This window comes from Gymnoscopelus braueri (assembly GCF_963280865.1).
Source record: "Gymnoscopelus braueri genome assembly, chromosome: 16".
Classification (NCBI taxonomy): Eukaryota; Metazoa; Chordata; class Actinopteri; order Myctophiformes; family Myctophidae; genus Gymnoscopelus; species Gymnoscopelus braueri.
The window spans coordinates 33,081,995-33,154,083 of record NC_137616.1 but is presented as its reverse complement, the minus strand read 5'-3'; the positions used below and the strand labels follow the sequence as shown (position 1 = coordinate 33,154,083).

At 43.0% G+C, this 72,089-nt stretch overlaps 1 protein-coding gene across 3 annotated transcripts; it reads right to left on the bottom strand.

Annotated features, from left to right (window-relative positions):
• Positions 1-27,240: 27,240 nt before the first annotated feature.
• On the bottom strand, positions 27,241-64,957 carry flrt2 (fibronectin leucine rich transmembrane protein 2). Of its 3 annotated transcripts, none has more exons than XM_080453958.1 (2): positions 64,440-64,957; positions 27,241-32,876 (listed from the first exon to the last, which is right to left on the bottom strand). In XM_080453958.1, the coding sequence occupies exon 2, from the start codon at positions 32,412-32,414 to the stop codon at positions 30,426-30,428; it is 1,989 nt and encodes a 662-aa protein (XP_080310084.1). In that variant the 5' UTR covers positions 32,415-32,876; positions 64,440-64,957; the 3' UTR covers positions 27,241-30,425. The 3 variants fall into 3 exon arrangements, with proteins under 3 accessions (XP_080310084.1, XP_080310083.1, XP_080310085.1); XM_080453957.1 differs by lacking the exon at positions 64,440-64,957 and adding an exon at positions 36,671-37,366; XM_080453959.1 differs by lacking the exon at positions 64,440-64,957 and adding an exon at positions 37,196-37,366.
• Positions 64,958-72,089: the final 7,132 nt, after the last annotated feature.

Below are 72,089 nucleotides of genomic sequence, written 5' to 3'. Positions count from 1 at the left end.
GTGATATACATCCTTAGATTAGGTGTTATATATATATATATCACAGAGAAGACTGTATACCCACGCATACAGTATACATACAATTTATACAAAGTATTTTGTAAGGCAGACACCTTGGCCCTCATTTATCAACGCGGCGCAGACCAAATAATGGGCGTACGGCGAGATCACCGCAACTTTCGGCATTTATCAATATATCCTGACGTTGGCTTCATCCTACCGTATCCTGAGATCTCACGTCTGGTCGAGATCTCGTCCAGTTGTTGACGTTGGCTGCGCCCGTTTATTCCATTGTAGACCTGCGGAGCAGCATTGTCTGACTGCCTGACAGGCATCTGGACACATAATCCACTCGTAAATGTATATCTACACTAATAAATAATCCCTGTGAAAATATAACATTTCATAAAGTAATTTAAACAAACTGCTTTAACAGTCATTCGGTTAAGCTTGCAGATCTGGCTGCATTGGCTATTTGAAAATAGCAGATCTACAAGCTCACAACGGGTCGCACAGGTGAGGTCTACAAACTTACAGTAGCTTGTCCTATGTTATGGAGTTATGTCATAGAGAGTTATGTAGGCTACACAACCTGGCTGGGTTAAGGATATAAACCCGACGATCGAATCTCTTATTAACGAGGCAGCACGCGATCACTGCCGCCCGCCCGAGTCTCACGGGGAATATCCTACATGACTGCTCGCGCACTGCTCGGTATGGGTTAAATAAATAAATATACAAACGTATTCCATTCATGGCTATGTGAATGGTATCATAATATGTCATTCATGTAGGCTACAAGCCTACGTGACAAAGATTGTAGTGCTACGAATGTGTGCGTGTGCGTGTGCAATGTGCATGTGTGTGTGTGTGTGTGTGTGTGTGTGTGTGTGTGTGTGTGTGTGTGTGTGTGTGTGTGTGTGTGTGTGTGTGTGTGTGTGTGTGTGTGTGTGTGTGTGTGTGTGTGTGTGTGTGTGTGTGTGTGTGTGTGTGTGTGTGTGTGAGAGAGAGAGGCGTGTGCGGCGAGGCGAGCGGGGGAAACTCTTATTGTCTTTTCATGATGTGTTTGGTCGTATTATGGTTCTTCATGTCGTAAAATTGGGGCGTTTTGAGAATATTTAAGGGCATATTATTTAAAGTAATACAATGCAGGTCCACAAATAACGATTTTTAGCAGCCTCTGCTGGTCATTACCGTCACTGCAGGATAGGATAAGGATAAATCCTTTTAACAGGACGTTCATGAAAGTCCTTGCGGGCTTGTTTCCAATGAGGGCCTGTGAGCAATTAGGGGTTAAGAGTCTTGCTCAGGGACAAATTTCATGTCATCGACACATATGCTGGCGTGGCCTGGAATCGTACCTGGGGCAACCAGGGCCTCTGGCTCCCTAGGCGGGCTCACTAACCACTCAGCTATGGCCGCCCCCGGGCCGTTGGTTTATTCCTGCGTTACCCAGAATTCCATTTGTTTTCACCGGAAGACGGAAGCGTTTCAAAAAGCGTTCTTTTAATTGTTTTATACTATCTGTGGATCGTTTCTCTTAGCCAGTGGAGCTTTAGTTACCGTAAGCTGTTTTCTTTTTCTGTTGTTTTTCGATCTTCAAATCCTACAATCTCTTAAAAACAGCGTGAGATTCCTTTTTGTTAATAGCGCGGTAGTTCCTGGCCAAACAGGAAACCGATGCGGTAGTTCATGGCCAAACAGGAAACCGGTGCATTTCCATTTCCGTTTTCCGGCCGGATGACGTCATTTTCGCGGGAATGACTAACCTAGCCACCGTTTCAATAGAAAATATAATAGAAAACGCTTTCGTGGGTGAAATTCATGGAGTGGGTGTTGTGAAACATTTGCCACTCACAAAAGATATACAATTTAACTTTAGTTTTGTTGAAACAGTTACCTAGTATTACTTTAAATGACGCTCGTTTTCAGACGTGAGATTTATCAAAGCTCCGACCTGATGTACGCTAGGATTGGCTGTATAGGATCCTTTGATAAATGTGACTTCGACGTTGGTGTATGGCCAAATATATGGAAAAATATAAGCCGTTTTTTACGCTCCGTTGATAAATGTCGGCCCTTGTATCCCCATATTTCAGCCGATCTGCAAGCTTGTAGATCGGCCATTTTCACTCAAATTTAATTTAAAAACATAAGACAGCGCCCGACATCAAGGAGGATATACAACATCGTATATATCAGTGCAGCACTTTGTACTCAAACACTAAACACATCAACAGCACCTCAGGCAATGTGCAAATGCAACAACATTGCACACAAACACCTGGAGGCTTGTGTATGTATACCATCACAAATAAACATACACACACATACACACACACACACACACACACCTACGCACAGGCTCAACCTCAGTCGTTCAGGTTTCTTGTAGTACATGAATCCAATTAAGGCAGAGCTGTGAGGATCAACGCACAGCATGTGATTGTTTATAATGACTGAGAAAAAAACAACACCCCTCTAACTGCATCTTCGGTGTACACTCCACACACCAAATACAATATCATGTGAGCTGTGAGACACACACCATGTGTTTGTCCATATGCAGTGATGTAAAGTAACTAAGTACATATGCTCAAGTACTGTAGTACAATTTTGAGGTATTTTTATTTTACTGGAGTATTTCAAATATTCAATAATTTTACTTACTACTCCATTACATCTCAAAGGCAAATATTATACTAGATACTAGTTACTTTGTATATTTTGATTATTATTACGAAACCACTTCAGACCTACATATACTTTGGCAATTTGAAAATAGCCGATCTACAAGCCAAAGCGACGCGTTGATCTGATATTTTCAAAGGATTTTTTACCAGGTGCTCGAAGAGCGCCTGAGTCTACAAACAGTCAGACTAATCATCATCATTCGACACCTAGTCGACACCTAGTCGCCACCTATTCATCATTGGCTGTCATGGCTGTCCTTCACTCCTTTAAGCCAATGGGGACACTTCCCCGTCGGCCCTTCCTTTAAGCCAATGGGGAGACGGCCCGTCCTCCGCAGTAACCGCCCTCCGCTCCCCTCATTCACACTGCAACAGTTGCAGACAGTGCAAGTTGCACTGCTGCCTCAGGGAACAGAGTTAGCCTAAATGCTAGCGTGCTTCATTAGACCTAGTTTGGCTATTAAGTTATTATTTGGCCATGTTCACACTGACTTCAATCTTCGCTATTGTTGGGAAGACCCGTGTGGTGTCTAAAAATGTTGCCACCACTTATATAAAAAACATTATTAGCGTTTACCATGTTGCCAGGTTTGGCGAGAAACAAGCAATCCGAAAAACAAGTAATCAGGTCTATGAAAACAATCACACACACACACACACACACACACACACACACACACACACACACACACACACACACACACACACACACACACACACACAGAGCACCTGGTAGAATATGACTTTTGTCATTTCGTTCTTGTTTATACATTTGAAAACTTGTATAAAAAGTTTCGCTGTCGACTCGTCGGGTGGAAAAACCTCAGACATTTTTGCTACTTTTGTGTGACACCGTAGTATGATGAGGCAGGGCATTAAATTAAAAAAAATAAAATGATAAAAAACTTGGAGACATTTCTGCCCGACACAACGATATTTATTGTAATCACAATTAGAAATCACTTGACATTGTGCAGCTTAATAATGGTCATGTATTTCTATCAGTTGAACCTTAACGACTTAACCCCTTTACTTTGTTGATCGGATTCCCAAGGACTCTACTAGGCCCCCTCCTGTTTTCCCCCTACACTAAATATCTATGGCAAAAAATAGCAGATCTACAGAGCAGGCTCACAAGTTTTGAGCTTGTAGATGTTAGCCCCAGCATAGGGATGCTATGTTTCATATTGTGGTTAATGAATCTCACGAGGGCAAAGGATGAGTTTGTGGCATTTGTGCCACAGCTAAATTAATGGGAGCCACATTCTCCTCTGAGTAGAAAGTAATTACTGTCATTTCAGAAATGTTACCCTTCAGGGGAAAAACTGAAGGCTGCATTAACCCATCCAAGACCAGGAAAGCATCTATCATTTTGTATTTGAACCTATTTAAGCTTGTATATCTGCAGTTTCTTTTTGAAAACACATTTTTAACTCAAATCTTTGCTTTTTGGGGGAAAATGTTTGACTTATGTTACTATAATATCAGTGGTTCTCAAACTTTTTTCATGTCAAGGACCACCCAAAAGGATAATGTATTTGTCCGGACCCCCCATCTCAAAGATTTTCACATTTTCATGATTTTTTCCTCCCCAAAACATAGCAGATCTACAAGCTCGTAGTGCTATGAGCTTGTATATCTGCTATTTTTGAATAGCCAAAGAAATCTAAAGTGACACAGATGCGTTCCCGGTCTTAATGGATTAAAGCGTGGATGGCGGGCTCGGGGGATGGGTGATATTTGCATGCATGCTGATAATAGCAGACTATTATTTTTCTTTTTCTTTGCTGAATAAATGCCTTGTGTGCCTCACAGCTCCACACAGGTGGGTAATATCAACTCTTTTTCTCATTTGAGGCCCCAATGCTAGTCATTAGCTCTGGCTTTCCACAAATAAACATGAACTGTTACTGTACATCAAGGAGGTGCATCCTCAGAAGAATGCTCTCACCCACTTAAAGGACGACTTCACCCATTTTCAACCTATCTTCATGTAATTGGTCCTCGCTAATACTCATGATAAAATGGTACAATTTTTTTCTACTTGGTCTGTGTCTCATAGGAGGGCTGTGGACAGTCCAGAAACCTGTCAATCAGTGACATCATCGTTAGGCAGAATCTTTTTTTCAAAGAAGATTTCACATTTTTTATTTAGATTTGTATTAATGCGAGAACAATGGCTTCTATTATTGCATTGCAACTTTCCAGGAATAGAAAACCTGCAGTTTCTATTCGCTTAGATTCCCCATCGATGATGTCACTGGTAGACAGGATTCTGAACTGTCCACAGTCCTCCTCTGAGACACAGAGTAGAAAGAAATTGTACCATTTTATCATGAGCATTAGTGAGGACCTATTATTTGAAGATAGGTTGAAAATGGGTGAAAATAGTAGCGAAAATAGCTCTACAGATCTACAATGCGTTGCATTGCAATGCATTTTTGAAAATGTAGAAATTGTTTGGACAATTTTGGAACATTACACCCAAAATAGGGATGCCACATTTAAAGTGGTTCAAGCTGATTATTTAGATAAAGAATTCATGCAGTCATATTCGTTAATATGATATTTTTGTGCTGTCTCATATCTCTTTGCCCTTCTAACTTAAGAGCAGTTTTGGAGTTCATACCCACCGAAGTGTAGGAGTTTGCAACAAATCCAACTGCTGCTCCTCAAAATCTCACATGAGATTTCAGATCAGAGGGCTCTATCTTTCTCTCTCTCTCTATCTGTGGGTGCACAGTCAACCAGTGCCTCACACTTGATATTAGATTTGTTCCAGGCAGTGTTCCGAGACAATAAAAATGCAGTCTTGGTGGGATTTAGCAATGTGAAGATGAGAAATCCAGGCAAAGATTGGAGATGACTTTCTTTTTTTATCGTGGAGGCGGTTGCACGTTCGTTATTAAAGCTTTCAACCATGATACACGACGCGGTCCGTCATCACTGGTCCTCCACTCCCAGAAAGGGGCACGGCTTAGTCCCATTGGAGAGATTCGACAAACATATCGTCGCTGTAGGGCAGAAGTATTTCATATTTTTATGTATTTCTTTCATGACATTTTTCCATTTCCTAAACAGTGACGGTTTTGGACATACAAGGTTTCAGCCAGACAGTGACAGTATTTTCATTGCAATCCTTATTGTTGAAACACCAGGAGGCCTGTCAGTAGACTGGGCTACTGTCAAATCCAGAGCCATCCTGATTTCATCTTTGACTCCCACTTTCCTTGACACCCTCCTGTCTGCATGCTACGGATCATAGGTCAAGGTCAGCTTAGTTGCAAGGTGTTTGTTCCAAAATATCTTTAAAGAAGTCGGATCAGGCGCTATATCTTGGACATGTCCCCAGGCACTACGTTCTGACTGAACAACACATGACTCTCACTTCTTTGAATGGGGACAGGGAGTCATCTATATAAAGTTCAAGCTGTAGTGAAACAGAGACGGGCTCGCAAGGCTAAAGCTCAAGAGGGTTTTATGTGTCACTCACTCATGGAGTAGGAATCTCTCAAGACAGATTCTGCTTTTCTTTTTTTTACAGAATGGGTTCCCAGATTGTTCATACAGGTACAAGCAGTGAAATGTTGGTACTGACATACATTACATGTCTTTACATTTCACATTTGTTATCAGTGTACTGACTCTAGGCTGTTTGAACTCTGTGGTGTGTTGTGGACTCATTGGGCCCTGTGGTTCAGAGGGCTGGGAGAATCTCTGAGATGCACGTTAGCTCAGAGGGACTCGATACTAGGGCATTCACAGAATAGTCGAATATTCGAATATTCGAATATCAAACCGACTATTCGACTATCAAACCACTATTCGACTATTCGAAAAAAAAAAAAAAACATTTTTTTTTTCTTTTTAAGATTTTTTTTTTTTAGTGGCTTTTCTAGAGCAGACATGCAGCTGTGAGCTCTGGTGTGACGTCAACTCGCATTCCTTGAGTCGAGTCATCAATGCAATTGAAAAAAAACTTTTAATTTTTTTTAATTTTTTAATTTTTTATAATCAAATCGAATATTCGAATACTTTTGGGTCGAATAATTCGAATACCATAAATCACTATTCGTTAATGCCCTACTCGATACCATAACTACTTTGTCGCACACAGAGAGGCATTCCCAAGTCGAGGGTTGCAGGCTGTTGAAGAGAAAAAAATCATTATCTATTTAATCCAGTCTCTTGCCCTTAAGTGAGAAGATGGAAAGAGGAATCTGTGGTGTGCGAAATGTTACTATGCTGTGAGACAGAAAAAAAGACTGCTGAAGTTTTGGAAATTGTTTTTATTTATTTCCCTTTGGTTGTTTGTTTTTTTCTCTTCGCTGTGTGTCTGTCTGTGTGTCTGGAGATAATCTCGCAAATGACTGGACCAATCAGCACCAGTAGGGTTTTTTCCCCCACATGTTTTAAACTTAAACTAAATATTTTAGTTATACTTATATTTCAGTTACAGTATACCCAAAGTGGCACCGGTCTCCAGCCGGAATCGAGCCGGGGACTTTGCAATCATGTGGTCGGTACACCATCTCAGCCAGGAGCCAACCAGTGCCCGAGCACCTGCTGCTCGGTTGCCTTCGTAGGTATATAGGTTATTGTATGCATTACATCAGGGGTTTTCAACAGGTGGTCCGTGGACCACTTGTGGTCCCTGAAGGTATTGCATGTGGTCCCTGACCATGTTGCAATATGTTTTTTTCTTCTTGTTCCATGGAACAGTGCATACTATCGACCTGGTGACCTATGATGACATGTCAATGTTGTCAGTTTCTGGGAAGTCGGAGGTCAAGAAATTCCACAGAAAAGCGAGTTAGAATCTCAAGAAGGGGAAGTGTACCGGATTGCCTGATGGAGTCATCATTATTAGGAAATGTGGCCAAATAATTGCATGTGTCTGTGTAGTCCATGGACCACTGGTTGAGAAACAGTGGGATGTACTGTATCATGGGATGCATGCATGGTAGCAAGTGTTAGCAAAGCACTTAGCTCATATCCTCACCCAACACAACAGTGGTCCCCAGGTTGATTCTTAGTCACGGTGGTGGTCCCTGGTTCACAATCAGTTGAAAACCCCTGCATTACATCATCGTTTCTGTCATTTACTTATCTCCTGCTGAACTGAACTGCAGTTGGTCTCTGCTCTGCTCTACAACTGAAATACAAAGGCTAGTCTAGGTCGTGGTGCCTTTTGTTGGCAGGGTCCCACGTTTTTCTCTCCTGATACTGATTTCAGGACATGCCTGGGATGTCTAACCCCATGTCATCCCAAAAGGTGTGATCTTGCTAGGTTCGTTGATAGGCTTTTTAACAGGTCAATAGGTAAACATGTTGCACAGTTTACTTGGTGATTATGAATTGGGTTTATGAACTAGGCTTAACTGAGAAACACTTCTCATAGGACCAGTGTCAGATATGAACTGTGTTTGTGTGAAATCCGGATTTGTTGTTGACGACTCTCCACCTCCCATCAGTTTGCTCTTGGGATAAATTACACTTCTGAGCCTTTACGTCCATGACAATGTGTATATTATTACTATTATGCCTTTGCAGTGAATGAAAAGCAATCATTTGAGTGGTCATGATTGAATCCACCTGCAACATACCCAATATTAATAGTATATTATGCCTAACCCACCTCACCACTTCACCCAAAGGTCTGTACATGGCCATGATCCTGGCATTTTTCAGAGTGCACCATTGATTTCAGCTGCATCTCAACCTCTCTGTGATGATTTCTGGTGCTGTATTAAATGTCACTAACACCAACCCTTCAGAAGGCAGATCAGGGTACCTGTGGCTTTAACCTTATTGTAGGACACAATACATTCAAGCTAAAGGGCAATTAAAGTGTTCCTGTCTCAGGTAGTGTACATGAACTGCCTGATTTTTATTGTCCGGTTAGAGTACGAGGTCATAGTTTGTGGCCATCTCAAAATGTCTCCAATCTTTGTTTCCAGCCGGGCAGTGCTCTTCATTGAGCTTTTGTTAAACTGTCTTCTGACACAATTAAAAAAAAATAGCATGTGGTCTGATGATCTGACAGTTGGTGCCTAATGTTGCTAGCAAAGCAAAGTCCTTGCTTACTTCACACCGTCCTTCTGTTTCCAGTCTTCTGAGTTTAGCATCAGTGTGATGGAGGCCTGGCTCGGCGAGGTTCTTATTGATCTTCGGGGCTCCGTCTTAAAACCATGCCCGACAAATTTATGTGCTTTTCACTGAGGTTTATCTTTGCCTTAATGCCTCTTTGTTCAGTGCCGTATTGGTGTTTCTGTCACGTCATTAAAATCTATGGCGCAATATCAGTGGCTTGGAATGGGCTCGTCTAGGTGTCAGACCTCATAGATCTATGGCTCAATATGGCAGGGGAAAGGGGGAAAGCAGTAAAATCACAAACTACGAGTACTATCTATGTGATGATTTATTGCATTCAGTTCTCCTGGACGAAAAAGGAACATTTGCAGTAGAAATTGCATCAAATGAATTGGCTTGATAAAATGATGATGTGTTCCTCAAGGACAATTTCCTCTGGCATCTCAACTCATCAGCAGCTCATGACTGCATAGGAAAACATAAAAGATCGAATGATACGTGGATGCCTGATGTTTATATTTTAATTAGGTTTTATAATTGTGTTTTCTATGTAAATCGTATCAGATGCTGCATTCAGAGCAGCACCAGCTGTTCAGACCAGCTGAACGTACGTATATGTACTGTAAGTTTCTTACTCGGTCGCTCTAACCAAACAATACAGCACACTTTCTGTAATTATTATGATATTTCACACTGTAGTAATATATCAAGGCCGGCATATTGAATTATCAGAATTATCAATTTCATTACTGTACCTCAGACCACACCGTGACACCATTGATAACCATAAGGCCCGGTATTAGATGTGTACTGTGTTAAATACTGGAATTACCTCTGCTGTGGTGGGGAGGTTGAATACCCCAGAAATGTTCTGTTATCTCTTTAAGCCTCTCATTCTCGTCCAACAACCAAAACCTTGTGAAATTGAAAATTATCAGAAGAAGAAATCAAAGCTGTGCGATTATGAGGAGGAAATCTAAAGGCATCCAATTCATGTCATTAAATATATATATATTTTTTAATGAAAACATAAAAAGGAAAGAAGGGGGGGGGGGGGGGGGGACAGTTTAAGCTCGAGTTTACAGAATCTTCTGACCAGCAATGACTTAGTCTCTCTAACCTGGCAGCGTTAACCTTGCAGTTTTGCACACCGATAGATCCCCCCCCCCCTCTCCCTGGCACCCACAGAGCTCAAATTGCCCAGAGGAATGCTTATTTTCAGGCTTCATAGCACAAGCCAGACAACGGCTGTCCTTTTCAAAGGGTATCGGGGATTGGCACGGCCACCCTCTCCCGCTTCTCGCAGGTCTTTTGTGATTCCCTCGGGGAGCTGAGACCAGGCGAGCTCCCTGGCGCCACTCTGCTCTTTCACCCAGTCAGCCTTCATTAGCCTCTAACCTGGCATTCCTCTAGCGCTGGTACTTCAGAAGGAGTCGTTCACGGACATAGTCTCTATCTAATGCCAAGGGTGCCTGCTCGTGAAGCTTAAATGAAAAGGAGAACAGATTGAGGATTACTTGCCACTACTCATATCAACATATAGATAACTGTGACTTACCATGAAATGACAACTAATCTCAAATAAGCACTCCAATTTTGGAATACTTTGCTGCTGACGGGGGACTGTCTCATCGTCTGCAGCTCTGATAACTGCAATGACTAAATTGATAGAGCGCTGATCCTTCTCGAGCGGCATCACAATTATGCCGCGAGGTATAGTATTGTTGACGTGAGGGCACTGGGATCAATATGAATCGATGGATCGCATCAGTGCGTTTTGCTAGTTCAGCGCTGAGCTAGGCAATCAGTCATACTGATAGGAAATGACCTCTGAACCCTAAATAGGGCCAGTTGCAGGTGATGAGCCATTTAATCAGAGATGACCTTCCAGCTCGGACATCTAAATCAGGTTAGGTCTGAATTAACTTGAAACGGAGTGTGATCAGGATTTCAGTGACTGCACTAATTGGCAGTAGTGCATGTACTTTGTCAGGCAATCTGCCTACATAATAAGACTTACAGTTAGTCTGCCTTAATATTAAGCCTTGAGTCATACTGTATTTCTGTATAGTCTACTGCCGTTCATGGTATGTGTACTGTAATGTCCTATGTGCTTTTTCATCATTGTGTTAAGTGTGATTTGTTGTGTCGGGCTTTACATTTGCCTTGTAGTGTACACACATGAACCTGGCTTGGAATTTGACTCACATGTAGTTACATGTGAGTCACGCACGCACGCACGCACGCACGCACGCACGCACGCACGCACGCACGCACGCACGCACGCACGCACGCACGCAGGCACGCACGCACGCACGCACGCACGCACGCACACACACACACACACACACACACACACACACACACACACAGAGTGTTACATTAAACAGGATTTTATTGAGAGAAGTATGCACGGACAGCCTTCGAATAACGAAGGTAGACAGCAGGACAAAGATAGACTTCATACGCCATTGATTAATCAGACAGAGCTCAGTTGCATAGCCCAGATTCATTACATTATGCAATAATAGTAGCAAAAGTAATTTATGCTGCAAGCTATACTGTCTGGTGTGTTTTTTTTTCTTCACATGATCTTCCGAATCCTTGATAATGCCTCTGTTAGCGTCTGTAATCTAATTCCTGCTCATCTATCATTTAATGCATAGACTATTAAAGCCCCTGAATGCCTTTCTTTCAACACATTGCACTATAGGGCTGTAATTAAAGGCTGAGCAGACCCTACACGTCTCTCATGCCAGTGCTGTGGAAGTGCTCTGCGACCATTATAGGCTGACTGACACACAGGAGTAAAGTGGAAAATGAAGAAGACCACTTTGCCATGTTCCAGAAAGTTCTATGGTGAACCAGACTGACAAATAACAGGGTACAGGGAGAGCTCTAAGCAGGGAGCAGTCATTGTAGGGGTGTTGGTAGGGGGTGTATGTCTGTGTGTGTCTGTTGGGGGTTCAATTTGTCAGACACAGATGTGAAAAATACAACCCGCTTGCAGCTAACGTGAGTTTAGTGTTTTACCCACACATTAGCTGTAAGTGCTGAAATAAATGTTTTCAGCTGCAGAATGGTCAACGTACAACCCTGTACAGTTTTCTTGCTTAGTTTTTACACTATGCTGTGCAGCCACTTTCTGTAGCCGTGCTCTTGATATTACATCAGTCTGTAGGTGTTTTCATTCGACCATGGAAATTCAAGATATTTGAAGATGAAACCATGTTATATTTCACTGAGTGAACCAAACTGTGGGTCTTGGTTCCTCTTCACTTAGTACTGAGCGGTTTAGTACTGAGTTCTGTATTATGGCCTTCGGTGCTATATTCATATTATTATATATGACTTTGTAACTTGCTTTTTATTGTTAGATTTTATGTTCTGCCCCGTCTGCTGTTATTTTTGTCAACTATTTTCTCTTCAATCAGAAAAGGATAGTGGATGAGAATCAAAGCTGGGAATATGGCACTTTCCTCCAGTTTGTCTTTGATGGGAGAAAATCTCTCTTTTTAAACTTGATGTTAACACTCCTCTCTGAAGCTGTTTTCTGTTCAACATTGTGTGCGTTTCATTCCCTTTTCTTATGAAATGCTACATGTGAAGACACACATGTTGCAACATACAAAGCAGTACAGTCAGAATCAAACGGGTACGTATGCTGTGACCGAGATAATCTCACCCCATGCAGAGCCTGGCTCTATCGATCTAACTGGTGTAAAATAAGCCTTTGCTGTGACTGTATCAGCTTCATCTATTGTACCTGCTGGGGAGATATTTTGGACACACACACACACACACACACACACACACACACACACACACACAGAGAGTTTATTATATATATGGACGCTGTTGCCTGTACCAATACATAACACATTGAATGCTAATCTAATGAATCAGTTTAAGTGCAATCCCCCCTGTCTATTTATCAGCTAGCCTGTCTAAGCTGCAGCTGATAATGCTGTGCGATGCACATTAAGGCAGAGCCGCATCGACGCACCGTGGGCACCCATTTCACGCCTTCCCAGTTCAGGGGTTAATGACTGCAGTTAGCATCTCACATTGTGGGCTAGCCACTTTCTTGATCAAACATCATTAATTCAGCTAACATTCGTTTTGTTATCAAATCACTGATCAAAAAAGCCTATACGCATACCGGTAGTACTTTTGTAGCGCTGATGGAAAAGTAGATCATGCCACGATAAAAGTCCCTCTAGATCTGAGTAAATTAAGCGCATGAATGCTGCAGACATTATTGACGGTACTGGAAGTTCGATATAATCTAACTTCCACTTCTTAAATATGTAAGCGGCTTCTCTCTCTCTCTCCATTTAACTTTGAGCATTTAACATGCACCAGCATTCACCTTGTGTCTCCCCTCCAGAATAGTCATTATACACTGACTGTATTGCCCAAACACTGTGTAACCTGCTTTATCTATTGTTTAGTCACTATCATACTATTGTTATAGACTTCTATGAATATGATGATTAACTAGAAAAAGTGCTCCTCGGAGCACAGGTCTCCGCCAGGTCAGGTAGGATACTGTGGGGCAGCAATGTTAGGAATTCGCCAATCAGGCTGGAATGTGAAAAATCAGGCGGATCGGACGGATCCGTCTTGATCAGTTGACTATAGAGATCATGTGTACCGATTTGCGTGTTGTTTGGATAAAATCTGAAGGAGTAATATAAAAAAATAGTTTTATATAAGTTGGCCTCCTGGTGGCGCTATAATAGGGCAATGTTGAAAGGGTGGCATTTGTTTGTCAAAAATGCAAAGTGCAAATGTGCGTGCGAAGTTTCACCGCAATCGGACGCTGCGTTCATGATTTGCAACATTTTGTTCAAAACGGGCCACTCCTGCAAACTTTAGATGTCAATCTTAGCCAATCAGGATGGAATATGGAGTACAATCTAACAGATCCGTCTTGATCACATGACTATGGAGATCATGTCTACCGATTTGCGTGAAATTTGGATGAAATGTGGAGGAGTAATATAAAAAAATGTGTTTTATATAAGTCGGCCTCCTGGTGGCGCTATAAAAGGCAGATGTGAAAAATGCAGGGCAAAGGTTTTTCCCTGACCTCTAGGGAGTGCACATACAAAGTTATAGCGCCACCATGAGGCTGATTTGAAAATGTTCAAGTGGCATTTCTTCCTCTGCATAGTGGGAATGTGTGTGCAAAATTTCACGGAAATTGCAAGCTGTGTTCATGATTTGAGGCATTTTGTTCAAAAGGGAGCACTCCTGCAAACTTTGGAAGCCATTTTTAGCCAATCAGGATGGAATATGAAAAATCTGAAAGACCTGTTTTGTGTAATGACTATAGAGATACTGTGTACCGATGTGCGTGACGTTTGGGCAAAATCTGTAAGAGTACTGTCAAAAAAATTGTTTTGCTAAAAGCGGCCTCCTGGTGGCGCTATAACAGGCCCATGTGAAAGATTTGGGGCAAAGGTTCTGAATTGGCATCCAGGGAGTGTGTGTGCACAGTTTCGCTGCGATCAAGCCAACGGTGCTGGAGATTACCTGTTCACAGACGGACACACACACGGACGGACACACACACACACACACACACACACACACACACACACGGACGGACGGACAGGGTGCAAAACATACTCTCTCGCCATGTCTTTCGGCCTGGCGGAGACAATAATGAATACACCTGATGCAGAGTTGCATCAGCATCAGCAGCACCCCTGGGCGAATGATGAGATGACCCATTCTTTTCCTGATGGTTTTATGTGCACGTGCATCAATAGATGTGGTACAGGGACGTACTCGCACATCTTGTGAGCGGGGATTAGGCCCAGGATAGACATCTGCTGTACCTATTTCTATTCTGGGGATGTACAGGAACAATGAAAATGTGACCAGCTGGCCCTCAGCACTCTGGCTATGATGCTGAGAAATGACCAACATGTCCCTGTACTGAAATCAGGTTACTCCTCGATCTTCTTGTTAGAGCAATTTTTTTTTTTCCATGTGTCTAGTGACAGCGAGAGCAAGTATCCAAAGCTGCTTATCATTACCCTACCAGCAGCAATAAGGCATGAAAGGGTATTGTACTCACTCCTGTCTGTGTATCCATCTGTGCGTGTCTTTTAGCAAAATAACTGAAGAACAGATGTGCGGATTGTTTTATTTATTCAGATAGACAGTGAAGAGGGAGACGGGAAACGAGGACAGAGAGCAGGGGAAAGACACACAGCAAATGGTCCGCCCGGTACCAGTGTTGAACCGGGGACACGCTGTACAAGGCATTCTGCACTCATATAGTATGTGCCCTAAACATTCTAAAATCGGGTCACCCCACAAATGTGCAGATTTTCATGAAATTTGTTGGGAAGGTTCAGTAGACTGCCCCAAAGAGATACATATTTTTTTTTTGGGGGGGGGGGGGGGGGGTGTCAAAGAGGTCAGAGGTCAAGGTCAACATGACATAATCAGTCACAGAAAAACTGAGATGTAGAACTGTCTGTTGGTGCAGACATGGGTTTGCATCCCAAGGTGTTCTTTTACAAAATAAAATGTATATCTTCTGGTGGAATGAAAACCATGGTCCGTGACACACCAACCAACCTGATTAGAGTACATACAGTGCAGTGGAGACCCTCAGCCGTACATGCCCAGCCAGCACCTCTCATAAACAAGACAAAGGCTGTGTCAGCAGTTCAGCATGTACAGTAGTCTACTACCTGTATACGCTGGCTAGCTGACTGTTTTCTTTCTTTCCAGCCCCAGCCTAGTAGCCCACAGCTTAATGAGTTTCCCAGGTACCCCCATCAACGTGGATGGTCCTGCACTCTCCTCTCAGAATGACAGGAGACGCCACGGCGCCCAAAGACCCTCTTCTGCATTTCAACGGCCATTAATTGAGTATCTGCCTGTCATCCCCCGTCAGTGATTGATGACATAATTATAAAACTGACCTGTTTGATGGAGACGTCTGGCACACAGCAAACTCGTCAGCCTGTTGGCCTTTGTGTGGACGGGAGGCCGGGGTCCCAAGAGCCGTGGCATATCACTAACCTTGCTTCAGCATGGGAAGATGTAAATGTGTGTGTGTGTGTGTGTGTGTGTGTGTGTGTGTGTGTGTGTGTGTGTCTGTGTGTGTGTGTGTGTGTGTGTGTCTCTGAGTGTGTCTGAATGTGCCCCTACTGTTTAAGCATGTGTGCATAGTATAAACACACGCACATAGATATACTATATATACAATAGTGTATATAGTGTGCATGTGTGTGTGTGTGTGCATGAGTACACGTGCTCGAGTGAATCCTGTTCCCTGGTGCCGCTCTCCTTAACAATGAGCCCAGCTTCAAGCTTGGGGAAGCTGATTAAATTAAAGTGCCTCACAGGCAATCATGCCAAGGTCAAAGCGATGCCGAGCAAACTGCTTTTGGCACCAACTTGCCCTGGCGTGTGGAGGCGGTTATCAGCAGATGTGTGTGGTTTAGGCTCAGGAGTCGCCGAGCCGTCCTGGAATGCGGAAAATTGAGTTGTCACTGTTGATTTTGCCGCTTGCATTTCGGGGAGAAAATGAACTTTCAACAATGGCACAATATGAGGCCGTGCTCTATGCATTGTAGGACCAAAAAAACACATTGTATGAGAGTCTAGGATCACTGCCTTTTTGGTTATAAGAAAAAACAAAACAAATGGAATATAATGGAAAGAATTTAGTACAGTAAGCCTAGCTTGCAGTATATATTTTAGTTGTCTATAACTTAATATATGTATTTTACTTTTACATTTTTTTACCAGAATGTTTTTTTAAATGCATTAATTATGATTGATTAAAATCATGCTACAATGTATCTCATTGCAAATGTATGACATGTTACAGAACTACGTTACAAACCTTTTACATGAGTTATCAGTGGCCTTTTAAATGAATAAAAAAACATAACTTTCATATCAGTTCAAACAATTACATTAACTATTTGTTGGTTGGTTTTTGCAATGTTACACAGCAGCATAGCAAACTAAGCAAAATGGTAGGCTAAACAAATGATATAGACAAATAGTAACGCTGAGAGACGATGACATGAGTGTGAAGAAGACCAGAGGCAAGGCACTGAAAAAGAGAGATAAAGAGAGTGAGGAAAATAAAGACACTGAGATCAAGAAGGCAAAGTTGAGTGAGTGCGATCCCAATCACCAGCGGCCTTTATTCCTCTGTGGTTTCCATGGGACGTCTGTGGCTAATGACTCACCATTGGAGTGCCTCCATGGCCCATGGAGATCTGCAGGCCAAGCCCGAGCGCTATCAGATGGCTGAGTCTGTGAACACCAGTGGTGTCTGCAGCATATGTTTAATTGGCAGTTTGAGCCTCTGCTTTGCTGTCCGTGTTCCAAATCGTTAACATGTAATGTGCACCCCAGACCCCGGGGCCTGTAAGAACTGTCCCCATCCGCCATAACATTTAAACAGCTACGAGCCAGGCCTTTTCCCAGCAGTGAGATGGAGGGGCCTCTGCGTTTTGTCTCAGGCAGACTCTCTCCCGGTCTCCTCGTGAACTGACACCACCTCTCAACTCCCTTATGCTTTTTCCTCGCAGCTCTCTTGTGGGATTCCTGCTTCTGTTCAGGCTTGCACTGGTTTTTGTCTCTGCTACTTTGCTGCACAATGAAACCCAGCGAGAGTAAGGGAGCGCTAGAGAGAGGTGTGTGTGTGTGATGAGTGTTGTTAACAGCTTGTTAAACATGTCTGTTTAATTCAGGACTACTTTCACCACCTCTGCTCATCTCTGAAGCAGCATTCATCTTCTCTAATGCTAATTCACTTGGCTTTTATGGTCCAGAAATAGAGGGATCAATTCATAATGTCTGGGTTTTTCTTCACTGTCAGTAGATGTGCTCCTGATTTATATGCCAATGTTTGTTTGGGTCTGCCATGGATTTGCTCTCCAGGTTCAATAAAGACGTGGTGTCAGAGAAGGAAGTTATGAACAATTCATAATTGGTCGTGGTGTCAGCAACTACTGTAGTTGGAAAGCTCAAATCTCAGTGGAAGTAATTTTATTTAATTTTCCTGTGGTTAAACACAGATCATAGTATCAACAAAAGACTTGAAATGCTCTTCAAGTAAACAGGCTCTTATCCCCCTGTGTACTTGAATTATTATTAGATTATTTTATCTTTTAGCTTTCATCCCTGCCCACATGTTAGCAATCTGTAATTGAATAAAGTATGTTATAATTTTGTTTCTGAATCGAGGAATTATTGTGGTGCATCCTTGAAATGCCTGATGTGACTATTTAGTCTGGAAAAGCTAATACTGTATAGGTCTTTGTGTGTGTGCATGCGTATGTGCATGCTTGCATATTTTTTTACTGTATATGTACATACAATGGGCATGCATACACATAAAGACTTGCATACAATCTTTTCCTATGGATAACACCACATCATTTGATAGCATATCACACAACATACTTACATTACATATTATCACATGACCTCTTTAGGAAAGCAAAAATGTCTAAAGTTGATGGACAACACTAATTCATGATATCATACAGTTCACACGATAGCTGCCATTTAATACCAGGTAGTTCAGTAAAGGAATAATCTCAGTTTTAGACAACATTGGGGCATGGCAGATTTGAAGGCTGGTACAATAAGTGATTTTTTCTTTTCATCATAAGCTCTATATTCTGATAGTAGTCATTGCTATAGAGCACTGTTTCCCAAACACTGCAACGGGATCCATTTGTGGGTCGCAGACCTATTTTTATTGGTCGTGAGTAAACATCCCTTTATTTTTTTGTTATCTATTTTATTTTAAATTATTATTTCAAAAGATTAAAAGAAATTCTCCCCAAAAAATATTATTATAATTATAGTATATAATGCTTAAATACCAGGCAGAAAAGCATACATCTAATTATCCCCTAGATGCTATTATCATTATCTGGCCCGAGACAATGTTTTCTCTCCTGTCTCTCCAAAGCTTCACGTTTTGGCCTATAATTCTTGAAAGCAAATCAGTACACATTGTCTCTAGAGTCATGTGATCAAGATGTATCAGTCAGATTTTTCATATCCATTCCGATTGGCTATGACTGGCTTCCAACGTTTGCAGGCCCTTAGTAGGCAACCCGGCCTGGCAGAGACCTGCGCTCCGAGGAGAACACTTTTCTTGTCTGCTGCTGTATATTGTTTCCCCAGAAATAATCTTATGACGACCTGACCTTTGAAACTCATCCACTGTACCAGTTTTGTCACTGTCACTCTATCTTGCTCTCGTGGTAGCTCAGTCGCTAGAGTACTCGCCTTTGTACCAGTGCTTACTTACTTACTTGCGCTCCTAGAAACCTATGCATTTAACCGATATGTAAATAATATTTAACCCTTAGTATGTGTCTTTATCTTTTCATTCGCTCAACCCAGTTATCCAATGCTGGCAGTGCATATCAAAAACACTAGGTCAAAACATATTATTTGGCTGGACTGGGTATGACATGCTGGAGGGCTTTTAATTTAAGACGATGGATACAAGAAGTGGAGACACTCTGCGCATTCATCAGTCAGTGATGCTAAGGTTTTCGTGTTATCCTCGTAGAGAGGTTTGGTCATGCCAGTTTAATAGATCATCCTGACGGTAACAAGGGTTGGAGATTAAGTACTCAACCATGGCCATGCAAGTACAGTAGCATGAACCCCAGCATCAAATGATAAGAACAGGTTTATAGGGCTGGCCCCACTGATGAGGTCCAGCCAATATAACATTTTGCCTGCACATTAAAATCCTCAGTGTTAATTGAATCCCTATATAATCCTTATGAACCCTATACGTTGACCAGAGTCCCCGCTACCTCTATACTAGGCCCCCTCCTTTTCCCTCAACACCAAATAACAGAGTGTTAAAAGGGCACATACGGGTGAATTTTTACACTCTCAGGGTTAAATGAACACAGGATTTGTGTTGTATCTACACTTTCTCTATAAAGGAGCTGAGGTCTCTGCAGCTCAGATGCCCACCGGTCACAAGCCTGGTAATCCCCGCTGGTAATCCTTTCCCAGAACTCGTATCTCTCCAATTATGCACTGTAAATCTTAGCACAGTGTCAGTTCCATCTATAAATGTCCATTGACTGAGCCGTCTCGCACACATCTGACCACGAACTATCTTACATTTAAGGAAGACAAAAACGTTCCTCCTGGCCACTTCTCCTGAAAGCCGGGAGCCTTTCACCTCAGCTATTCATCAACGTCTTCATTCATTATGCGCTTTACCAGACGGGAAGTCTTGCTCAAGGTCACAGCTGCTCCATCCCACCTGGGATTGTGACCCCTCTGGCCCTTTGGATTGACACGCATCGGGTCCCTACCCGTACTGCATGCTATCCAGCTGTGAGACTTAAAGTTGAGTCTGAATGGCTAATGCGGAATTTGCTCAAAAGTTTTCCTGGCAGGTGGAGCTTTGATTATTTTAACCACATGAACACTTGCTTCTCTCTAATGGGGTGAACGATGTACATTGTACAAGCTTTTGAGAGATTTGGTGTAGACTCTGTAGAGGGGGAAAGGGCGGCATAGTATAGATAGTGGGACTCCGGTCAACAAAGTATACAGGGTTTAAGTGGATAAGGGCTTGGATTCATGATTGTTTAAGCTCAGACTGCCTTTTTTCAGTAGTACCATCAAAATTACAAGCAGAACAATTAAGTTGTTGATTTTGTGCATTCTGCCCCTGCTGAATGAGTCATTGAGTGTACTGTGCATGTGCCACGCACATTCAATATCTTCTAATAAGCATCTGCTGCTGCCTACAGTGCTGCAACCTTCCTGTTTTTCAAAAAATTCAAGAGGCCATTCGGAAAGGACTGTAATTCCTTTCAATCAAGGATGCCAAGCATAGAGAAGCTGTTGTTCCAATTATTTCACCTGAGCGATGTGTTTGAGAATCACCTTTCTCATGACAACAACCTCAGAGGCTGACTCTCAAACAACACTGGAATAGATCCAAGACCAAGAAATTGCCAATTAGCATACAAATATGCCAAAGTTCCTCTCAGCACAAATTCATGTATAAACAAAGAAGAAAGCAGGGACATTGATGAGCGGTGCTGTGAAGCTTGAATCCATAAACAAGTGAAGGAGCAGAATAGGTACTTTGCATGTTCAAGTACTGTAATTAATGAATGATATCTGTAGGTAGTATGTTTATGAACAGAACATACTGTAATTATTATTGTCTCCGCCGAAGGTGGAGAATATGTTTTCGCTTTGTGTGAGCAAACATTGTTAGCCAAGCTAACATTGGGCAAGCTCCACGTGACACGTGTCAATTTGTTGACACCAATGCCTCTGATTGGCTAGAGGGACGCGTGACGAAATAAAATTCTATAAATAGGTGTGTCACTTCAAAAAGCCTCTACTTTTTGAAGTGAGGTAAAACAGGATCAATCAGACTTGATTGGAACAGTACCTTCAGTAAGTCCAAGTCACCCGTCTGTGCGTGTGTGTTTCCCTCTGAGAACACCTAACATTGGTCAAGCAAAGGCGCAGAAGGCCAAAGCTAAGAAAGCATACTCATCTACAATTGTAACGTAGAAGAGGACTAGAGTTGAAATGATCCCACAACAAAGCCGAACTCTTAATACGTGTCAATATGTTGACATCAATGTCTCTGATTGGCTAGAGGGACGCATGACGAAATACAATCCTATAATAAAAAGGTGTGTCACTTCAAAAAGCCGTTTACGTTTTTGAAGCGAGGTAAGACAGGATCAATCAGTCTTGATTGGAACAGTATCTTCTAGTCCAAATCACCCGTCCGTGCGTGTGTGTGTCCTCAATCTTCAAAAATTTTTGGATCTCTTTTTTTCATCCTATCTTTTTTTAAACATCTCAACTATCTCATTAGTTATTGCTATGATAATATAATTGCTATAGTCTGCTGGCGGAGACTTGTGCTCCGAGGAGCACATTTTCTAGTTATTATTATTATTATGGGTTATCCTGGTATAGTATTTTATAAGTATATTTCACATTCAATGGCCTCCTCATATGATTTAAATCCTGTACTTAATTATAGTGACAAAGCATTTTCCTACATTAAAACATCTATTTTAACTTTATATACTTAGTTAACCGGGGCCCCCCAGGGCTCTATACTAGGCCTGGTACTTTTCCCCCTCTAGACCAAATCTCTTCTCCCAAAATAGTAGATAAGCTGACAACGTTGAGCCGCCTATTATGACGTGCCCAGAATAGGGACGTTAGGGTTCATGTGGTTAAATACAGCGTTGGTTAATATGAGCATGAACAGTATACGGAACAGTTCTGGCTTTCAATCACCCTCAAGGAATAAGGGTTTGAAAGTAAAGCCCTATTTGCACGGTACTAGTGTTATCTGGGGACCATCCAGTAATTTGTGATAATTATGGGGATCATCTGTCATTTCTTTCCTGTGCAAATCTGCCCTGTCTATGCATTTTCATGTTAATATTTCCGGGTGAATTACATAGCCTATAATACATTTGACAAGAAAGGGGTGCCCTGATCCCATGTCAATCAACTCAGCGATTTTAGCCGTAATTTGCCTTTTGATGCGTTTGGTGGTTTCCACCTTCCTCTTTGTCTTTAAAATGGATGCAGCAGTGAAATCAAAGCAGGAATACATCTCCAAAGTCTTTTACGGATGGCCACCACGGAGTAGGACCTTGTGGTTACAAATAATCTAAAATGATCACTGAAAGCACAGCTCACCCCATACACACATTAAACAGACATTTTCCTCTTGTGTCCATTGCCTTTTATTTTTTTGCCGTTATGGCTCGTCATTATTAACTTGCTCTGAGAAAAGAGAGAGTGATGCATTTTAAAATCCTGAGCTTCAGGGGAACTGGTAAATTTAAGCAAATTTCAGACTTGCTTTATCCTGTGCAAATGCGCTGCACACAAATGTGCTGGTCAGGGGGTAATTAAACAATTACACAAGGACCCCACAAGCCTGTGAACAGGGCTTTAATTCGTCTTGCAGAAACTCAGAATTTGTCATGTATTCAAAATGTTACTTTTGATAAACTGGGTTTAAGTGGTGTTTTTTACTATCACTTCACATTATTTTCCTCTCCAGTGAGTCAGGAGTGAACTGACCTCCACATCTTGTAGTCCTTGAAAATAATCATCTGGTTTTGGAGGACACTTTTGCATTGCAAAGCAGTAATTCGCATGAACTTGCTTGAAAAAACGAATACAAAAAACTAAAGATGATGAAAGTGTTCATGTGAAAGAAATTCCAACAAAAACACAATGCTTTTAGTCTCTCACAGCATCTAATTTTCATGACCGAGGAAAACTGTGGTGCTTGAGAAGAGCAAGGACATAAAACGCACTTTTATTCCATCAGAGATCTATTCTCTCCCTTTAGCCATCGCTTCCAACCATGACCTTCCAACCTGCTATTTTCGCTATTGTTTTATACTGTTTTAAATGTTTGAAAATATTATGCTCATGTATGAAATATTGAAAAAGTAAAGAATATTATTTTCTCTGATTTTAGTTTCAGTTAGTTCACAATTTTTGTGAAGCCTCGTTTTTTTTTTTTTTCATTTAACTGAAATACTTCGTCAATCCTAGTTTTAGTTATTTTATAAGTTTTAGTTATCTATAATAACCCTGGTACAAGTGTAAGGTTATGGTCCTTGATTGACCATCACTAGAGGACGCAAATAATCAGAAATCCATAGGCGCCAACCCTGACACGCACTGTGAAAGAAGGCAAAGGTCTCACATTCTTTCAAGGAAACCAAAAGCAATTGTGAATGGGAATAGGACCAGGACAAGAGCTCTTGGCAAGTCAGTTCAATATTATGAGCACCAGATGTGCGTGCTTGTAACACCTCAAAGGAGAATGCGTTGAATTAAAATTCTTCGTCCTCTGAAGTGAGGCTGTTTGTATACGCTTAATACAGAGGAAGACGTTTAAACATGGATTACTGAAAGTGAAGCTGTGCGTGTTCTTTTAATAAACGGAACGCCAAATACAGACCAAATGTTATTTTCTGGGAGCAGACCATGTAAAAAAAGAGACTGCTAATCAGCAGCAACATCTGTTCACTGAATCGGCCGTAGATGAAACTCCATTATTTCATGGGACTGTACCCTATGGAATTTTAAATGACCAGACATTGATCATTTAACATGGACATTACCTCTGTGTTCTGAATCCCATATGGTCTTTTCATGAATGTTGGGAGGGAAATATGTTGTTTGACAATATTTATATGATCATCAATTATAGCACTGTGTAGTATGTCAATTAACCAAGTGGCCTTATCAAGCACTAGTAGCAGGACTATTAACTTGGTACACAAAACTGAGAGGGAGAACGGCTAATGATGTTATTTTAGTGCCAACCGCCTCTGTTAGTTGTACTCCTGTGCCCTTTGAAAGAGGCAGCAGCACTGCAGCAACAAATCACATGTAGGCATTGCGGGATTTTAAGAAAATTACCAATTTCCGCCGCAAAATACCAAAGTGGCACACCCTGGTATGTTTCAGATGAATGCATGTGGTTAATTGTCATAGTAAATTAAAATTAGGCTAATGTGGTTTATAGCGAGCCTGAGGTTATAAAGGCAACATTGGGATGTGGTCTGGATGGGAAAAAAGGATTTGGACTTTGAAGACGGGGATTTGGAGCGAGAGAGTACATACTTGGATTTATTTGTGCCATACAAGTCGATCGAGAGTATCTCCTGGATTTCCCCCAACTGAAAACTAAGCTGCGGTCGCTATAGAAGTATCAGACTCTCAATAGAAGGCCGCACATAGAAATAAGAGGATAACTTGGTACAGTGTGGTAGAGCATAAATCTTTGACCCAGAATTACAAGTGGCTGACCCAAAATAGACTTAGCCAGACCAATGTTTCCACACAGACTCTGACAGCTTGGCAGTTTTAGATGTATGCTTGCCAGTAAAGAAAACCAATGTAATGTAAAAGAAAAATAAGCAGTATCAATACTCATAGGTCGCAATGGGTTATTGCACAACTGTAAATTTCCCCCTCTTTAAGTGAGAGTCGAATAACGTTTCCAGAGGCTGTACTGTACAATATGTACTGTACTATAGCAGTGTGGGGAAATGAAAATGAGTGAACAATCAAATCCCATGGCTCTTTTATTTGCAAAAAGCTTCACTTAAGTATTTACATTTTGTGCAAAAACATTTAAAGGTTTCAAGGACTTTACATTGTAAGTTGAACCTCAAGGCACATACATGGAACAACATCAATATTTAATCATGACAACAGAAATGTAACTTTGGTTCCTAAAAACGCCTCGCTGTGTATGGTTAAATTAACACTGCAATGTGTTTATGAAAAGCTTGGATGGCAAATTAATGCAACATAGCCCATGTAATGCACCGCACATTTCCAATATACTCTCTCAAATCACACGAGAAAATTCTTTGTACGGTTTCAGACATGGTAACTCAGTCACCACGTGCAACCCTGTGACTGCATGAAAAATACTTGAATCAGGAAAAAAAAACTCATAAAGCATGAAGAGATATGAAGCTAAATACATGCGAAAATCCTTGAATGAGAGTCGCTCTTACATCAGCGGTGAGGGATTTGCCTGCACGAAACGAAAATTAAGGAGCAATGAGGAGAAAAACAAAAGGGATGAAATCCGCTCTAGTGCTTTGTCTGAACTGACCTTTTGAATAGTTTAATGTAATTATTCCAAAATGAATCAATGCGCTTTGGGGGAAATTAGTCCTCGGCACCCTGTTATACAGTTATGTAGTAATAGACCGCCGAAGTCTGACGTCATTTACACATCCTTTGTTTGTCTACCTGGTTCGCAGTTTTCCACCCCCGTTCTGAATCCCATAGACGTATTTAATATCGCGTCAAATAAGAACTGTGTTCCAAAAATAAACAAATGACCACGGCGGGTTGACTCTTATGGATATGAAGCATCAACTGACGGTGAGAAAACGCTAATGTTACTTCCGCCAAATTAGTTACATTTTCGCCAGAAACAGACTGTATCAAATATAAGTGACTGACTATCATAAACTATACAGAACCTCCTCCCTGACAATAACGCCGACACGCGGTGTTTATTTTTGGACCACAATTCTTATATGAGACGATTCTAAGATGACCCAATGTTATTCTCCATAGAGAAATTACTTCCGCAAACCTGGGGATGAACGAGTGACGTCAGGACTTCGGTGCTCTATAGACGGAGGATAGCTCTCTGTCCAAGTCTGTAATACGCTTTGTGTCATTCCATTGGTCGTGGCGCTGTAACTGTGTTCTTTCATCGCATAATAAGGAAATTAAGACTAATGGATGCTGCACAACAACCAACAATGCTCCTTCCCTGCCCACTTGTTTCATTAACCCCTCACCACTCAAGGGCTGGGGCTGTGGATGGAACAGTTTTGCTGTTCCAGTCTTGCTATTTCAACCTGAATCCCATTGCTCTATTTTGAAGAAGACGTGTGAAAATCGGACATAACACTTCCCAATGCAACCAGTATGTGTCAAGAGCTCATTATAGCGATTTCCCGGATTTTCCAATTCAAAAGGGCCGATAGGATTCAAGTTAAGAATTGGTTCCCTGCATCTGCTTTAATACGGTCAAGGTTTTTGTCACTCTCACCACAATCTTGAAGACATTTTCAGTGCCCACTCAGGTACTGTCATTTCCTTTGCACACCTCATCTTAGCTTCCCCGTCTCCCTCTCTCTGTAATCCCTAATGATTAATATCTCTCTCTGTCACATCCTGCCGCTTGTCATTCAGTGCTGCATAAAAGGTAAGGCAAATTCCTGTCTCCATTACACATTCACAGATGGGGCGATATGCTACAATAGCTTGACCTGAACTCATGTTATCTGTGTCTGATCGGAGGGGAAAACTAACTGTAGTCATAACAGAAATCAGCCTGCATAATAATAAGACATTTTTCAGTGTGGAGTCAGCTAGTAAGCAGCAAAAAACACACAGGGAACCGTGTTGGGGGTAACTTATTACATAATGTAACACATTACATAATAATATTACGTTCATGAGTAACAAAGTGATATAATGCATTACTTTTTCAAATTGGATAATATTACAGTTACTATGTCAAGTAATGCATTACTTTCAAAAACGTTTTTTTTTATAGTTTTTTAAGCTTCTAACAACTTCATGCACACTAATGACGATGTAGTTTAGTCTACAATTAGCTATTTAGACTTAGATTTTCAATATGTATACACTGCACCGATGGACGCTGCAGGTGCTGAGTTGTTTGTGACGTCATGACATCATGAATTTAGGCTGCTAAAATAGCATATAATAATATTATTCATTCTAGTCTAGTCAATTTAGCCCAACAAGAGAACGTAGGTCCCAGGCATTAACTAAACAATCTGTATTTACTGCTTACATTCTGTTTTGGATGTCTTCGTTCTCATCATTCCAAGAGAACTAGATATTATATTTTGTTCAAAGACTTTGTACTCACTTGACGTTTGTGCCATTTAGTCTACCTTTCGTTTTGTGAAAGTAACACAAAAGTTAATATAATGCATTACTTGACATAGAAAGTAGTATTTCCACATAACATTACCTTTAAGTAATAAGTTGTATGTAATAAATTACATCTTGAAAGTAACTTCTCCAACACTGATAAGGGGCTTTTTGCGTATGTAATCGTTAAAAAGCCTTAAGTTGTGAGCATTAAGCAATAGCATCTTAGTTCAATGCAGGTCAGGGTCTGGACCGCGTGTACTGGTTGCATCGACATGTCAATCGGTAGGAAAACAAACAAAAACGCACACAAAAGGTCAGAATGCTTTGATAACCACAGAAGACCCCATAAAGTGTATTGTAAGTTGTTTGGTCATGTTTTAAAGATCAGGGTCATTGTAGGAGTTTTATTTGCCTCAAACCCTGGAGCTCTTTGTAAGTCTGTGTGCATCACCTTGAGTCAGTATAGTCAACCGTGTGATTATGCTATCTGAGCGTTTGCTGGAATTATGGATTTACATTATGGATGCAGCTGCTTTGCAGCGCCCTACTGCTATGTAAATCCACACGGATAATCTAGACACTTGGCATAAATCAAGTTCAAGCCCTTATAACCATTTTTACTGCAAGTACTGCAATACTTGAAATATCCAGCCTCGGTTGTCTCAATGCTACGTGTTTTTATCGCATTATGTTACGTCCAAGTTGAGCTTGTTACCCACAAGGGGTTAACTCACGTTTGCCTCCCCTTGTTCGCTTCCTCTCGCTCTCTCTCAGCATGAGATCCATGCAGCCAAGTGAAAATAAAAGCCTGCATATTTTTCTCCCTTTTTTGGATGAGGATTATGAAGAGAGAGGTGGGAGGAGGGGTCAGGAGCAGTGGGGTCGGTGGTGGGAATTCCTTAAGCTTGGCCCCTCAAAATCGAAATCCTTGTCAAAGCAAATAAAGTCTTCTTAAGAGGCGCATAATGAAGACCTCTTACTGGCAGCACAGATCCCCAGAGCTGCCACCAGAACCCATGGGCTGAACCATCAGTATGTGTTTTAATTGAGCCCATGCGGGGATCAGAGGAGAAGAAACCGAGAGAGAGAGACGGCTAGAGAGTAAGACAGACACATCAACCACAAGAGAGAGAGAGGGAGGGAGGGTGGGAGAGTGAGATCTGATAAGGCTAGGCTCATCAGTGGTAGGACTCCAGTGTGAGCAGGTGCATTGTGGGAGCAAATGATAAATGCGAACGACAAACAGACGCATGTAGACAAGAGCATAAATGATCATTTATCCTCATCAGTCTAGATGAGCCACTCAGTCAAACCTCTGCTCAATGCAGATGAGCACCACGGGCGCAACGTGAATGTTGTGTTATGATTTGCTAATTTATCAAAAAATACTAATGAATGGAGGCATGAATGTGAAATAAGTGGGTGTGTAATTAGTGATATGAGTGTGCCTACTAAACATTCATCATTCTCTCTCTCTCTCTCTCTCTGATACACACACACGCCCCCACGGTAGACCCTGGTGATACAAAAATCCATATCATTTTGCCAATGAGCAGACAGAACGAGAGAGCGAGAGAGAGTGCACTGTTAGTTTTAAATGATTCCACATCATTAAGTAGCATGGAGAGCATTAATACCCTAAACAATGCCTTATGAACATGAGTAATGTGGCCAGGGTAATGTTCTCCAAGGGAATATTGGAGGTAAAGTGATCTACACTGCTCTCTCTCATCTGCCTGTGTTTTCTCCCCCCCCCCCTCCCCACACACACACACACACACACGCTGTATTGAGAGAAAGTGCCCCCTTGTGGCTCCTGTTGTCATAACATTTTGAAAAGGCAATGCAATGAACAGCAAAAATAAAAAGGGGTTCCTTTTAAAAGGCATGTCATTTATTCTTCTTCTTTTTTTTACACATTCACGTGTTACCTTCAGACTATTAACACGCCTTAATATAAACACGTTTGCCTGTGTTGCTCTTAAAGCACATCTGACACGTGATCAGATGTAGTGCAAAAATGATATCCTTTCGAAAGTCGAATAGATTTCTCTGAAACACCTCTTGGCTGGGCCTTTGTTGCAGGGGGAGAAGAACAAATTCTTCTAGCATTAAGGTGCTTTTGGGAAATCCAAGCAGCACAGGTGTCATTCTAACCTACCACAATGCCACATTGAAAATGCTCCACATTATCCCAACGAAGGCTAGATTATACTTAGTTGCACACCAGTGTTGCCCGTTGAAAATAGACGATCTACAATGCGAGCTTTAAGACTTAAAACGCGATAGCACGCAATGCTGGTGGGCAACTAAGCATAAATCAGTCTTAAGAGGTGTTAGAAAGTGTGCCCTCGTCCCTCCCATGTCATTTCCACCAAAAGCTAATTCTGTGAATTGCTGCTTACGCCCTTGGTTCCATTAATAAGAAAAGTGCACTTCAATTCAATTGATTCTCTTTCCGTCTCTCTCTCTTTGTCTTCCTAACAACCTATCACTGGCCCACCAGTGCAGTTTTTTTCCCCACAGTGCTTTAATCAGCACTGTTTGCTGCTTTACTACTGTTCTGTAAGGGTTGTATGTGTGGGGGTGCAGTGTCTCTCGTAGCGCAAAAGGCCATAATTTTGCTTCTGTGGTTAGCAAAGGATCCCAGCCCTCACGGCATCCGAGGCTGACAAGCGTTCGATAGAACCTCTGCCCCAGGGTGCCGTGATTGTACAAAATCCATCCATTCATGTACAGTACTCAAGACCATTAAACCAACATTCAAAAACCCTGCTGGTTGTTAAAAAAGGAAAACATTTGTATCTCTTTTTCTAAGAATAAAAAAGATAGCAGAGAATCCCCACATTATTATCCACAGTATAAATTACATTGTAGACGGAATTTGGAAATATATATGGTACAATTATATTTAACTAGATTTTTTTCTTTTTCTTTTCGTGTCTACACAAACTGTATGTGTATGTGTACAGTACAATCCTCAGTATTCACTTATCCATTTGTAACTCCAAGAGTGTACAAATGTGTTACATGTGTACACTCTCGAGTTGAATGAACCCTAAGGATTTTACTGTGTGTGTGTATGTGTGAGTTCACGTGGGCATGCCTCTGTACCGTACTACCACATCACGTGTGACAGAACTCTGTACTGGGCACATTGCTGCTCTTGCAGTAGGCTATGCTGTTGTTACTGAGATGACAGTCTCTAAATCCAATGCCCCCGTTGGGTGTGTAAATGGGCTGGATGTGGAAATCTCCCTTGAGCAGCTGCTCATTGTTCAGTGACACTATCTGGAAACTGGTCTCTGTCATCTCCAGAATGGAGTTATCCTTCTTGGTGCCAGCTTCGCAGTAGTCGTCTTTTCTCCTGCCCCGGTTGTATTTCCACTTGGTCTCGGATGACCGGCTCTTCTTATGCATGTGCCAGCAGAACAGACTGAGCAGCGTTACCAGGACGATAAGCACCGCCCCGCCTATGATCCCAGCCAATAGCAGCGTGTGCGTGATGTCCTGCTGGGCCGCCTGCTCCGAGCCTGGCGTCTTGACGCTGGAGACCGACTTGGTCCTGGCCTCCGAGCATATTGTATCCTCTCCGGGCCGGTAGGAGTTGAGGGTGTCCAGCACGTACACGCAGATACGGTACACGGACCGGGGCTCCAGGTTGGTGAGGCTGAGGCGCCGGACGTCCCCGCTTACCGTCCTCTCCCGGGTCACGTCTCTCATCAGGCTCTGGCTCCTTTTCACCCAGGTGACCTTGTAGGCTGTGACGGTGAAGTAGGAAGACCAGCTGACGTCGATGCGGGTGGAGTTGACCACGTGGAAGGAGATCTGGAGAGGGTCCTCGTACGGGGGCAGGGGCCCAGGGGGGTTGTGGGGGTTTGGGGGTGGTGGGGGAGGGGTGGGGGAGTCAAAGTAATAAGGGGTGAAGGTGGGGATGAGTGTGGTCAGCAGGGTAGTGATGGGGTTGGTGGTAGTGGGTGGACGAGGCGGCGTGGTGCGTAAGGTAGGCCAGGGAGACTGGTCCGTGCCCTCCGAGCACTGGATAACATCCAGGGTGAGCTCTCTGATGGCCATGCCGCGCACCTTTTCTGGGCTCTGACACATGAACCCCCGCACGTTGAGCGAGGAAGGCAGCGACTTGAGCCACACTACCACCCATTTCACAGCGCAGTCGCAGCGCCACGGGTTGTTCCGCACCGTGAGCTGCCTCAAGCTCACGAGCCCGTCAAACACGCCCTGCGTGAGGGTCTGCAGCTGGTTGCTCGAGATATCCAGCTTCTCCAGCTTGTGGAGGCCAGCAAAGGCCGCAACTGGGATCTGGTCAATTTGGTTCTCCTGCAAGCTGAGCTTGACCAGCGACTGACCCGGGAGGAGGGGAGGGGGGAAAGTAAGCGAGTTGCGGCTCAGGGCCAACTCACGGACGTTGACCAGGTCCTGGAACGTCCCCGGTGCAATACCCTCGTCCGTCAGCAGGTTCCCGTCCATCAGGAGGCGCTGCAAGCGTGTCACGTTCTGGAAGGCCTCCTCGGCGATGACGGCGATGCGGTTCTCGTCCAGCCGCAGCTCCTTCAGGTCCTCCGGCAGGCCAATGGGGACGCTGCTCAGGTGGTTCTTGGTGAGGAAGAGGAGTTTGAGGCTCACCGCCTCCCTGAAGGCCCCTTCCTCCACCCCAACGGTAGAGATGGAGTTGTCGTCCAGATGGAGCTCCTCCAAGCGGGTCAGCTGAGCCAGCGCTGCCCTGGAGATGGTCTGGATGTTGTTTTCTTGGAGGTGCAACACTCTGGTGTTCTTGGGCAGGTTGATGGGGAACTCATCTAGCTGGTTGCCGTAGAGATAGACGGTCTCCACAGAAGCCACATTGTGCAGCTGCAGGGGGAAGCCGGCATTGTTGATCTGGTTGTTGTGGAGGTAGAGGACCTTGTAGCCCTCCTGCACCCCGAGAGGCACTGACGTTAGGGCGCGCTCATTGCAGTAAACAAAGGTTTTGTCACAGCGGCACTCGGTCGGGCAGGAGGCACCCGGGCTGAACTGCATTTGGAGGCTCAGCATAACAGTCAACCAAAATCGCATGAACGAGGCCCAATCTTTATTCCAGTGCCCGGACAGAAACTCCATAGTGAAAAAAAATAGAAGGAAAAAACTTAAAAGTACAACTAAAAAAACAAATGTCAAACTCACTCAGGCAGGCAACAAAATATACGTATATCCACAAAGTAAAAAAAAAATTATATAGACCCAAGTCGTCCTCGGAGAGTTCGCTAACGACGGGTCAGTTCATCGGGCAGAGGATAGGAAACGGTGAGAGTAATCCGTGTGTAAACGCTACAGTAAGTCCTCAGCCGAGGAAGCAGCGCCGGTCTCATTAGTGGCGGTCAGTCCTCCAACTGACTCCATCCATGCTGAGACATCAGACCATCGCAGGACTCTCCACTTGTCGCTTCACGCAGAGCCCAGCCAGGACCAATTTGAAGCCAGGCAGCAGAGGCTCCTCTGCGGGCTCCACTGGCCTGTCTGTCACACACTGCTGATCCCCGACCGGGGCCGCATCCAGGGGGGTTGACATTTGGATCCAGAGACCTGTGTGAAAATGAGAAAATGCCATGTTAATATTTTAAAGGGTGGTCTGCTCTCCGAATAAAAAGGGGGCCCTCTCTGTTTCTCTCTCTCTCTCTCTCTCCACCCGTGTCTTTGAAACATGCAGGAAGCACACACGTACACATTGGTATTACTATACTTGTGAGGACGTCAACATTTTAAGGAGGTTGATTTTACGAATGCCATTTTTAGCCTTTTTCCCCCGTTTTATCTCTTACCCTAAAGCCAAAAATAGCCAATCTGCAAGCTCACACTGTGTCACGCTGTGTCACGCTGTGAACTTGTAGATCTGCTATTTTCGGTGCACAACACCGGCACACAACTTAGTATAAATCAGGCATATCTCTAACCCCTAAACCTAACCTCTATATGCCTAATCCTAAACATAACCCCAACCTGACTTTTTTCCTAATTGTAAGTCTAACTCAAAAAATCTTTCTTTACCATTAAAAACAACAATTTCTCATGAGGACCAGGAAAATTGTCTTCTACTATATATATATATATATATATATCGGTATATGGTATATATATTCTACTATACTTGTGTGGACATTTGGACCCCAGAAGTATAGTAACACACACACACACACACACACACACACACACACACACACACACACACACACACACACACACACACACACACACACACACACACACACACACACACACACACACACACCATCTCTCTTTCCTTCTCTTACACTCTCTCTTTCTCTCCCCTCTCACACACACAGCCATATAGTCACAAAACACAGCGTTCACTGATATACTTAAAATTATGCACTGGCTATTTCAAAAAATGTCAAACGATCTGATAAATATTCAGAACCACTCTTGCACATCCGGTTTCACAGACATAAAGGGGGCTTTTATCCCTTTTGCTCCATCAAAGGAGGGACTGGAGCACTACTAGGGCTACTAGGACGGACACACACACACACACACACACACACACACACACCCTGACTGTCCCTGACTCAACCATGCTAAGGGACGCTAAGAAGGCTTACGTATTTCTTTTAAACACTGATGATAGCAAAGGCCACGATAGAGAGAGAGAGAGAGAGAGAGAGAGAGAGAGAGAGCAATTGAGCGAGATTGAGGTGCAAGTGAACAAAGAAAAAGAGACACTTTACTTATAAAACAGTCTTTTGGGGTTCTTGTCAGAATACAGAGCTACTGTATATTTGTGAACACTGTAGTGCTCACAGTAAAAGATGGTGATGTGTGCTAGCTCATTATCAGGCAACATGTAGGCCGTGAGACATCTGTGCGGTGTGGAAATTGATGGGAAAGAGAGAGAGACGAAGAGAGGGTGTGTGTGTGGGGGGGGGGGGGGGCACAAGGAAGCAGTAGGGATCCTACAACCTCTCTCCCAACCTTCCCGCCTGAGTGACATACAAGAGCTGTCACATGAAATGGGATTGGAAAATAATTTAGCCCCGGCACCTGCAATAAATGATCGATACAGGCTATTCTTCAACAGGGGGAGGTTCGGAGTACACCACAAGGCCACGGGATTACAGTAGAGCACTGATCCACTTTTCCACGTTTTATGACCCATCACACCTATTTTTTCTTTTTTTTTTTTTTCTTCACCCTCATTTGATTGAAAGAGATACTGGTTGTCATGGATGCTTTCAACTGATCTGCAGCTCCGCCCCTTAGTAAGTGCAGGATGGGCCTTTTAATAAATAATGGCAAGAACGGGTTGAATGTTAAGCAAGGAGATGGATGGGTTTGCATTTAGATGTTCTTCGTTGTTATGTTATGATAGATGGTGATATTTAAACAACAAAGTAAACGTGTTAGCCAGGTCAACGTAAGGATAGTTTTATTCCTTATTTATTTTAGAAATTTAGCTAAATAAGCTTGCTATTTAGATCATTTTGTCATCTCTCCTTACTCGTGCAAGTAATTTTACAATAAATACATAAAAATGTTTTTTTTTGCTGTTAATTTTGCTGAGCAGTCCTACTTCTTGAAATACTCGGCTGGTCCCCCATGTTGTTTGTTGATGAGATGGAGCCTGCATGGTGGGGCTCCTGCTCCTTGCAGCAGAGAGATACAACCCTCTGACATACATTTGTGATCTACTTCTCTAAATTGAAAGAGCTAAATTTAATCAAATAAGCTTCAGGGAGAGGGAATAAGGCAACCACTCGGGGCGATCAAAATGTGCTGCTGCCGCTGCCACAGCAGTGGAATCATCAACAGCAGAAGGCAGCGCCATCAAGATGATTATAGCTGTATAAATAAGAAGCACCGCAGAAAACCAAATAATATGTATGAATATAAACCTTTGCAGGAAACATGAAATTATGTTTGCTCTCAAGTTGAAGCGATACTACAAACAAAGCTGCTATTTGGTGGACTTGGTCATGTCGGGATGGGAGACTTGTGTCCAAACCAAGGTGTTTTTAACAAGGACACATTCTTTTTTACAGTTGAGGGAGCACAGTTCTCACTGTCAGGATGAACAATCAGTGTTGCCAAATCTTGTGAGGGAAATAAGAAACCAGGTCTAGGAAAACGAGCCCAAAAGAAGCAACTATGGGCTCTTTGAAAATAGCCGATCTACAAGCTCACAACGCGTCGCACCATGAGCTTGTAGATCTGTTATTTTCAAAAATATCTTGTGGAAAAAAGTGTAAAATTTGAAATATTGTTGAAACATTTTATCAACACAAATCTGGCAGGGGGGGGTCCACAGGCACAAATTAATTTCAGATGGGGGGGGGGGGGGGTGGCGTCCGTGGAGAAATACACGTTAAATTTGGGGTTCTTGACTTTAACATGTTTGAGAACCACATAACAATAAACAATAATAACAAAATGGAAACAAGCCCAAATAAGCAATTACACTATAGAAACAAGCCCAAAAAAACGCAACCACTAATATTTACAAGCAACTTTACAGACAAATAAGCCCAAAGTCGCTTATAACAAGCCGACATGGCAACACTGTGAACAATAATGCGCTATATTGCGCCAGGACAATACGATTAGATTTACTGACAGAGACGCAATTAAAAGTTTAAAACGGATAGGCTGTTTAAAGGCGATGAGATGCGGATCAGATGATATATCCCACTTCAAAGCCTGCAGCCAATTGAGCGGCGTTCATGTGAATGACTTATTACAAAAGAGGATTGAAAACCGTGCAGTGCATTGACTCAAAGCCCCCCCCCCACGTACGTACACACACACACACACACACACACACACACACACACACACACACACACACACACACACACATGCACACACACACACACACAGTACACGCGCTTGACACACACGCGCACACGCACAGACGCGCGCACATAGGAAAAGTCTGGCGTTCACGGAGGTGTAAATGTGTGTGTTGTGCTTGTTGTGTGCATTGATCGTTGACAAGATTATGAAAAATCTAATTAGCCTCCTAACCAATGAATACATTACAACCAAGTGATTAATAATTAAAAAAAATGAGGCTAGCCTAAATAGGAAAGATGACCACATTTTCCTCCGCGGTGAGCTACGTAACGTGGATAAAGCACCATTAGCCATATTGGTCTTTTTATTATCAGGTTAAATGGCCTGCAATTACAAATAATTAGAAATCATTATCCGAATTTAATTTTAAAGTTTTGAGATTTGACAAGAATCAACCCAACTCGGAGCATGTGTGACTCCCAGTCCCTATTGCCTACCTATTATTTTTTAAATGTCTCTCTTGTTTTCCGACTGCTGTAAAAACAGGCTCCAGAGCAGATCATTCACTGTACCTTTGACGAGGCTTTATCCGTACGATCCACAGAGAAGCACATCATTACGTACAACTTTTTTCTCTCTTTTTTCCCTGTTCTGTCCTTCGGCTCTTTCATGCGATCCCGGCGTACGAGCGCGCGTAATAATGGTTCAGTGCCATTCCGCGACGATGTCTGTGCGAATCATCGGCTCCGATCGGCACCTTGCGACCCGTCAGTCTGAAAAACAACATCATGTCCAGGGGGTCCCGGAGAGAGAGAGTCCGCAGCGACACTTTTAGCGGGTTGTAACGTCCCCAACACCCAGACAGACACACGGAGCCTCGGATTCACTCAGAAGAATCGTCCTCCTCAACGCGTAGCAGCGCCGACAGCGGAGAGCAGCGCTCACTTCTCCTCCGGTCCGAGTCTCCCGACTGGCCACCGTGTGATCCTCCGCTACGGGCCACCATGACCATGACGGCCTGGCCTGGCCGACTGGATGGATGGACAGACGGACGGACGGACGGACGGACGGACGGGGTAAAACAAAAAAAAACTTGCCTTGTTCTGAATGTTCGTAGCCTAGGCTACTCCGTGGGAGATGTTTTCATAGAAGAATCCACTTGATAGTGATCCGTGTGTTCCTCGCACCCCTCTCTCTCTCTCTCTCTCTCTCTCTCTCTCTCTCTCTCAGACACACACACACACACACACACTCTTTCTCACTCTCTCTCTCTCTTTCCTCTGTCTCAGACACTCTCTCTCTCTCTCTCTCTCTCTCTCTCTCTCTCTCTCTCTCCCAGACACACACACACACACACACACACACACACACACACACACACACACACACACACACACACACACACACACACACACACACACACACACACTCACTCTCTCTCTCTCTCTCTCTCTCTCTCTCTCTCTCTCTCTCTGTCCCTCCTACTCTCAGAATAAAGAATGCGTCTCTAGCAGCTCCTAGATGGCTGTAAGCCACAGAACCTCCCCGTTGCCCTCCTACTGCAGAAAATAGTTTATTTTCAAGACATTTTTAGCTTCGTGTACAATTAGTTAAGCCTAACTAGGCATGTAGTATATTGGAGTTAATTGGCGACCTGAAAATCGGTCAGTGTAGCACAAAGTCCATGCTTTAAGTTGGCCAGTTTATAGGTTATGATAAACATGAACAATTACCCCCAGTACCAGATTTAAAATAATAATAATAAAAAAAAAAAAAATATATATATATATATATTTTTTTTTTTGACCAGACCTGAAGCATTAGACATGCACTGTGATGTCTGTCTACTTTGCTTTGCACACACACACACACACACACACACACACACACACACACACACACACACACACACACACACACACACATCTCTGTTCACTCTTTCTCTCCTTGTTGCTCTCTGTTGCCCCCACCCCCCTCTCTTTCTCTCTAACACTGTCAGTCACACAAATAAATGATGGACTTGGTAGTTCAACAATTGTCTATGATCCATGGTACTGGGAACCAGTGTTGTCATATAGTTTTCAATCTTCTTGAGACGTTGACCCCTGTATGAAAGGCACACGTGACAGAGTCATATCAGTCCCACAGATCAGCAGGCAATTTTCTTTTTTTTTTTGCCTTTGATCATCTGCTTCAGTTGCCAAAATTGCATTAATTTAACCTTTTGACATTTGGTGACCCACATCCAACTTCCAGCATGGAGGGGCCGTAGAGTAATGGCAAATAAATGATGTCGCCCGTGGCTCCCGTTCAAATGGCCAGCCTCATTTTGAGCAATCAGCGAGTCTGGTGTGTGCGCTAGCTATTGAAAGTCTTCTAATACATCAACTCCCCAGGAGATGATTTGGTTGTTCTCACTCTTTGCCTTTCATGTTTAATTTTGGCAGACACATCCCAGAGATGGACTGCCTTGCCAGGCTCAGTCCACAGCATTTAATTCCTTCATAAATCAACCAGCTGTACATGGCATGAATTATAGATTGCGAGAATTCAGAGGAGGCGGCGTCCTATTTTTATTTTTGTTGCTGATGGACATGTTTCACAGCAACCCACCTTGTGCCATTCTACCGTGTGTGTGTGTGGCCGCCAGAGGCGTTCTGAAATGTATTTTTTCAGGCATGAAAAAGAATCTTGTCTTGAAAATGTTGCTGCAGTTTTCAATCAGACAGTTAAATGGTGTCATGGGGGTTTGAGGGCAAGTAGAAGCTCAGCCATTTTCCTGCCGTGTTAATTTGTTCTGCTGATTGTTGTCAAACTAAACAGAGGTCTGGCTTTGTAAGAACATTGTTCTTGTTCACAAATATTGATTGTGCTGTCATGGAGGATAAGAATGACAAACAGGAAGTGCTAAGTTGAGCTGTATTCCCCTTAAAGGTGTTGTAAGTAGGCTACGACGGAAAAGGGAAATGTTCTTGTTTGTGCCTTTGTCTTGTCGTAATCACTGCAGCATACAACAAGCCTGAGCGTTACTGTCAATACATGGCCTTAATTCCAGGCTTTAATTACAGAAAAGCAGTGAAACATTGAAGCACGAAGCACCTTTGTAATCTGAAAGTGGAAACTCCCTGCTAGACGCCCACCTTGTCTTCCTCATAAACTCCACTCTCGCCTTCAGAGACCCTCCCTAAGTTTTGGTGTGTTGTGTTTACACTGCACACCATTTTATCAAGATGATGATAAAACCTACAGTACTGTAGCTTACACTGCCCCCGGATCTGCTCCCTTTGGAACTAGAACAAGAATTTTTTTTTTTTTTTTTTTTTTAATAGGAGGCTATGATGCTAATATGTGTTTATTCCTCTGCCACACATTTTTCTCCAGCCCCAGGAGATGTCATTAGCTTATCACATTTCTTCTACCGCATGTGTCCATATCTGGATGTTAAAAAGGTCCTACTTCAAGGTCTCAAAAACATCAGTGTTTAAAACTCCTTTTGGGAGAAATCTCTCACTGCACAAACTGTGCTGGATTACGAAAATGTGTTGAGCATCTCTACAGTGGCTGATCAATTGTGTTATTTCATTAACTTCCATGCCACTGTAATTATGTTTACCCCTGTCAATTATCAATCTACACGCTATCTTATTTCCCAGTGTGACTCCCAGAACGGGATGATTTATTAGCTGTAAAAACTAGCTGGTGACTCACACTGCATCTTGCGCCCAGAGAGTGAGCTCAAAAGTAGCAAGGCCATTTCATGTGTCCTACAACACCTAAAGCCTGTTGGGTCAAGACCATACATTTAAGTGCCTGTGGGTGGTGTAGTGACGTATACAGGCACTTAACCCCCCCATCCCACGCACCCCCAAAGCTGTCTTCTCAGACTCTAAATCATTCTAGCTTTCTGTCCTGTCCTGTGCTTCAAACCCCACACTGCTGCGTCCCCTCTAAAATGCCTACGTAAAGAAGGGGATCGGAAGCCCCCTCGCTATTTAAAAAATAATCAAAAGCTGTATGTACAAAAGCTTGCTATATGTCCTTGATTATAATTATTTTTTAAATCTTTTTTAGTTGCTGTTCTTGGCTCCCGTCTGCAGTTTTATCTGAACTCAATGGAAAGACACGCTGTGTACACACAAGAAAAACAAATAGTGTGTGGATGTAATGAGAGGACAGGACATCTCTACGTTTGTGAAATTTATCCCTCTAATTGTAGATCAAGAATAAAAACAAAATACTACTTCCTTCCTTCCTCATTAAGAACAAGCTGACCACCCACTGTCCGACATACAGTACATTCAGACTCTCATTAACCCATTCAATCCGGGAAAACGTATCACAAATGTCTTCTAAATTAGTTTTCTGAAAACCGTATGTTGCTATAATATCAGTGGTTCTCTAACCTTTTCATGTCAAGGACCACCCAAAATTATATGTATTCGGTCGCGGACCCCCATCTAAAAATAATTTTGTTCCAGGGACCCCCCCCCCAGAAGCAAAGATTTGAGTTACAAATGTTCGCTTTAAAAAATATATATATATTCAAAGATTTGCGCAAATTTTCATGATTTTTCAAAAATAGCAGATCTACAAGCTCATAGCGCGGCACTCGGTGCCGCGCTATGAGCTTGTATATCTGCTATTTTTAAATTGCCAAAGAATAAAAGAATGGCTATAGCTAAAATCTAAAATGACACAGATGCGTTCCCGGATTGAATTGGTTAAGAATCTCTTATAGAACAAATATAACATAAATAACATATGTATGTATATTTTTTAACTAGCTTTGCATACAGTATGTAACATTTTTAAGCAATTATTGCTTTATATAGATATGAGCATGTATTCAGATCCTCCCGCAGATGGGTTGTTGGCAAATATATTGTACATGTATTTGAACATGCAACTATCGTCATGCTGGCCTCGACTAACTTCTATGTTCTCTTTTGTTTTCTGTTGTGGACCTGGGCATGTGTGTGTGTGTGTGTATAAGGCGAATGGGGTACAATTACACTACTGCTTGACATGTCATTACTAATGTGTCCATCTCCTGTCTGTCACATGGGATGTTGATTTGTGTAGCCAAGGTTTTCCTGTAAAAGTATTGCCGTTATTTTCTAAATGATATGGTGAAAATGATGGTTTATCAGGCTGTTGCACAACTTGCACGGCATACTGTGCTCTATCAGGCCCTTTTTTGTTCATCATCCACAGAAGCAAAAGCGTGGTATTCTCACATTGGCATGTGAATTATAGGGGGAAGGTAAATGTAGGGCCCTGACTGAATGCTGTCCTGTGCTAATGCCAGGCTGTAAAAACACTGACTGACAACAAGCAGGGCCCTGTAGCTCTGCAGAGGGACAGAGAGAGAGAGAGAGAGAGAGAGAGAGAGAGAGAGAGAGAGAGAGAGAGAGAGAGAGAGAGAGAGAGAGAGAGAGAGAGAGAGAGAGAGAGAGAGAGAGAGAGAGGGGAAGAGATGGGAGCAGACAAACAAAACGCGAGAAATAAATAGAGAGGAAGAAAGAGTGATATAGAGAGTAAACTGAGGTGGGGGCTTGAAAGCTATTTAACTGAGACAAGGCAAGGGGGATATGCAAAATAGATACAAATAAACTAAGTGGTTGATGTTTAACGTAAATCGCTTTTTCGACACTGCTATTTTTGCTGACTCAACACTGATAGTAGATTCACGGTATTGAAAAGGATGCACCTTAAACACCTCACACACCCACGAGGCTCCCAATGTACAAAACGTTTGTTGAATTAGCATCCTTGATTAAAATCAAATAAACAAAGAAGCTACTTAGTTCAGCCAAATAAAGGTTTATTTTTCTTATGGAGGATGGCGGATTTTAATCAAATTAAGAATGACACAGTGACTTCACACAGCGAGATCAAACCAGCAATGCAGACGGAGAAGGAGAGAGATAGACAGACAGACAGACAGATGCCAGGAAGGAGCAGGTCTTGGGGTCACGCAAAGGATGGGCTTGATCCCACCTCCAATCCCTGCAGCTTTTCTTCTGTTTGAAGACACATCTGGCCTGAATTTCCCTTCCCTAGCAGATCGTAGAGGAAGTCTTAGCCTGCAAATACTCTGGGTGGATGGAAAGGGAGTTCCAGGCAACTCCAGCCTCCCAGGCTAAACTGTACAGATACTGTCTGCCCATGAGTCACCTAGCTGGGCCAGACCTAGCCCTGGCCCGGCCGTCATCACAGTGGATCCATCCTGAGTACTGGCATGGCACGTCTATTATATGAGTCATTCATATACAGGCAACAACGTACTGGGCAGAATTATGTTTGAGCTGTAGTTATACTTAACCACACTGGATTAACTTGCCTCCAGTGTGGGTGTATTGTGTGTGAGATGAGGAAAAGTTTGTGCTTCACCCCCAAGTATTCCACAATTATGGAACTAATATTTTGAGGAGGTTTGATTTGACCCAGTGAGTAAGACCTTGAGACGTGCAAGCTCAAGTTCAACGTCTTTAACCCGCAGACTTGCACTTTCTTTTGTGCTCCAAACCTAATATGTCTGACTCAATTGAAATCCCCCTGCACTGATCAATCTGAAATCAACCCAACTCTTGAGAAAGCCAGCTCGACTAGATCAACATTGGGCTTTTGAAAATTAGATTTCACTCAAATGAATGGGGTGTTAGTGCGGGCTTGCTCTCTAAATCTCCTCCCATCTCACTGTGTTGTGTTTGCCGCACAGAGTTAGACCGTATTGTGAAATTCTCTTTCTGCTTGAATGACAATCAGTGCTTATCATTAGCTTGACTTCTGGCTAAGTAACCAAGCCCCCGAACACCAAACACCATGCTCCCTTGAACCTTCGCTTTCTGACAGCAGTTGCATCCGGCTGAGTAATTATTGCATTATTTCTAATTAGAGCTAGGGTAGGGAACGCCTCATACCAATTTGCACCCGCATGACCTGTGATGCTTATTAATTATTACATTCTAATTAAATGTAATTACAATATTTCATATGGGACTTGAGTGTTTTGTCTTAAGCTTTAAAGGCTTCATATTGATGTGGAGTATATTACTTTTTGGCAACATTTAGTTGTCTTGTTAAACAAGAAAAAGAGCAGAAATCTTTTAGGGCTCTGATTTAATTGAATTTGCATATCTCAATTTGGTTGTTTTACATTCAGCTTGGGCACACATGCACAAACACATACACATGGTGCATGCGTGTGCATGCGTGTGCACTCACACACACACACACACACACACACACACACACACACACACACACACACACACACACACACACACACACACACACACACACACACACACACACACACACACACTCTCTCTCTCTCTCTGGAGGGTTGCTGGGGCTGAGGCAGGGGGAATTTTCCTCCTAATGCCTGTATACTCCTTTTGCTTGGCTCTTGGATTCAGAATCAGCTTTGTATTCTCCGTTAAAGCATGCCTCAAACAGAGTTGTAAAAGGCAGACAGGGAAGGATGATCTAATCAGGCGGGGTACCAAAAGGATTCTGTAGTTTTGATCTGGCTTTTTATTATCTATTGTTGTCAGCTTTTATCTTGTCTTTCAAGTTCAAGGGGATAAATAAGGGGGGTGGGCAGGAATTATCATAAATCCAGATTACGTCAGAAGGCAGGTGAAACAGCTTTCAAAACAGACAGCTAACTAGATGATTATGCTATCAGACATTCATAAGCCGCTGATTTTAATCCTCTGCCATGCTGTTGTTGTAGCTTGCCTTAACTGTAGGTCATTTCACAGCTTTCCTTGCTTAATTCATAGTTGTTTATCTTTTATTTCCTTTATTCAATTGATGAAGTATTTGTTAAAAGTTGGGGATTTTGCTCACATCAAAATACAACTCTTCGCAGCTGTGAGCCCTGCAGGTATTCAGATGATACCTTACTATGTTGCCTATTTGTGCTGCTTTAGCGTGACACTATCGGACGACAAAGTATAAAATAGGTCAAAGTGTTAAAAGATGACCAATTGCATTAATTTATGGAAAAAAATGTAAAAAAGATTACATATGGAGAAGGTTTGATAAAAAAAGCAAAATGAGATTTTGCCAAAAAAGCAGGATTTTTTCCTCTTCCCCGCATGGACTTGCTGAGGCAGTAGCCCGCCTAAAACAATCTGCGGTTCCATCTGGTCATAGCGGTTTCACTCCCCTCACTAGTTTGTCCCCTTTTGCTTTCACTTAATGCCACAGCAGGACCGCCCCAGTTTAAAAATAGTCTAGCAAAAAAACTCCATCCTTTGGGGGGTGTCTGCAAGAGCATCACCACTCTTCATGGGGGGCTACTGGGACGCCTGATGAATCAGAGCGCTGTGTTCCAGGTCTCGGTTTTATTGGCCTTTGTGTCTTTACATCACAGAGGAAGGGAGAGAACACGGAGAATGCAGCTAAAAGTCGACTATTATGAGAGGAGAAGGGATGAGTTTTATGCGCGTGGGAGCGATGGTGTAAGGCATATTGATTTGAAGGGGATCTGTTTTCATTGCTCATCCTTCACAAGGCGGCCTTGGCCAGGCAGAGATCAGTCTTCCTCTCTCTCTCTTACTCTCTCTTTGCTCAGGTGGCACGGGGCCCAACCCTGGCGCCTGCCACCCTGCCCAGATTAATTGAGGCATGGCGTTGTAAATGAATCACATATGGCTAATATCTCTCCACTCCCTCCCACCCCCACCACCACGGCATGCAGGCTGGATCACCTCTCTTCTTTTATTCTCTATTTTGGGACCATAGCGGATTTCACTCTTCCGCGCCTCTCTTGCCCCTTTTCCAACTCCTCGTCTCTTTAAAGAAATGAAAAAGAGAAAGAGAGAGCGGGGGTGAGGGAAGAAATGAACCAAGCCGGAGGAGCAGACAAGGTCAGGTACTTGTTGGCTTGAGTTTGCTGCAAAATTCATGACTTTCCCTTTTGGTTTTTCATTTTTCATGCTCTGCAGTCCAGTCTCTGCTCTTAAACTGGGCACAAAGCAGATTAATTGCATGATCCACGGAGAGGTAAGGAAAGAACCGCTGCTTCTGTCCCTGTTGCACTTGCCACCTAGCATTAAGATGAAGAGATCATAGCTTTGGCCTTTATTAATTATTTACGACATCCAATGCCTGGCCAGAAAGAAGCAGAAGAGGATGAATGGTCATTAATGGGTTATCAAGTTAATTGTACTAAGTGTACTAGAATAGTTTTCGACGCAGTAGAATACTGTTACTTAAATATTAACCAGTTAACTCTGGCGTCTGGCATTTTGTTTTAAAATACAAAATGACTATCCTTTTTGGTCAGTATTGACCAGGCCGACTCCAGAAGATCTATATATACTGAATTGTATGTCAATAGCAAAAATAGCAGATCTAAAACCTCTATAGGAGGTTCGTATTTTAATGGAATATTCTCCTGATTATAACAACTACTCTTTCATTCTTGCATTTACAAAAGTAGTGGAGTACAATGCTTAAGCAAAAATCTATTTACATGAATGTAGAATTATTTATTTTAGAAGGTTTACATAAAAAAAAAGCTACCTCGTTACTCAATAATTACAGTAATGAGAGTATTTGGAATTAGTTAGTGGTCACCTCTGGCAGGAATTGTATTAGAGGCCGATTTATGATGAGTGAGTTAGCTAAAACATCACCAGGAATACTCCTGTCACACTCCTCAGTTTCCTCAGTTGTCATGTCCACACTGCATTGTTGTCATGTACACAGCACTTTGCAGTAATGCAGCAAGTGTTCATTTCTGTCTAATCATTTTAACCACATTAACTGTAGCATCCCTATTCTGGGCACATCATAATAAGCGAATGTTTGACAAAAAACTGAATAACATTTGGTCAAAGTATCCGAACTACAAGCTCACAACCTGCCGCAATGCAACACTTTGTGAGCTTGTAGATCTGCTAATTTTGGCAAAGAGATTTGGTGTAGAGGGGAAAAAGGAGGTGGCCTGATATAGACCCCTGGGGGACCCGTGTGGTTAAAAAGACGGCAGTTGTCATTTTTCGTAGGAGGAATTCAAGCCACGCATCAGTCATCGCATTAATTTGTTCCTGGCGTACTGGATTTTTGAGATGGTTGCTTTTATACAAGGTAATTTTCTGAACTGAAGCGAATTGTCTGACCACTAACGAGAACACAGTCTCTCACAAAGAAACAGTGCACTCATAGTCCCCTCTTATCATCAGCCTGATCAGGGTGTATTCACTTACTTGGCAAAGACTCTGATTGTATGGTTAGAAATTAATGTGGTAGATGTATTGGACTTGATATGAATATTATGTGGTTTGCCCATGGGGACAATTCCATTTATAAGAACCCCCCCCCCCTTTGACTAAAGCAAGAGTGAACCTTTTTGGATTTGTCACTCCACATTTGCTTTAAGAGGTAAAGCATTTGGAACAATCTGAATAATGGAATACATGTTCTGGTGGTGACATTGCTGTGGCTCCATTTCAAAGACATCTGGAAAAATAGTCCCAGCCGGTGTTTTTTCAAAAGCGCATTCATGCAGTTTAAATGGCATTTCTTGCATTTCCGCATAACATCCAGTATTGAGGGACATGTTAGTAAATCAAGTCGTGCAGACGTTCTAACCAATTGTACATCAAAACAGCTTGAAGATGATGATGCGTTATATTTAGATGCTGTAAAACTAAGCCCTTGTCTGTCATTGCGGTCATGTGTATCCCTGTCACTCTTGTATGCCCCCACATTTTGTGATCTATCCATAAAAACAGATGTTCATAAGATAGTCCTTCCTTGTATGATTTATTGACTTTCAGCCCATATGTTCTTATGCACAATGTCTTTGCGTTTGAATATGGGCACCCTGGTTTTTATTAAATGTAATCTTGATGGGTGTAATGCTCGTAGTAAATGCCATGTTTCTGTTCTCAGCGTGCCTTGCCCACACACATTTGTCATGCCTAGCCACTTGTTCAGCTTACTGTTGTGATTAATTGTGTGGTTGGGCGCAGATTTACTGGGATAGTCCCCGCTGTCAGGACTCTGTGTGGCGATTGGCCCCACAATCCATGGGAGGCTGGGCGATGGTTAAACAAATAGTCCAGAGGCAAAACACACACAGGCACACACGTTGAAACAGTAGGTTCACAGGTTGGGCCTCAGAAAGGTGGTTTCTGCAAACACACGCACGCGCGCACGCGCACACACACACACACACACACACACACACACACACACACACACACACACACACACACACACACACACACACACACACACACACACACACACACACAACACACACACACACACACACACACACACACACACACACACACACACACACACACACACACACACACACACAGTGAACCTCTTTGTTCTCGATGCGACTTTCAACCAGACACTTTTATTTGACAACAAGGCGTACCCAAGAATTGCCGTTTACAGACGATGTCACTATGCAGCCAGCAGCCTGCTCAGTGATTATGGGCATCATAAAACAACCATGTCGCCCTTTTCCCTGGGGAGAATATGTGTATTACAAGAACGAAAGAAAGAAAGGAAAAAAGTTGGCAACACACATGTGCGAGAAGAACAGAGAGGTATGGCAGAAATCCCCCTGCTGTTATTCAAAACTGTTATGGCAACTAGAGCTAGCAGGTATTTCTCATGACTATCTGCTTTCCCCTGGGTGTCGGGTGTCTTCAGGGAGCGACTCGGAATGTTTCAGAAAGGTAGTTGGAATGCTCCGGCTGCACATGGAAGCATTTTAGAGAGGAGGAAGTGGAGGGAGTCACCAGAGAGATGTAAGACGAAACATTGCTCAATGTCCTCTTCAATGTATCTCTTGGAGAGAGAGCATTAACACATGTTCCATAGCCGATCTATCTATCTCGCCCTGGATGTCTGGAGCGGTGGACGCTGAATGCTGGCCCTGGTCCAGGTTCGACTGATAGGTTAACAAGAAGAACTTGTTCTTATCAATGGGGTTCTTTATGTTGTCTGTACACACACGCACACATGCACATGCGCAAGCAGAAACATACACACCAACGTACACACACAAATGTACACACAAACGTCAACAGACTCTGAGTAACAGAAAAACGGACTCTCACCCGCGTGTACACACATGCAAACAGACTCGTAGGCAAATAGAGATGCGCATGTGCACGCACGCACGCACACACACACACACACACACACACACACACACACACACACACACACACAATCACGTATATAGTCTCTGCCCATGGGTGCTAGAGTAGTGCTGACATCAGGAAGGTGTTCATCGCAGCACTTTAGTAACACTGTCAGGTATTCACTGTTATTATTCTTAGCTGGAGGAAATTGAACCTCCTAAGCAGGGAGGGATTCTATAAAGACAGGGAGAAGCAGAAATGTGTGTGTGTGTGTGTGTGTGTGTGTGTGTGTGTGTGTGTGTGTGTGTGTGTGTGTGTGTGTGTGTGTGTGTGTGTGTGTGTGTGTGTGTGTGTGTGTGTGTGTGTGTGTGTGCGTGCGTGCACATGAGCGAGAGAGAGAGAATATATAGATATGCAGGCGAGATATTCAGATGTGTGTGTGTGTGTGAGACTGTGTTTGTGTGCCCATAGGTGATAGCAAGATAAAGACAAGCTCATGCACATATACATCTGAAGAACGAGGTTTGCTGTGTGTGTACAGAATGTGAAATGCATGAGAATCACACACACACACACACACACACACACACACACACACACACACACACACACACACACACACACACACACACACACACACACACAGAATAGTGTGGTGTGTGTGTGTGTGTGTGTGTGTTCTGGAGCAGGGGAACGCAAATGAGTAACAGAAAGTGTGATGATCAGCAAATAGATGATAGGAGAGGGCGGAGAAGGAGAATGTGTCGCCCGCTTAACTGCCGTTGTTCTTGGCTGCCGTTGATCTCCTCACTGAGGATGATGAGGTGAAGTCTTGGAAACACATGCCAGTGCCCAGGCTTCCCCCGGCCCAGTCATGCTAATCTTTCAACACGGCTCACCTAAACGAACAGGCTTTTGGACAGCCTTTAATTACAAACAGACAGCGGTGTCAGGTGACTCTCTCTCTCTCTCTCTCTCTCTCTCTCTCTCTCTCTCTCTCTCTCTCTCTCTCTCTCTCTCTCTCTCTCTCTCTGTCTCTCTGTATCTTCCTTCAGGCGCTCTCATACTTCCTCCTCCACCACAATTAGAACCCTTCACTCATGTCAGCAAAAGCCTTGTTTTTCTAGCTTGGAATACCACACGTGCACAGGCGGGCTCGCACAGCCAAAAACCCAACGATGCCCGCACTGTACTATACGCACACTTGCAAAGCGCTCATGTACTTAAGAGCACGGATGCAAACACATACATAAATATGCATGAAGAACGCAAACACTCACTTCGACAACATACTGTACGCGGTAAAATCTTGAGTGCTATTTTAAGGGTATATTTGCACGCTCAGATTTAAATGAACACTCAAGTTATTACTTTCAAGAAGTACAAGGAGGCTCTCTATAGTATATACAATACTGTATGCTAACATCCCCTGCTTAACTACAGTTGATTCCTTGCCTGGGAGTATTGCACGTGATGTTCTAACATCAACAAAACATTTCTCAATCTTGAATGCTTCCCTCGAGGGCAAACAAGGTAGAATGTTTATCATTTATCTTAATTTCCTTTAGCTACTTACAGGAGAGTGTGCTCTTATTTCAAAACACCCTTCTGTGGTGGGGCTGCCTCTAGGGATATTGGGGGAAAAGGCTAAGATTGGCTTGAGGGATATACATTGCAAATCGCTCTCGTTAAACTTTGGCTTGTTTGAAGGATATTTACAGACTAACGGGATTACTTTAGGGACATGCAGCTCTAAAGTGAATTTGAGTCAGCATTTGATTTGGTAGTCGGTCTCTGTTAATCACGTGGAAAGTAGTTAGTTGTGTTAAATGAGATTATTAATTATGTGTTGAGTGTCCAATCCACCTTTGAGTGTTTAAACTGAATGTTGTATTTATATCGCAATTTAAAAATGTTTTCCACCTAAATGGAGAAAAGATCACAATGTTAGTGTAATTTCTCTTTTTTATTGCGAGCTCCTAAAGAAATACATTTTATATGTACAGTATAAATATATATTCTGTTCACATTGCATTAAGTATACTGTAAAAAGAATATCATATTTTTGAAAACTCTCTCAATAAAATATTCCAACCATAGGAGACGATTTCTGCCACTGAATACAAATATAACAGCCTGAATTCTGAGTTATTTCCTTGCAGTTGCCAAACCCAAATTTGTGAGAAAGTGTAGGCATTGTTTCCAACTGGAGTTAAGCTGGGGACATAATGTACTCAGGTACCAAGTAACATTAAGTACCACCAAATAAGAGAAGGTGGAAAAAAATCCATGATGCTTGAGGCAACCTAAGCTTAAGTACATTTCCAATAGGGCTTTTTCTCTCTCCAGCCATTTAAGTCCTCTATAAAGGCAACTCGTCACTCTCCCTAATGCCTGCAGTGCTTATGGGAAAAACAGGCCCAAAACTTCATTTCCCTCTGAAACAGTTTACTGATCTCTGTAGCCTGAGTCAATAAATACAAACACATAACTTTTACCGCCCCACCCCTCAGTCTGCACACCAGCCCGTCGCTCTTTACGCCATCCAATTCGTGCCTGGCGGAGGTGATCGTTTCTCGGGCCTCGTTCAAATGGAGGCCATTGGGCCATTTTACACAGCAGTGCGAGAATGAGAGATTTCTAATGACTTTGCTCTCCGGATTGTGTTCCAATGGGAGCCCAAGGCCCCTCGCCAAGGACCTTCCAACTCACCGCAAGTACTCAACAACCAGTCCCATAATTCTGGATGGGCAGAGAGTGGGGGGGTGTGTGTGTGTGTGTGTGTGTGTGTGTGTGTGTGTGTGTGTGTGTGTGTGTGTGTGTGTGTGTGTGTGTGTGTGTGTGTGTGTGTGTGTGTGTGTGTGTGTGTGTGTGTGTGTGTGTGTGTGTGTGTGTGTGTGTGTGCGTACGCGCTACCACATTCATGCTGAGCGTTAGCACGTGGACCCTCTCCTTTTTCTGTCTCTCTTACTCTTACTCTCTCTCTCTCTCTCTCTCTCTCTCTCTCTCTCTCTCTCTCTCTCTCTCTCTCTCTCTCCCCCATATCTGAATACAAGCCACGTATCTTGAATCTCACCCTAGATTGTTATCAGTATTTGTATGCCGACGCGACAGACAATTTATGATATAGATAGTTTTCATTTTAGTGGAATATTATGCAATGAAACCATTAAAATGTGATGCGGAGAGACAGACAGAGAGAAAGGAAAAAAACTCTTTACATTTGCGGTTGATCTACTCCGAGTATCAGCTTGTTTCATGCAAATGTAATGCATGAATAATGAGTGCTGAAATATACCATGTCAAAAATATTAATGATCACTTGTAATGGCGTAATTAGTGGTATATTTGTTCAGTATTAAATAACCCCAAAACTTCCTAATTGTTTTACAGAAAAGTAAAAGTATGAAGAATCTCACGTTGGAGGCTTCCAAAAGTAACAACGCAGTCGCCGTTTTTCTGGGGTTCTAATACTTTTAGTGCATTGCAAAATAAAACCCCATAATAAGCCCTATATCCATTTCAGCGTCAGGGAAATGTCAAGTTTATTGTTAAAATATCCAGTATTTCTCAATAGATAGTAAGTGAAGACTCCACAGGTACACTCAAAAAACTCTCAAGATGGAAAAATAATTGTCTAATAAGCTCTCTGCAATTCTGAACAGTGTATATATACATAATTATCTTCTCAATATACTCATGTTTTAAACTGTAACTACTGTAGTAAAACAATAAAATAATGATTCATTGAACCAATGAATCTATTTGAAAATTCCTTGTTTTTAAATCATTGTACATAAGTGATTTTTCGTTACAAACCCCTGTCATTAATTGGGCCATGGTCCCTTTAAATCAAATGTCATTAGCAATAGCTTGTGATGTCATAGGTCAAGAGGAAGTAGAAGGTTGGGGGAACAAAAAGAGTGTAAAACTGTTTTTTCAGGTAGGAACACAGTGTTTTGGCCGCTCACTTTGATTGACATTATTTTTGTCTGAGAGTTTGTTTTGGAAATATAACAGTATGGCAGAAAGGTGTTACTCTAAAGCAAACAAGAAAGCTGTTTCCCTGCTGAAAATCAGGAATTGTGAGATGCCTGTCAGCAGGGATGATTTATGGTGTGTCCAGCCGAATGGAATTCCACCAATAGTGAAAGGGTAAGTCATCTCTGAATAACAAAACACATGTTCAAGCCTAGGGTGTCCTGAGGAGCCACTGTTCCATTAGCCACTTAAGCCCTGCATACTTTGTCGTATGACAAATGGTGAAAAGGGCAAATCTACAAGCTCACATTGTGTCACATCATTTTAGCTATTTTTGAAGAAAAAAACCCTGAAAAAACGTATATTACATGCCGCAAAACAGCTGGTTACATTTCTTGGTGCATAATTGCAACGATAAGAGCCTTTAAGTGCACTTTAAGTGTAAAATTCCATCAGAAAGGCTTAGAACTCCTCCTTGTGTCCCTGAATGAGTATTAGGTATTAGGGGAGAGAAAGAGGAGAGCACTTGACCCCCATTGTCCCCACGTTCAGTCATATTTCCCTGTCAGGGTAATGGTCCCATGCTGCCTCCTCTTTCTCTACCATATCAGTGTCAAAGTCGAGGTGTAACACAGGCATGCAGCAACACGGATAGATGCACATATGCATACACACACACTCACACGTACATTTGTCATTGTCATTGCAACACGAGTTCATCACCCCCATCAAGAAAGCTACATCTCATCCTTTCAGGGAGAGAGCTACTGTACACACACACACGCACTTAACGCACGCACGCACGCTTAGAACTCGGCTTTACATGTTGGCATTCCAGGATGTGCGTGTTTTATCTGCATTCTTCCCGTCACATTATGCCTTCTTTGACATTTATCTCAAAGCAAAACAAATTGCACAATGGAGCACGTTATAAATACAGCGGCGCTAAAAACAAACCCCCCAAACAAACATGATACGTGGGAACTGGTATCCACAGCCGTGCCGACGCGAAGAACACCAAGACGTTTTTAGTGTTCAGTTTGAGTATTCGAGTATTTTGTTTTTTTTTATTGCATTGTTAGTTGTGTTTATTTTATGTTGCGTCTTGAGACACAACTGTTGACATAGTTTTGTGTCTGGGGGAATAATAATCTATTCTGTTTGATCTGTGTGTGTATGTATGTATGAGCAATAATAAGAAATCTACATATGGTGTGAATGGATGACTGACAGTGATACTGACAGACTCGAATGCCGTGTAAGAGTTCACAGGCTCGTGATTGAATATAAATGAGGCGGTTTTGTTGCAAATAATGATGCGGTTTTACACAAATGCGTTGGTTAATTTCTCTCTTTCTTTCTTTCTTTTTTTGGTGGAAATAGGACCACTTTGAATTATGATCCGGTAGGAATTCAGTGGTTTTATTTCTGAGGCGGAGTTCTTTTTTAGGAATAGTCTCTTGAAACCACCGTTACTTTTACACGTCTGGGTCCATTTATGTGAACAGTCCCTGCTGTACAATTTCTCCTGTGTTAGCAATACTCTTGGACTTGGTTTTCACCAACTCCCTATTTACTCCCCCCCCTATCCATATCTCTACTTCTGTCTTCATCTCTCTCTCTCTCTCTCTCTCTCTCTCTCTCTCTCTCTCTCTCTCTCTCTCTCTCTCTCTCTCTCTCTCTCTCTCTCTCTCTCTGTTTCTCTCGTCTGACTACAACATGTGGGAGACAGAGACACAGCAGGTTTTCGGAGTGGAAAATTGATTATAAATAGGCGATGTGAGGGATCCATGGTAATAATGGCGGAGAGTGCTCTGTCCCGCAGTACAATGTCGCCACAAGCTATCAGCTGCCTTAGCGCCATGCTTTGATGCTGCCCAGTGCATATTCTTCTGCTTTGACACTGGTAAGCCTATATGCCTCTAGAGAGCTCGGCAGGGGGTCAACTAATAGGCCCACTGCCATCTTCCCCTTTGCTTTGGAAAAGTGGCAACAGCAATTTTATTCCCTCTCCTTTTTTTTGCTAAGGACCTGGTTACAGAGTACAGTAAGTGCAGCTCCCACAAACCCAGATGGGGGGGACGTGCTGGAGCAACAGCCATGCAAAAGAGACAGGCTACGGAGTGTACTGTAAGTAAGCGGCTACCATATTTAGGGCCAACACAAACTGACTCACACCTTGGAATCTTTCAATTTGCCTGTAATAAATTGCAGTGGGAAGCAATTGCAGGGGCCATGTGCTGAGGAGGTTGAAATTGAAGCCTCTCTCGTGTGAGGACACTCAGGCGAAGAGAACAGTGGGGTGGTGTTTTGTTTTTTTTCTTAACAGGGATCGGGGGGGGGGGGGGCTCACTAATTGTGCCTCTGACGGGCTAGCTGAGCAAATGGAAACAATATACAATCACAGAATGTAATGCAATGCATATGCAAACGCGCATATGGGCGTGCGAACACACAGCCTCAATGAAACGGAACGTCCTTGTCAAACTGACGAAGGCAAAGCAATATTTGCGCCTCAGTGTAACACGTCGAGTCGCTGCTCAGCATGCACGACAGCGCATCTCCTCACAACAGGATGGGGGGGAAAAAGAGGATGGCATTGGCAACACATGCAGCCGCTTAAGTATCTATCCAAGCAATTGACCGTATTCAGACAGCGGCCATTTTGGTCTCACATCACTCTTGGCCGGGACAAAAGAGTAAAATGGCCACCATGTGAATACGGTCACTTACACAGCCAGCACTGCAGCTTTGCGAGAGAGACGGATCTAAGTCCTAGCTAGTGTGTAACATAGCTTAATATTTTCTGTACGTCCTTCGTCTAGATGACCTCGGTCAGCCCGTGTAGTAATATACTCCCGATGTTCCGCTGCTGGGTTTGTTTTGGGCCCTATCCCCTTCCTGCTGCATTAGCGCCCAGCTGAGTGGTGGCCTGAACCGTTTTTCTTTAACTGCAGGTGGCATTGGTGACATGCATTAGTCCTCCTTTGCCCTCTCAACGGAGGAGCAAAATGCAGACTCCCTGGTGCGTTATACCCAGACGTCGTAACCGGATAAAGGCCTCTGAGGTGGGGTGAGATTGAGATGGGGTTGGGCTGGGGGGCGCTGGGGGCGGGGGTGGACTGGCGTCTGAGCCACAAGTGGAAACACAGGCAGAATCTAATAAGAGTCCAACCCGCAGTGATGCAGACGGTATCAAAACAAGTATGGGGTTCTTTTGCAGGTAATTTGGTCTTGGCTGGGTCTAAAATGGTGTTACCCCCCCCCCCCCACACACACACACACACACACACACACACACACACACACACACACCACCACCATCATGCTCCCTCATCACTGCTCAATTTCACCTCAGTTAGAAGCGGTTCATTGCTTTTACAAGAAAGGCATATTTTGGCTGGTGGGACAGATTCCATTCAGTCCCATTGATTCAAAGTGCATATGGGTCAGCGTCTACAGTGTCTTTAGGATTGCTAATATCGCTCGTGACTGAACAGCTTGTGTTTTTCAGACATTGACCTGATTTTCGTTTTTCCGTTTTTTGTTGTTGCAATAAATACAAATATTTTCGCGAGAATAAAAGCACCAGAAAAGGATTGTTTGAAGCGACGAAGAAAGAGAATGAGAGATTGGCAGAACCTTGACCGCTCGGTCAGCGTGCGGGTATCGGTATCAGATAACGGCGTGCATGTTTTATTGGGTGACGGACAAATAAAGAATAGCAGAACAACGTGTGGGAAGACAGACACTGGCCTAAAAGCCTCCATTCATCCCTGAGTCATGTTTCACTGGGGCTGCAGTGTCAGGTTGGGCCCTAATCTTCTCCAGATGCCCTACCGAGAAAACAACATCTCTGGCTATACGACCACAAGGCATAAGAACAGAACAAAATGGAACGGAATGGACAGATACCTGATAAGGTCATTGATTTGCATGTGTGCATGCATGGTCTGTCTCTCTCTCTCTCTCCCCCCACGGTTGTCTCCACAGGTCTTTGTCTGCCTCATGTGTTGTCCCTGTGTGTCTGTCTCCCTCCTCGCTTTGTCGACCTGATCAAAACGATACCTCCTTCCTCTCCTCTCGTCTCCTCTCTCGTCCTTTCACTCTCTCTCTCTCTGTGCTCAGCCCCGCTTATTGCTGTTGGATGGGAAGAACAAGGACAATATATGCATAACCCTCCGCTGACATGCTGTCTCGTTTGATGTGGGCTTCTCAAACAGATGCCCCATCTCTCTCCAGTGTTATTGGAGATATTATAGCGCTGCATGGTTCTGTCTCTGATTCCCTAACTCCAATGTGTGTGCTAGAATGCTTGCGTGTTTGTGTGTGTGTGTGTGTGTGTGTGTGTGTGTGTGTGTGTGTGTGTGTGTGTGTGTGTGTGTGTGTGGGGGACACATTTCTTCTTATTTGTTGATGGACGAGGACTAACAGGGAGGTTGCAGGAAGGCGACTTTTCATCGCTCTATGCTAGCGGTGGTATTTGGCCCAAATCTGCATGACATCTGCTGAAGCCAAAATCCAAAACATCAATCCATAGTAAATTGGCTGCTGGTTTGATTGATCTTGGACTAACGGTGCGTAATATTTCCGATGTACCCCTTGAGCAAACATCCAACCGCTCCATGAAAACAGCAGTATTAACTTAATACCTTAGTGAAATGCGATGGCCAGTTTCTCACTGTGTTTAATTGTGGTTCTTCTAGTATATCTGCCCTCCCTAATGAAAATACACTATAAACACGCACATATTTACGAGCTATATCCTCATTTGCTCATTCCCATTCGTCGTTGTGTCCAATGAAGCCTTCGGCAATAAAAGTTGAGGAATGGGAGAGGAAGAGAATGGAGAGTAGCAGGTCCTCTAAGCCAGTGGTTCCCAAACTGGGGGTCTGGATCCCCAGGGGGGTCCCCAAATTGTTTTGGGGGGGTCCCCAGATGATTAGCTTAATGTGCAACATTGTTTTCTCACTCAACAGTAAACAAACCAACATACAGTATAAGTGTATACAGGGTATCTGCACATTTGTAGTGACAAAGTGACAAATCTGACAATTGAAGGACTTTTAAGACATTTTTAATACCTCTAAAATTAAAATAATAATAATAAACTATAATACCATTACTACATCAAAAACTAACTATACTATAAAAATTGTAAAACATTGGCATTACCTAAGAAATAGGCAAAAAATGTCTAACTAAAAGTAGTGACTCAACTCCTACAATTCCAAGTGCTTGTCAGGATGGGGGGTCCCCAGTTCAAATATGATTATTCTGGGGGGTCCCCAGTTCAAATATGATTATTTTGGGGGGTCGCGGCCTGAAAAGTTTGGGAACCCTTGCCCTAAGCCACAGTATGAGCAGTAGAGGAGTTGAAATGGAAGCTGAAATGGTAACTAGGGATGAGCCACAGGTCTGAACGAAGGTCATATTAAAAGTGGAATGTGGTCATGCTGAATGCAAGCCAGAGGCTATATTGAGTCAACAAAATCTTGTTTTTCTTAAAAGGAGTCGGGGAAAATATGCCAAGTGAGAGATATTATTGCATGAACTGAAATATAGTAATTTGATTCATTGGAATTTTCGAAGCTAGTGGTGATGTCTACAGAGCACTTTCCAGGAACCAAAAGAAGTTGAAATAAATCAAATCATCCCATTCCAAATGGTAGAATATAACACTTTTTCACAACTAACGAAATAAATGAAGTAAGACTTGAATATGAGGTTGCACCACCTGCTGCGTTGGATTTGTTTGACAGTGTGGGAGTTCAGAGTTGTGCGGCTGATCAGGGGAGGTGAGGAGATGTAAGAATGGATCACACAGGGCCTGGCCTACGCATGCTGTTCGACTGGGCTGACAATTACAGAGCCATTTGCTGTGAAGCTTGTACACGTACAGAGGATGAAACGCAACACTCTGCAAGCAGCTGGCTACGTGAGCTAACTCAGCAAGCGATGTGTAAAATAGAAAAATGGAGTAATGGACGATACGTACAAAATGTCAGAGCTCAAGAGCACACACACATACAGAAAACAAATATGGTCGCTGCTGGGCAGAAACCTTGTATGTCCAAAACCCTTCCTTTTTTATTACTATTTAAAAAATAATATAAAATAGCGAATAGACGATCTACAGGCTTACAACGTGCCACATTGCAATGCTTTGAGAGCTTGTAGATCTGCTATTTTCACGACTTTTGTTCAACACTGTATGATGAAGTAGGGCATTCATTTACAAGAAACACATTTTTAAAGTTGAAATATAGAGATACAAGGTTTCTGCCCAACAGCAATGATATGAATCAGAGAGAAATGGAAAACATGTGCATGTGCGTACAGTACATGCGTGGTAATAATAATATACAGTATATATATATATTATTATAGATAGATATACGATTACACGCACACACCCGCGTGCGCGCACACACACACACACACACACACACACACACACACACACACACACACACACACACACACACACACACACACACTGTATACACCTTTGAGTGCTGTCAAACCATTGGAGTTGTCAGAGCGTGCTTGTGCAATCTGAACGCAGTCAGCTGAAACAAGAGGACAGGCAGTGAAGCCAGGGAACTGGACACACACGGCCATGTTCAGAGACTAATGACACACTCAATTATTCACCAGCCCCATTAATCATCTATTTATTGGAATAAGAGCAGCATTAGCGACCAGAAAGGTCACTCGACTTGAATGTAGCATTAACTACATATCATATATTGATATGATGGATATATATTGGCATATTTTTGTTCTGGTTTTGTCTTGTACTTTATTCATTTATTAATGAATTAATTTATTGATCTACTTACTCACTCACTTATTTATGTCTAGGGTAGCATTTCTTCAAGGTTTACGCTTTCGTTTAAGTGTGTCGGGCAAGGAAAGGCCGTAATTTGACAGCTAACAGGAAGTACTTGCTTATTGTCTACATAGTGTTTTCTTTGGACGGGAGGCTGTTGCTTTATGCTGAGAACCCACATCACTGAACTCCAGCTCCAATGAGCCTGGGTGTTGCAACTACATAAATACCAGCTGATATGTCATTATCTGGCAGAGAAGGGAGATATGAACACCGTGAGAGAGACATGAGAATGACAATGAAATGGGTGCAGTTAAGCGAAATAAACAATTTTTATTCATTATAAAAAATAATCTATAATCGTTTTTAATAAAGTCGATTTTGGTGGGGAATTGAAATTTTCCCTTTTTTGCTTTCACTTAAAAAAAAAAGAGCAGATCTACAAGCTCACAATGTGTGTTTGGAGGATGTAGATTGGCAATTTTTGTGCGATACTGTTGTACGATGAAGTATAGAATGGGGCTTAAGTTGTTAATCGGACATTGATTTGTTGATATATTAAAAAAATTATATCATTAAAATGTGCCTCTCGATTATTCGATTAAACGAAAGGTTATCAATCGTATAAACGTTAAGAAAATAATCGATAATTTGCAGCCCTAGAATAAAGGGGCAGAGAGAGACAGACAGACGGACAGACGGACAGACAGACAGACAGACAGACAGACAGACAGACAGACAGACAGACAGACAGACAGACAGACAGACAGACAGACAGACAGACAGACAGACAGACAGACAGACAGACAGACAGACAGGGAAAAAGTTAAGCTTGCAGAATGCATCAGTGGGTAGAAGTCTTATGTGGTTGGAGGGTAAAGTGGAGGAGTGCGGCTCTGCTGGCCTGGCCCGCGTGGCCAAGCACTCCACATCGCTTTTTAGCTGCCTTCGCCAGGCTCCAAAACAAACAACAATTGCCTGTCCACCCTGCTTACAGACCATAAAACGAGTGTCTCAACTCAGTCGTTGGTACTCTATATAGTGTATTACGCTGTAAGAAATGACAAGGAAGCAAGCTAGCGTTTTCATTTTTATTATTCTGGCTTTCAAGTTCACGGATCGATATGATATTGGAATTAGGTTATCACCCTGGGTGATTGTTTTCCGTCTCTCTAGAAGTTTTGGTTGCTTCATGATCAAAGTAGCTTGTTTCAAGGACAATTCTTGAAAGTGACTATTTTTGTCTTTTTTTTTCCAACTGTGAAAGTAATTACCTATTTGTGTTTTTATCATTTAACCCTATCCTAATCCTAAATATATCACAACAAAATGATCAACTGGTGCACTATAATTTGACCAAGAATCTATTCATATAACTTTTGGATACACATTTTCACCGACCTTGTTAATTTCTTGCAGTGTTGCACATGAGCTTGGGGGGAGAGAGACAAGCCAGTCTTAAGTGGATGCTTTGAATGTTTATAGGGCTTCTCATCCCTAAGTGGTTTAAATTGCAGGGCTCTTCGAGAACAATATGTTACTGTGGCAAATCTGGCAATCAAAGCTGTGATTTTACCTTTGTACTCCTCTGTAAATGACATTCAAAGGTGTTGTCTAATGCAGAGTGATTCATTTTAAGGAAATCATTAGTCTCCCTCCGTTGTCAAATTACATTTCACATTGATCGTGAAGTACCTGACACCTGTCTCGATAATGGAAATTATTTGAAAAACGAGTGTTAATCAGTAAAAAGTATAAACAATTATTAACGGCAGTTGGCGGACACTTTCATGGAGTCATTAAGAGATAAATTCATTTCAGCTTGATCATCTTTATCTTATCTATAGTCTCATTTATATCCTGAGCAGCTGCGTGTTCTCTTCTGCTCCAGAAAGACCATTCCCACATGCTTTACAAAGTCATAGCTATTGAAAGGCTTTAAGGGGTGCACTTTAAGCAATGTTGACTGCACGTCAGTAAACGGATCCAACTCTCTAGACTGGAGCCACCAGAGCAGCCGTGGGAGATTATGAGTGTTTCATGAAATCTAAGGCAATGGACTTTGTCATGGAAGACTGCGCTAGCATCTGTCCAACTGCGCACCAGACATAGAAAATCTGCTAACTGAGACTATTACAATGGACTTTGTGTTTCTTTTTCATTTTGGTGGAAAGAAACCTGCACTGTATACTGTAATTCAAGGATTTGATTCCGCATGCCCAGGTATTACCTTTTCAGAAAACACACATTCACGACATTCCTCGCGAATTACAGAGATGTGTGTTTATTTGAGCGGTGGTAATAAGAATCCGGGCCTTGTCGGCATAGTGTGGGCTGAAAGCTGAGTCACAGATGTATATATAGTATCTTTTTTTTATGGACACTTAGCTTCAATTAACCCTCATTCTCCTCTTTGCCTATAATCACATTATCCTCTGGTATTTGGCTGTGTTTTTCTTTCATCCAGGGGAGCACATCTCCTCCCAAGCCCCATGCCCAGGGGAGGGAGAGGCGATGTGGGTTCTGTGTTTCACAGTAACAAGCTTCTCCCTGTACTGGATCTCTCAGTTGGCTAGAAAGCAATAGTCTATGGTCTGGTCTGGTCTGGTCTCTCTCTCCCCACCCCCTCTCTCTCTCTCTCTCTCTCTCTCTCTCTCTCTTTCTGCCTCTATCTCCATCTGCCAATCTGTCTCTCTCTCTCTGCTGCTTCTGTCTTTCCGTTTCCCATTCTGTCTCACTTTCACTCCCTCTTTCTTATCTTTTCATTTCTCTTTCCCTTTCCCTATCTTTATTTATTTCTTCTCCCTTTCTTTATACCTTTCCTTCTCTCTCTCTCTCCAACCCCCTTCTTTATCCTTCTCCGTTACTGACCCAGCCATCTTCCCTCCCTCTGCTCCCCCTCTCTCTCCCCTGCATATCTGAGCTCTAGCTGCCTCCAGGCCACATCCAGCACCAAACAACGTCTGATTCATGCCTTCATTTTGGCTGCTGGTCATCTGACTCTGGGACTGTGCAGGGTTGTACTTGCTCGTCGTGGGATTGATTCACTATCCCGTCAGTGCCCCAAATCGATTCCAGTGCAACCCCTCTAAATCAGGACGTAAGCGGATACACCAGTTCGATAATTAAAAGAAGGGGATTTTAGATATTCAGATGTTTTAACCCTTTAAGACCGGGAACCCATCTCTGTCGTTTTAAGATTTGTTTGGGCTATTCAAAAATAGCAGATATACAAGCTCATACCGCGGCACCGAGTGCCGGGCTATGAGCTTGTAGATCTGCTATTTTTTGAAAAATCGTGAACATTTTTGCAAATATTAGAATTTTCTTTTTTTTAAGCAGACATTTGTAACTCAAATCTTTGCTTCTGGGGGTCCCTGGAACTACATATTTTACAAATGTTCGCTTAAAAGATTTACACACATTTTCACTATTTTTCAATAATAGCAGATCTACAAGCTCATAGCGCAGCACTGTGAGCTTGTAGATCTGCTATTTTTGAATAGCCAAAGAAATCTAAAATGACATGGATGTGTTCCCGGTCTTAATAGGTTAAAGAAATCGTTTTCATGTATACGCCGCTTGTGGAGCTATCGAATGCATTCTCATACTGTTGATTGAAGTAGAGTTATGTTACCCAAGGGATTTATTAATTCAAGGAGCCATGATAAAATCCACATGGAAAGCCTCTGTGTGCCTGAGCCAACATATTATTTTCAGTGACAATAAATTGTTTCGATGCTCAAATGTGGCTCGGACTTCCATGCAGAACTTTCCGGGCAGACAGAATAATTAATAAGTAAGTTGATGAGTTTCTGCTGAGCAACCCATATTCAAAAAACATGTACTGTGCAAACAACAGAGGGCTTGAACTTGAGTGTTTTCCCCTGCCACACACAAAGGTGTTCCTATAATGTGTCACATTTTTCATGTTATTTTAGGTGCAGGGCTGTGCGCTCTGTTGAACTTGCGGAGTCCTTGTCCACAACCATAGCTGCCGTAGGAAATGTACAAATGTTAAGATCAGTGGTGGATACAAGTTAATTTATGTGAATGCATTTCATGTCACAGATTGCAGGCCAACGACAGTGTACTACTGTATGTAGCGTTAACTACTAACTTAATTAATTTATCATAATGACTACATAATGACTAGTTTTGCTGTTTGTTCATTAATCAGTCCAGTGACTTGGCAGGCTAAATCTCAGGGGTAACTATTAAATTAAAACTGGAAAAAATAGTTGTAAAATAAAAACTAAAAATATAAATATGGATATAGCTATGTGGAAAAGTCGGTAGGATACATAAGGGTGTAATATTAATAGTTTAAACAGCACTGTCTTTTCCATTGTTTATGTTGAGAGTGAGATTTATTCACAGGAGCCATGAGGCATTTACTGTCTAGAAGTACATCACACCTGTTGGATTAATTTGAGCTTCACAGAAAGTATGTGGGCTAAGTGGTTGTTTTCTATTTCATAAATAAGAATTATTGGTTAACAGTCACAAATGGTTGAAATAACTTCAACAAAACTTTTTCTTTTTAAAAACCCTTTGACTGTCATACACTACATTTGTGTCTGAGTAAATTGCACATGAGAGAAAATAACCATGCACTTTAAATGCCTTTATAAAACTCCAACTCCCACAGTGATTAACCTTTTCTTAAGTGCCTTTAGAAGGCAACCGTCTAAAAGGCTGTAACTTTGCCTCAGGGGGGATTGTCACTTAAACGTTGGAAAAGTATAAGTGGTCAGGAAGACAACAGCAGTTTAGTAGATGTACTGGAAAGAACTGCATCAGTAAATAATACATCCGTATAGAACTTCTGATGGTACAGTACTTTTAAGACTTTTAAAAGTTATTTGTCATTATCTGGCTGCATGAGTTGCTCTCAAAACAAAACAAAATCAATTTCTAACTGATTTGTTTCCTGCAGGAGTCCTCAACAATGCAGGGTTTTGACAGAGTGATTCTGATTGACTTAATTATAATTGCTTTAATTAAGTAGTGTCTTAATGGCACTCGTTACAAGTCTGAGACTTGAATTACAATGATACTGAGAGGTGACATTTAGGGTTACGATATTTGAAGTACACATTATAATCATCAGCGTTCATTTAACTCAGTTCCATTTTTGTACAATTTCTGAGTTAAATGAACACGGAGCATTTTACTGTGTAAGCGCAGCTGTGTGTGTGTGAGCCAGGCTCTCTTTGCACTCGCCGACACTTCCACACACACACACACACACACACACACACACACACACACACACACACACACACACACACACACACACACACACACACACACACACACACACACACACACACACACACACACACACACACACATACACGCAAGGACACTCATTAAAAGCAGAAGCCTTACCGTGTTTGGGCAGCCGGTGGTCATCCCCGTGTCAGAGAAGAAGAGAGAGGGCGACCTCTCAGCGCTCCACACACATTCCCTGACGAAGATCCCAGACCAAGAGGACGGGGCGAGCGGGACTCGTTAACTTGAAAGCAGGGGCGGAGGGCGAGCGTAAGCGGGCTGCCGGAGTGTGTCCGGAGGAAACTACAGCCACCAGTCAGCCCTTCAGCAGACACAGACGGACAGGGAGAGAGAGAGGGGGAGAGAGACGGAGAGAGGGGGAGAGAGACAGACAGACAGACAGAGCGGAGAGAATTCAAAGACGCCAGCAGTTTCTCCTTTCCTTTCCTCTTCCTCCTCTCTTTCTCAGAGTGTAACTTAACCCCTGAGGAGCCCCGGCAATGCAAGACACACACACATACACACACACGCGCACACGCACACTCAGAACCAGTTCCAGACCTGTCCCATGCCAGCAATTGCCTCCTCCTCACCCCCTTTCTTTCTTCTTTTTCTGACTCACTCTCTCTTTTTCTCCCCCTCTTCTCTCTTTATCTTTTCTTCTCTTTTGTTGTCTCTCCTTCCTTTTTTTTTTGGGTTTGGTATCATTTAACTCTTGATGCCGTGGCTGCCGATGAGCTCACTGCAGGCTCAGGTTACAAGGGTTGCCTTACGGCTGATTTATACTTAGTCGTACTACGCCGGTATATCACCCACCGGAAACCGCGGATCTACAAGCTCACGACGCGTTGCATCCGCAACGCGCCGTGAGCTGGTAGATCCGCAGTTTGTAGCGTGCGGCACCATCGTACGGCGGAACATAACTTAAGGCATTACTGGAATGCGAGGGCAGCCTGCTGGCAGAGGCTGAGGTGCTGCGCAGGTCAAAGGCTCCTGGGATTGTGTGTGTGTGTGTGAGAAGGCGGTGTGTCAGAGAACAGAGGGTGGAGAGTAGTAGAGGGGTATCTGTCATCTGAGGGAGTTTGAGGGGGCGAGTGTTTGGGGTTTGTGGCGGGAGGGCGGGGGGGGGACAGTCTGGAGTGGCGAGAACAAAACAGGAGTTATAGGGGTTAGAGGTCACGTATCCTGCAAAGAAGGCATGGGCAGAATTGACGGCGCTGGAGGCTGTAGGGACACGAGGACACAAGAGTGCATTTACACCATCTAGACAGAGAGAGACACACACAAACATAGGCAAACACACCCTCTTGGTGCCAGATTTATCGCTCACTTACAGACCGGGGGGGTTTTCTCAGGGGAAAAATAAGTCTAAGATGAGGCCGACGTGTTTTACTGTCAAAGTGCAGCAGTGGAATGACTAGGGCCCCGACTTATGAACTGTACAATAAATGTATACACGTATAGCATGCACGCAGTGAATAAAGTTACTTTTATTTTTCTCTAAACAAATCTATGGTTAAATTTCCCATGAGGGGATGAGAAGTCTTGTGTGACCATGTGTTTTCATTGGCCTCCATGTGCGTTATATCATTGATAACGATGATAACGATTATTTTTTTTCACCTTGTGGCCTCGATAATTTAACTACCGTACTTTCAAACTGCAGTTCCTATTTTGGGCATTTTTTTCCCCTAAAATGTTCTGATTATTATTATTTTTTTTTATCAAAAAAGCATCTACAAGCTCACACATTGGATCCCCAGCGCTCCCTAGCGCTGTGAGCTTGTAGGTCTGCTATTTTTGCTATTTTCAAAAAAGGGCTTAAGTGGTTAACCATTATCTGTACTGCATACGTCAGAACTCAGTTTTTATGCAAAATCGCACCGTGTGTGTCCCTCTGACTGAGGCCTATTTTTATGCGACTGTACAGTATGTCCTCTGGGAGGATTTCCATACGGCAGTGTAAACACATTACGGGTACACTGTATACCAATTATACTGTACTTCTGCCACCTGTGGAGAAACAGTGGACGAGTGAGCAAAGGTGCTAATTCCTCTTGACGGCTAGCTCTACAGCACGAGCCAATTAGTGAAGAGAAGAGAAAAAAAAAACGGACGAAAAATGAACAGAACAAAGCGTCGCCTTTAGAGATGCATGATCAAGCTTGTGTTTTCCCCCATCGCAGATTGTAACGTTACATGAGGGGCTGATGGGCCAGGCCAGGCTGGTCGTTTTGTTTGTTTATTTTTCGCACCATGGTACATTGAGTGTTGTTTACGTCTTCCCCTTCCCCTTGCACGTCTCTGGCTTTGAACTCTGGCTCCGCTGGTCCCCCTCTGCTCCTCCAGCCCCTGGGTAAATGTGTGGTCTCCATTATGGAGAGGAAGTGTGTGAATGAGCACCGCAGGCCCCGACGTCTCAGGAATCCCCCCACCCCCCTTGTGGCACTTCTCACAAGCGGGGCCGGCTAATCGCTAGCACTGATAGCAGGGCTCTGAGGCCCCCGCTGTTCTGGGAGAAGGAGAGAATTTTGGGGGTTGACGGTGGGGGCATTCTGTGTTCTCTCTCTCTTCCCCCCCCCCCCCCCCCGCCTCCACCCCCCTCATGGTATGTTTAACATGTCAGGGAGTAGACTCGCATGATGTTTGTGCAGATGAGCGTCGTAGCGGGCACACCCGCAACAGCCCCGTTCCCATGGGAACGGATGATAGCGAACAGCTTGTTTTTGTGTTTTTTGGCAAACGTTGCCCCTGCTAGAATTTTGAGTTGACAAGCACGGGGGAGGTCGGATACGCCGCAATGTTGCCAGGTACACCTTACGAATGGGTAAGGAAAATAAGTGTGTGTGTGCCTGTGTGGGTAAGGAAGATAAGTGTGTGAGTGGGGGGCTCATTTTGCTTAGTCTTTAGACTTTCTCCTCCATGTTTTTACATATTTTAAATGTTTTAGAGATACTCGGTTACACCTCGTCAATGGAGTCAATGTTTTTCACCTTCGTGGGAGCGATGCTGATCAGATGCCACACAGTGACAGGCTGAACTTGTTCTTGAGGGTTCACAATCCTCAGGTGATTCATCGGATCCGTTTTAGCCAAACGACTATGAGTTAGTGTTACACGCCTCCACGCACTTGGCCCGCAAACACTCGGCCTGGCCCGTGACCTCTCTGCGGCTCTCAGGGGGAATTCCACACTACATAAACAGGAAAATATCTTTTTTTTTTTATGTCTAATGATAACATCTCTGTGTTTTTTACGGTTCATTAGCGTATTTGTAATTGGAGCTTGCTTGCTTTATTTATTTTTTCTTTTTCTTTTTTTTCCAACCCGCAACAGTGCGCTTTGAAAGATTTGCTGGCTTTTCTTTGGTATTTCGCTATGCTGTGAACTCATAAACAAGCTCTGTGCCTCGTCATCACGCGAAAGCAAAAACTCATTAAAGAATTGATTCATTTTTTCATTTTTCTTTTTTTTCCCCCTTCTCTCCTTTAAAGAGAGTTTATAACTGGAATGAGAACGAAAAAACCTGTTCCTGCAGATTTATGAACGCCAATAAAGGTTTTTGTGTTTTATTTTGGACAAACTAATTCGCTATCAGCATCCAGCTACAAGGAACAAACAGTCCTCCTCCTCACACATCAAAGGAAATTCCCAAAACCCACATTTTCAAACTCTCTTATTTTTTATCCAACCCGCTGTTCCTAGAAACGTTACAGACAGAGGGTTCGTGAACCGCAGTGGCAGGAGAGCTCGAAATGAAATTAAAGTGTACGTTTATTGTGCAAACGACTACCTCACTTTATGGTGTTTGGATTCCTAAATGAAAACATACTGCAGGAAACCTTTCAACCAGGCTTCTTGCTGAGAAAGCTTGCTAACCCAGCCTAGAGACAGGGAGAGAAAGAGAGTGAGAAGAGAAGGGGAGCGCCACTCCTCTCCAAAAAGGGGTCGGAGCCTGGCATCCCTCTCATTCGTGGGACGGCTGGGTAATTACATCATTTGGAGAGGGAATGAAAGCACTTTACAAGCGAATGTAAGTGAAATGCTTTATTGCTCACGGAATTGGCAATTAAAAAGCAACACCTGGAACGCAGAGGCTCAGCTGAAATGGACGTCTCTCCCGCATGACAGAGGCCTGAAACCAGTCGGTCCCCCGCTCCGAGAGAGAGAGAGAGAGAAAGAGGGCCCCGGAGAATGTTTTTCTTTCCATCCCCCCTTTTTTCCCCCTCTTCTCCTTTACCCTTTCTTTATTTGTTAAAAATTGCCGACAATGCACCTTCACATTGGCTCACATAGCCCATAAGTCACCCAAGCCTGACGTGCTCTTAAACGTATTAATAAAGCCCATTTCCTGGGCAGAGCATATGGCAGTGCTACAGCGTAAACCTGTCCAGGGCACGCTACTGAAAAAGAAAAACAGCATTGATTCTCTCCAGCACCCAGTCCACACGCTCTGACTACCCCCCCCCCCCTCTCACACGGGTCCCTATACCATGTCCCACGCCTCGTTGTGATTCGCAGGGGCCATGCACGCGGTACCTGTGGGGGATTTGTTCAAATTAAACGAGCAGTGGACAAACATTTTTCCTGTTCCTTCCCTGAACCCTCAGTAACACTCACCTACTGAAGTGCATTCTCACTACCATGGAGGAAGGGTTTGCAAGAGAGTTGCATCTTATGTTACTGTGTATTTCCAACTTCAAGAACTATAAGCAAACCGTGCTGTGCTTTGTATCATAATTCCGGATTTGTTTCCATATGCTATACGGTTCGATTTCAGATAAGGTTCTCAGAACCTAATTTGGTCCCCTGCTCAGGATTTAGTACTAACTCTGATTTCTGGGAACCCATGGGAGGAGAAACGTTTTTGTTGCTCTGGATTTGTCAAGCGGAGGTGACGACTTTGGAACCAGACACTAGAGCAACTCGACACCGCCATTTTTAACCACTTAAGACCTATTTAATACTTTTGACTTTTTTTCATCCGCTATGAATTTTTGGAACGGCTAAATCAAAGTGAAAAAAGTTGTGGAAGTTTCTGAATTATCCCATCCTAGTCGAAAAGAGCCTTTAGAATGTCAATTTCAAATTGGACTTTGGATCGTTAACACATTTGAATGGGTCTTAAAAGTCAAGAGTGAACAACTCTGCAAATAACATTATGAAAATAACATGTCATCCCTGAACTTGTAATTCAATTAATTTCACACATTCCTCCTACAGCTTGATTAGGACCTTTTTTTGGGGTAAAGCAGTAGCAGACACATTAACCACACCCTGAACCCTGGGCATCACAAGATGTCACACCCGCCGAAAGGATTAGCATCGGCCCACGGCTGCCATGACGACGCCGTCGACAACAATGCTGACAGGCGCTGCCATGGCGACAACATTCATAGGCGTACATTTGTGGTCAGAACGGAGGCCATAATTTGCTTTTGCGAATGCCTTCAACAGCGATGGCAGTGGCTTATCATTGCTGAGCCTAACTGACATTCTCATGTGGAAAATAAAAAGGCAAGAACACCACGCTTTACGCATGGAATATCACTTATGAGGCTGGCCTGGTCGCTCCAGGGAAGCGATATGAAAAGAAGATGGATACTCAGAGATAAGATGTATTGTCGTGAATAGAAGTGTAAGGACCGACTAAAAGCTTGAATGGTGTTTACAGCTTCTTTGTATAGCTGAAGTCAAAATGCCTCTCAGAGCCAGCAGCCTAGGATAAATATATCCCTCTTCCATATCCAAATAATGGCTGCTGAGCTTCGCACAACCTTATAAGAGCCTAGCCATACAGTTTACCAACTCCCAACGTTACCACTTGTTAATCCTGCCTGGAATTCCACAGCTTTATATAAAAGTATGGTGTCATGTTTCGTCTTTGTGTGTACTTTTTCATTAAATACTGCTTTGGGGCAAAAAGCTGGATCGTTCGTGCGTGGTTTATGTTAGTGTTTTTGTACAGTGGCTGGTTTAAGGCAATTCCTGTTCTAGACTGTATGACAGTGGTGGGAGGTTTCAGTCAAAAAATACCAGCATTGTAATAGAGTCTTGGCTTTTGATGAGCCATGTTCATGAGAGAGGATAGTATTGCCTCAGTCTCAGACTCTTTGTTTGATCCCCTAGCAAGAATCCGGGTTAGAATTAGAAAAAATCTTTAATGTCGGCATTCTGACTGCACAGATTTTTCCCCCAGTGAGTAGACAGGTCTAATTGATAACAGATGGATCGATGGACAGATGAGTAAATGGATGGATGGATTGATAGATAGGAATAGTAGAGTTGGGTGACAAATTAGCCACATGCACCAGAGCCTCTCTATTCTGGGTTCATCGCAATAGGCGAACATTCTGCAAAAATAGGCGAACATTCTGCAAAATTGGCAGATCTTCAAGTTGTGAGCTTGTAGATTGGCTACTTTCAGCAAAGTACATACCCCTGGGGATCCTAGCCAACGAAGTGTAGGGTTTAATTGGTTAAAGGAAAAATCAACATGAAGGAATAAGGTTTTGAGCCACCATGAGCATCACAGTCGACAAATGTGTACTCTCTACCACAATTTCTGACCACATTTAGTGATGTCTTTCCCATGGACCGAAAAGCAGATGTCACTTTATTCACTGTTCAACACCAGCCAGTTCAGCATTCTTTGTGACTGAAGCTCCTGTCATCCGTGTTCCAATAATGAACCCTCTTTCATAGTCACTTAGTATTTCTCTCTTGTCATCTTGATCCAAAAGAGGTCAAGTGGGCCTGCTCAGCATTTTAATGTATGCCATAGAGCATGACAGGAGCTTGCACTTTCAACCTGGCTTCTCTGTTTTTGGGGCTTTCATTATAGTTTAATATCATTTTTCAGAAATGTTGTGTTGGAAAACTAGCAGAAAACTAGCAGATTTACAAGCTCACATAATATCAGCTATACAAACATTGAGACTGCACGTGCAGGCGCCGGTTGCGTGTAATCAATTCCCAACAGATCCCCAAACTTGTTGTTTTGGGGATCGCTGCCTGAATACGGTTCATTCAACGTCCTCCTAGGCTGGTGAGGCTGTCTCTAGCGAGACATAATATACTTCGTTGCACCGAGAATAGCTGATGTACTGTACAAGCTTACAACGTGTAGCGGATGCGACCGTTGTGTGCTTGTAGGTCTGCCATTCTCGTCTGCCGTTCTCTGCACACGACACCATCGCGCGACGGAGCATAAATTAAGCCTGAGTGCCGCCAGCTGTGCGAGCAGGCAGGCTCTGGTGCCTTGGTCATGGGGAGCACCCCCTCTGTGCGTATCATGGCTAATGACAGCGACTGGTGGTGGGGTTTTGAGGAAAACTGCTTCAAGAATCGCTATTATCGCTTACACAACAGAAACCAAGAAGTGTATACAGTATTTCGAGAGGCAGAGATCACAGTAAACACCCTATAAGCCTGCTTCCTCCGCACTGGGAGGAAAACTGCACCTGAGAGTTTGATGGGATGCATTTTCACTCGTGAGCGCCGTGACCACTTTTCTATTGCGTCTTATGAGCGGTCGTGTTATTTTGTACACACTGGCTGCTATCAGTGTGACATTATCTGATAAGGGATCTGTATAAAGCAAGCAGATACCATGCTGTGCCCTTGGCTATCTTAAGCTGAACATTCCATGCTTGAGTGCAGTTCGCCCTTAGAAGATCATGCTCTACTTGCATATCCTTGGCCGTTTATGATGCCCATGTCAAGTATGTATCAAGCACTACACCTGTATGGAAGCATCTGCAATGCA

Bases quoted from the DNA above. Each gene is read 5' to 3' on its own strand.
- flrt2 (XM_080453958.1), bottom strand. From the start codon at position 32,414: ATGGAGTTTCTGTCCGGGCACTGGAATAAAGATTGGGCCTCGTTCATG.